A 69,617-nucleotide genomic window follows, 5' to 3' on the forward strand; every position below is an offset into this window, starting at 1 on the left:
GAGCAGACTAAGCAGCAGAGTCAGGATATTTCTGATAATAAACATTTAAATAGTGTGGTCATTCCTTTTGTTTGTTTGTTTTTTTCTTTGCTTCCCTCCTCTTTGTGTTTGGCCTGGATCTCCTGGGAGCAGGGAACTGCAGCATGCCTTCCCTGTGACGGCAGCAAACCACAGCCCCTTGTTTGTGTCCCTGAGGGCGCAGAGGAACAACCAGGAGTAGCTCTGGAGTAGCTCTGGAGTAGCTCTGGTGAATGCAGGAGATTAGATGGCACTGCCTTCACAGCAGATAAGAAGATTGAGAGCTTAAATTTAGCATCATCAGGAAAAGAATAAGCCCTGCAGCTCTCTTCAAAACACATTTGGGGCTGTGCTGGCCAGGGGCAGGCGGGATAAGGAGAGGGGCTGGGACAGAGAGAGGAGCTCAGGGTGACAGTGGCACGGGGCTGGCAGCACACAGGGGTGTCCCAGCCTGTCCTCACCCTCACTGGGGAGCCCCGAGGGTACAAAGGGGGCCTGCACCCGCCAGAAAGGAGAGTGGGCTGGAAATCCCACGGACAGCACTCGGGAGGAGTCCCCCAGTTCAGCGCCAGTGCTCCCAGTATGGGCTCAGCACAGCTGGACTGGGTGTCCCTGTGCATCCACGGCTGGGTGACAGCCCTGGGACTCTCACACCCACTGGGGGGGCTTCAGTGCCATCCCTGGACCCACAAATCCACCTTGGGGTACCCCACTGCCATCCTCGAATGGACACACCCCATTGGAGTACCCCACTGCCATTCCCTGCCCCCACACATCCAAAGTGGGGAGCCCAATATCACACCCCAAATCCCTGAATCCACCTTGGGGAGCCCCACTGCCATCCCTGGGCTTACATCCCCACTGGGGTACCCCACTGCCATCCCTGGACCCTGGACCCCCGCATCCAAAGTGGGGAGCCCAATATCCTATCCCAGATGCCCGCACTCACTCGGGTACCTCACTGTCATCCCCAGACCCACAAACCCATCTTGGGGTATCCCATTCCATCCCCGGGCCCACACACCCCACTGGGATACCCCACTGTTATCTCCGGACCCACACACCCCACTCGGGTACCCCACTGCCATCCCCGGACCCACAAATCCACCTTGGGGTACCCCACTGCCATTCCCGGACCCATTCACCCCACTCGGGTACCCCATTCCATCCCCGGACCACAAACCCACCTTGGGGTACCCTACTGCCATCCCCAGCCCCACACATCCAAAGTGGGGTTCCCAATATCACCCCCCATATCCCCGCACCCACTCGGGTACCCCACTGCTATCCCGGACCCACAAATCCACCCTGGGGGGCCCCACTGCTATCCCGGACCCACACACCCCACTCGGGTACCCCACTGCTATCCCTGGCCCCACTCACCCCACTGGGGTACCCCATTCCCTCTCCGGACCACAAGCCCACCTTGGGGAGCCCCACTGCCATCTCCAGACCCACATCCCCCACTCGGGTACCCCGCTGCCATCCCGGAGCCCCGTATCCAAACTGGGGCTCCCAACATCACCGCCCATATCCCCGCACCCACCCTGGGGTACCCTCTGCCTTCCCCCGCCCCCCTCGGGCTGTGCCGCCCCCCGCTCCCTCCCCGCTGCCCCCGCCCCGGCCGTGGCTCCTCCCGAGCGCATCACGGCGGGCGGAGCCTGCGCCGGCCGGGCCGAGCTGAGCCGAGCCGGGCCGGGCCGGGCCGAGGCGGGCAGCGCAGCACGGTGGGGCCGGGGCAGGGCCGGGGGGCGCGGGGAGCCCTCGGGGGGCGGTGCGGGACCCCCGGCTCGGGGCGGGCAGGGCCGGGGGGTGCGGGACACCCGCGGGGGCGCTGGGAAATGGGGGGCACGGAGCGGGAGGGTGGCAGGGCGGGGACCCCCGGGGCAGCCCCTTGGGTGACGCTCTGTGCCCCGCAGGTGCCGTCCGGAGGTGCCGGCAGTGCCCCTCTCCTGCCCAGCTTGGGTACCGCAAGCGGGGCCGAGCATCTTCTCCTGCATCTCCTGCATCCCTGCATCTCGTGACGTGCGGGCTCCGTCCATCCGCGGGGAGAGGCCGAACACAGGCCTGGGAATCTCGGACCTCCGACAGCTCTGGGAGCCGTTCTCCAGGGAATTCAGCTCATCCGGGCCTGGCCGCTCGCACCTATGGAGGAGCTGCGCGGACTGACAACAAACAGCACGTGTGGGCCCTGCCCAGCATGGAGCGCCCTGCAGTAGCAGCGCTGGGTGAGCTCTCAGAAGCCCTGGAGGGGTTTTTAAGCAAGGCCAGGCTGCCTGCTGGGATTTTAAGGCCTTGTTCTGTCTCCTGAGCGGTGCCAGCAGCTCGTGGATCCCGAGAGCTGCGCCCTGGGATGTTCTGCCTTGAGAACACCTCCCTCCAAGCAGCAGCCATCGCCCTGGACAGACCCCGCGGGGATCATTTCGGGAAGGAGCCCCTGCAGGTGGAGCTCTGCTGGGGCAGATGAGCGAGCCGGTGATGAACGGGAGGGTTCCCCTGCCCGAGAAAGCCCTGTCCGAGGGCTACGCCCGCCTCAGGTACAGGGACACGTCCCTGCTCATCTGGCAGCAGCAGCAGCAGAAGCTGGAGTCGGCTCCCCCCAACACGTACCTGAGCCGCAGCAGGAGCATGTGGTACTCGCAGTACGGCAACGAGGCCATCCTGGTGCGGGACAAAAACAAGCTGGATGTGCCCAGGGACACGGGCCAGTCCAAGTTCTGTGCTATTATGTAATTCCCCCCGGGAATCCACACGTGGAGAGGAAGCGGAGCTGGGGGAGGTGGGTGTGCACCACCCTCTCACGGCCCTGCGCAGGAAGCAGCGCTGCAGGAAGGCTGAATTTGATTGTTTGTGTTTGGTTTTGCTGTTTATGGACTCCCATTCTGCGTGTGTACAGCAAACTCGGCCTTGCTGGGGAGCTCTCAAGGCTGTTGCTGCCCAGCATCTTGGCAGGGGCTGTGCTGGACCATGTGTTGTTTCTAAGTGGCTCGTGTGCCCTGAGAAACACCGCTGGCACTTGGGCACCATCCCCAGCCACCCTTCCTGGCCAGTCCTGGGGCATTTCCAGAGCTCTGGGAATGCTGGTGGGACACAGGAGCACAGATCTGTTCCCATCAAGGCTGGGGTTTTAAGAAGTTGATCTCCAAAACCATCTGGCCATTACTTGTTCTGTTTGGCCTGTCTGTCTTTAATTGCTGCCCTGAAGTGGTCTCGCCCAGCCAGGGAATGGAGTGGTTCACTGTGGGAACAGGGAGAGAATGTGTTGAGAATTTAATTCAAGCCTTCAAAACACCTGGTAGGAAATGTGTGCTGGAGGTTTCATGCAAAGCCAAGGGCCCTCTCTGATTTCCCTCATGCAAATAACAGGAGCTGTGGAGTCAGGGGAGCTGACTCCTTTCAGACCCACCTGAAAGGGAGGGACAGGCCCAGGAAATCAACAGCAGGAAACCCCTGTAAATACACACATGTCCTAAGGGACGTGAGGAAACTCCTGCAGAGCCCAGAGCCACTCCTGGGATGGGCTGCAGGAGGAAAGAGGCCACTGGAGTTTGCTTTGCATTCGAGTTTTAATGCATGCAGTAGCTTGGAAGGGTTTGACTTCTAGTTCAGGTTGGATTGTAGGTTTGGTGCATGTATTGTAGAAGTTGTGTCTGGGATTGTTACGATTAACTGGAGGATTTTAGGAGGGAGAAGCACTGCCCTGCTCGGGCACAGAGGCTGCTGCTTTCAGGTTTAAGTTTCTGCTGAATCCTGACTTGCTCAAGGCAAGATCACGCTGAGGAACTCAGCCCAGCAAGCACCTGAATCTTTGTTAAACACAGAACTACCACTTCCAGGGGTGTGAATTATGTACCCAGGGTTCAGCATGGAAATTCTTCAGGGTTCTGCCCTTTCTGTCCTGCCTAGGCCATGTGTGCAACCCAGCAGTGCCTGGGCACAGGCTTAGCTCCAGGCAAATCAGCATTTGATGTCAGCTTCAGGATGGATTATTTACCTGCCTATTATTAGGCACACTCATTAATTCTGTTCTATTTATCTAAAACCTCCTTTGTGTTGTTTTCAAGCACTTTATTTAATTTATTTTTTTTAATACAATGAAGAATCTCTTCCACCTCTCCCGTGTGGGTGAAATGCTACAAACAAACACACAGACACTCAACCTTGCTGAACTCAATGTCCTGAGCAGAACACACCTGTCCTAGAGTGAAATCATAGAGGTTTGGTGTACTCAGCCCTGCTCCATAGCACTGCAAACAATAGGCAGCTGGTTGTTTTTTTAAAGCACTATTTCTGCATGTGTTGGTGTTTGATACCTTGTGTGTGTGTGTGTGTGTGCTCATAGATTTAAACCTCGCTGCTTTGCAGACCTGTGCATTGCTCTGCACACAAATAACCCTCTTGCTTTTGTCAGGACTAGCTCTGCAGGAGAAACAACCCAGTGAATAAATGTTTTTTCAAGCGAGTGCAATGAGATCCACAAAGCCAGCGAGGCTTGGCAGGGTGCTGGGGGAGCAGTGCCAGGGATGTGTGACCCACCTGGGCCTCCAGCTCCTGGCTGAGTGAACAGGGAGATTATTCACTCCAGCAAGCCGGGGGCTGGGCCCTGAGCTCCCCTGGGAACGGCAGGTGGATTCACCTGGAGAGGGAGGTGGGTTCCAGGCCAGCCCTGGGGAGCACGTGAACTCTGGGAGTTTTAAGGAACAGCACATCCCCCAAACCAGCTGTTCATTTTTCTTTTCTTATAGAAAAAGAAATGCAACACTTTATTTTCTTTTTAATTTTAGTGAGGAAGATGCTTATTTTGGGTATAATCAGTCTCTTTTTGTTAACGTGGCTGGTAAACCAAAATTCAGTTATTTTACAGAACAAGACTAAACCCGTAAGAATGTGCATAAATTCTTCCAGGATGGAGGCTGGATGTGACAGTGCAGGAAGAAGAGGATGAGTTGTCCTTCCATCTCTGTGAATGTGACTGTAGTTTTCCATTTCTGTGTGTCACTGGTCACAGCAGGGCTGTGGATGGCTGCTGTGGCTGTTCTGTGAGCCAGCTGTGTGGTGGTGATGCACTTGTTTCAAACACTGTTGTAGCCTCTTTGATAAAGTGCATTAAAATGATTTGAATGCAGCTTTGGGAGTGGCTCTTTTTCCCCCCGGCACAGGTGACAGCTTTTGGCATTTTCCTTTTGGGAGGGAGGAATCCCCTCAGTCACTGGTGGGGTTCCCAAGCCACACCACTGGGCTGGGTGCTGTGGGAGGCTCCTCCAGCTCCCCAAGGCCAGCAGCACTGTCAGGATAAGCTCTGGATGTCACACTGAGTGAGGGAATTATGGAAAAGACCTCAGAGATTGTCACATCCAGCCTGTGCCAAATCCCCACCTTGTCCCTGAGTGCCACATCCAGCGCTTCCTTGGGCACCTCCAGGGATGGGGACCCCAAAGCTCCCTGAGCAGCCTGTGGCAATGCCTGAGCACCCTTTCCTCAGAGGAATTGCTGCTGCTGTCCAACCTGAACCTGCCCTGATGCAGCTTGAGCTGTTCCCTCTTGTCCTGGCAGTGACCAAACCCCACGTCACAACCTTGGTTTAGGCAGCTGTGGAGAGCAAGGAGATCTCCCCTGAGCCTCCTTTTCCTCCAGGATCTCTCACCTGCTCCTCACAGGACACTTTCCACAGCCTTCCCCAGCTCTGGACTCATTGCAGCCCCTCAATGTCCCTCTGGCAGCCCCAGGATTCAAGGCATGAGCAGTGAGAGTTGAACTTTGTGTCCTGTGTGTCCTCAGCCTCCTCCCAGCCTGAAGAAACAGCTCTGCTGGCTGCCCCCAGTAATAACTCACCTGCAAATGCCTCAGGAACATCCTCACCTGCCTCACAGGAGACTGTTTAAGGGACAGATGGACAAACAGCCCCTGGGAGTGTCCCTGCTACAGGAGCAGAGCTTTGCTGAAGCCTTGGAGGGGCAGTGAGCAGGAACAGGGTTAGACAAAGATTAACCTTGGGGCAGCCTGGCTGTGCTAACCCCACCTCACACACAAAAAGCAAACAGCAAAACCAACCCCAGCCCTCTGTGGTGACCAAAATAGCTCCTGGCCCCCACACAGCAATGCCAGGACTGTGCTGGCACTGGCACAGCTGCTCCAGGCCCCCCTTCCAGGTCACCCTGAGCTCACAAAGTCCCTCTGCTTCCTGCAGCTCCTGGAGCCTTCCAAGAAGTGAAATTTGATTTCTTTTCAGTCCAACTTACCTCAATCAGGAGCAATTCTCACAGAATTTAAGACCCTGCAGGGAAGAGCTCAAGCCCTTCCTTGGCTGCTCTGGGACATGGGAGCAGCTGAGTTTCCCTCACCAAAAAAAGGGGATTTAAAGGAGTTTTATTGCAGGTACTGAGCTGTGATTCAGACACCGCAGAGCTGCCCCACTCTGACATTCCCCAAAACAACTCCCAAATTACTCCAGGACTCAACACCCTGGGGTTTGGCTCCTGGCACTGCCCAGTCCACACCTGGAAAAGATGAGGAGAGGGGAAAAGATGGGATCAAACTGCACACACCAAACAATTTTTCTTTTTATTATGAAAACAAAACGAATGCCCCAGGACCAGGGTCCGTGATTACCAGTAACATCAAAGATTACTTTCTAACTCTTTTTTTTTAATTCTGTTTTGTTTGAGGCCAGCAATTTGCAATAAACAAGCTAAACTACTTACATTGACTCATTTCTTTTCAATAACTGACATTTACAGGAATATACTAGAAATGGCACTAAAAAGTTTTAAGAAAAAGAGTTACGGTAAATTTGCATGCACATCATACAGAAAAGTAACAATTTCTTTTTTATTTTTAAATATTAAAAAAACCCCAAAATAACAAAACAAAAAAATACAACAACAAATCTTTCTGGATTGGTTATGCCAGTATCAGGGCTGTGTTCTAAGTGGCCTGTGTCAAATCCTAGCTGGTGGTTTAATTTATTTTTTTAAAAATGACATTTTAGAAAGATATGCAAATACCATTTTCTTTACAAAATGCAGCTCAAAGCAAGATAACGCTGCTGTGTAAGGAATCCTAAATTTCTCTTTACTGATGCAGAGCCTGCCCACAGTTAGCCCTAGTGGTAACTGCTCAGGGTTGAGAAGAGACTGAGAATTTAAAATCCAGTACTAAAAAGGTTGTGGTTTGTCTTTGTCATGCCCCGATCCCTTCCCCTCAGCTCCAACCCCGGCTTTTAAAAAAAAAAATCATTCCTTTCAAAACAAGGAAAAAAACCAGAATTAAAAACTGCTCTAAAAGTCCCCAAAGCAGAGAAAGAACTAGATTAGGTAACTGCAGTCTGCTTCTACCACACAGAGAAGAGGGAAGAGAGCTCAGGGGGAACTCAGCTGTGGATTTCCACACACAGAAATGTCTGTGTGTGTTTGGGGGTCACCACCCTGCCAGCAGTGACACAGCCCTGAAACATCACTCCCACACTCACCAGCCCTGGGGTAGGCAAGGTTCAAACCACACCAGTACAAGAACTGCAATGGTTTTGTTGTGTGGATGACACAATTGGTGTGCAGAGAGCCGAGACTCCTTCGCTCGCTGGGATGGGATCTCCCTCTGGTCCCACTGAGCCACGAGACAGGCTGAGTTTACAATCAGAGAAAAGGTTCACAAAGTTTTTTGTTTTTTTTTTTTTTTTAAAGGTGCAGTAATGCTGGTTGATTGAGAAAGGTCTGGTCAGATATTTTGTCAAAACAGGAATTAGTCCGAAAAAAGCAGTTTCAATAAAACTCTGTGTGTATGCATACATATGAAATCATACTGATTTCAGTGAAGTTTCCCCTGGAAAACAAAGTTAAACTTTGTTCATTCAAGAAAAATTCTACCATAAAAATTTTAATTTTTTTTTTCTTTTTTATTCTTAAGTTTAAAAATGTCCTTCAAACGTCGCGTGTTTGATGGTTTCCAAGTTATTTTGTGACATCTGGACTGACGTGTCATGCAATAAAACCCAGTTAAATAAATGCTCTGGTGCTTCAGTTCCCAACTCATTGAGGACTGCTGCTACTTACTCTGGACTGGAAACATCTTTTCTTTCCTGGAGAAACTCAGGATGTACAAGAGGCACCCCCATGGACATGGTGGGGATAAAGAGCACTACAAACAAGCTGGGAATGCAAAAGTGTGAGGACAGCATTTGGAAGGGAGGAGTCACCAAATTCTTCCCTCAGTCATGCCAAAATGGATTTCTCCTTGCTCCATTTGGTTGGGAACACCTCATTTCCGTGCAAAGTTTCCCAAGAAGTGGAAGCCCAAGTTGCAGCTGGTGGAGCAGAGATGTGCAGCACATTGTTCCCATTCCGTGGTGGCCTTGGCAGATTTTCCAGGGATCCTCCTGCAGGATGGAGGATCCTCCACGCCTTCTCCCATCACATCCCACCTGGTTCTCAACCCTCAGGCTCCAGCTTTCCAAGGAATTCTGGTGGGGCAGCCCCCTGAGGGATGTCTGTGTGTCCCAGGGGCTGTTCCAGGTGAGATTCCAGAGCTGAAACTCCCAGGATTTTCTGTGTCGCCTCCAGTTTGTCCTCCCCACCACAGCTCAGGGTCAAGCAGGCAGGAAAAGGTCCCAGGAAGGGAAAATTGGGAGTTTGTTTATCCAAAAGCCATGGCAGTGAATTGGTTGCAATTATTCCTTAAAATATTCCTTGGTTTTGATCATTCAAGTTGCAGGCAACAGGAGAAACACAGGTGAAACCCAACCCCATTGAAAAGAAACCCAAGCTCTTAATTAGGTGAATATTACATTTCCTCATAGTAAATTCTGAAAATATATAACCAAGGATCTGGCTGGGGGAAGGTTTTGTAAGGGCAGAACTTAAAAAAAAAATAAAATAAAATCAGAACTGAACTCCATTGTTAATGGAAAAGAAAAATCATGAATAAAAAGCAGAACTCCATTGTTAATGGAAAAGAAAAATCATGGATTTCAGTAAAAATCAGAACATTTTTCTATCAATTGCTGTGAAAGGAAATCTGGGCTGGCCTTGAGGGGCCTCCAGGACCACTCACCTGCAGGGAAAATAAAATCTGGAGCAATTTGCACCACTGGGAGAGCACAGAAGGTGAATTTTAGGGCTACCCCACAGGGGAGAGGCAGTTTTAGGGGCTGGTGCTGGAGATGGAAAGGCAGAACTTTCTGTTAAATTCTGTGTATTTTTTTTTCTTTACAATAAAAAGAATTTACAATAAAACTTCTGCCCCTCAGAGTACAAACTGGATGTAATTGTAGAATTGGTGTTTTCCTAAAATTGAATTAGAAAAGGATAAAACCCCCATTGTTCTACCAAAACAAAAAAAGAGGGGAGGAAAAAAGACCACTGAGAAAATAAAATTGTATTGAAGTGTATGTCTCCAAAATCTGTACAAAACGGGAAAAAAGGGAGCTGGGGTGAGAAGAAGAGGAAAAAAATCTAAAAATGAACACACCAAACATGACAGAGCACCAGACACACGAGAGACTGGACTGTAGCACCTGTAGGTAGAAAGTCCAAGGTATATAAATAAAGTTGTGGATTTTTATTTGCTTTGTTGTTTGTTTGTTTGTTTTAATCTGGTTCAAACCTCATTAAAAGTCTTCCTGTCTGCTGGCCTGCAAAACCTCAGCTTTGCTTTTGTTAGATTTTATTATATTTTAAACGACCAATAGTGTTTAATAAATAAAATCATGGTATATACATGAAATTAGGGACACTGAAACCAGGGTGTATTTGCAGCAGCGCAGGTCAAAACGTTAGGCTGGGCTGAAAAAAAATAGCAAGCTTTAAAAAAAATAGCAAGCTTTAAAAAAATAGCAAGCTTTTAAAAAATTTAGCTTTTTTTTTCTCCTCCCTCCCCTCTTTCTTGTTTTCATTGAGGTAAAACATTTCAGTGCCTGGAACTTGAACCCTGCCTGACACAGGAGGAGCACTCCCCCTTTCTAGGAGCTCACTCCTATGAGGAGAAGGGAGAAAAGCAAAGCAAACTCAAAAGCAAAAAGCCCAAGCACACACAGAATAATCCCTCTCCACTTCCCCTGCCAGCTCAGCCTCAGCTGGAGCTCAAGTGCTGCTTTATTTTAAGCCCAGCCTGAGGTGTTTGTCATGGAGAAAATGCCCAAGATGTGCCCAGCAATGGGCACATGACTCGTGCTGGGCACTGCAGGGATCACTCCAGGCTCCAGCTGACAACTCCTGGCCAAAAAAAACCTCCTGACAATTCCATGGAAACTTTCATAGAGAGCGCCCCATTTCCTGGAAATTATCTGTTTAATGGTAAAAATAACATTCCCAAGAAACTTGAGTGTGTCCCTTGCTCCCTTCTTCCCAATGAACCCCCAGGAAAAGTGAAGCTTTTGAGTGGAAAACCAAGAAATGCAACCAATTTCTATTGCTTGTGTGCTTATAAGTTAAATTCATGCTTCAAGACCTTCCTGAACAGGTGCCTATGCCTCTAGCAAGATTTAAAAAAAAAGCATGTTAGCAATCCACAGTACATGAGAATTTTTTTGGATTTTTTTTTGTTGTTTTTATGTAAAAAGATGATAGCATCTGACATTTTTATCACACTGTAGACTTGGAGATTAAGAATACTAGTGCTAATAACAAATACACCAACTAGTTCAAAAGCTAACATCTTTCAGATACAGTACCATTTTACAGAGATTTCTTTAAAAAAAGATGGTTTTTACCTTGTGTGAGCCAGGCAGGCTTATTAAAAGAGAATATTCTGGGGAGAGGGAAGGGCTGGGAGGGAAATGTACTACAAACCTTGCAGAATTTTCTATTTATCTCCTGCTAAGAGCTCAAAGTTCTTCCATTTTCGACCAATTTTCTCCAGATAAATGGAAATTTTAGAGACTTTATGCAAAGGGAACTATTTGTCATAAAGTCTAGTCACACACACACACTCAAAGATCTTTGACCTATTAAAAGAGAGCCCCCCCCCCCAAAAAAAAAAAGGAAAATACCTTTTGTAACACTGAGTTAAAAAATAAAATAAAAAACAAGTCAGAGAAAAGAGAGAGGGGATAAAACCTGACCACCGTGGCCCGAGAGCAGGGGTAAGGAGGGGAGGAGGGGACACTGCAGAGCAGGGGTGTCCGTTTGGGGGTGTGTCCGTGTGTCCCTGCTCATTCCGAGTCGCTGCTGTCCGAGCTGGAGCCGCTGGAGCTGCTGCTCCCGGACTCGGAGGAGGAGCTGCTGCTGAGCCGGGAGGGGCCTCCGGAGGGAGTGGAGCCGGATTTCTCTGCGGGGACAGGCACGGATGGGTTACTCACAGGGAGCTGGGGGACACCAGGGTTGTTCCCCTTTGTGCCCAGTTTGACCCACGGGGTGGCAGCGCTGCTGCCCAGTGTCACAGACATTTTATGGAAAATCCTTTCCTCCTGAGAAGCTGAGAGGCCTCAGGAACAAAATGTAAACAATGGTTATCTGCTGCTGTGGAATGCAACAGGTGCATCTGTGATTGGTCTCATGTGGTTGTTTGTAATTAATGGCCAGTCACAGTCAGCTGGCTCTGACTCTGAGAGTCACAAGCTTTTGTTATCATTCCTTCCTATTCCTTGCTAGCCTTCTGATGAAATACTTTCTTCTATCCTTTTAGTATAGTTTTAATATAATATATATATCATAAAATAATAAATCAGCCTTTATTTTAATATAATATATATCATAAATCAGTCTACTGAAACATGGATTCAGATCCTCGTCCCTTCCCTCATCCTCAGAGCCCTGTGAACACCACCACAGCCCTGAGCTGGCTGAACAATGCTGGTAATCCCCAGTTGTTCTCTTCATGCTGTATAACAAGTTTTGCACCTTTAAGGCTGGTTCTGAGAGCTAAGTGGGAGAGAAATGCAGTGTGGAGTTTGTTTCAGACACTGCACTCACTCCTCCACATTCCTGCTGCTGGACTGCGCTGTCTGCAGACAGACAGATGTCACAGACATATTTTATGGAAAATCCTTTCCTTAGGATTTTTCCTCCTGAGAAGCTGAGAGGCCTCAGGAACAAAATGTAAACAATGGTTATCTGCTGCTGTGGAATGCAACAGGTGCATCTCTGATTGGCCCATGTTGGATGTTTCTAATTAATGGCCAATCAGTCAGCTGGCTCAGACTCTTGGTCAGACATGATTTTATTATCATTCCATTCCTTTCCTAACTAGCCTTCTGATTAAATCCTTCATTCTATTCTTTTAGTACAGTTTTAGTATAATACATATCATAAAATAATAAATCAGCCTTCTGAAACATGGAGTCAGATCCTTGTCTCTTCCCTCTTCCTGGGACCCCTGTGAACACCACCACAGACAGACAGACAGCAAGACAGAGCTCTCCTTTGCTTTTAGTTAGTTTTTAGCTAGCTGAAGCAGAAAAGTTCCCTAAACTGTAGATTTTATTTTTCTTTAGACCTGTTTAAACCTACTCTAAACTGAACACCCAAAAGAGGACCTACAGCTCACACCTGTAGCCCACCAAGCCAAGCCTAAGCCACAGAATTTTCAACACCAAAAAGATTGATAAGAGATTAAGTCCAGCTACAGCCCACAAAAGAGACTTTCTGAATTTATAATCTTTTTTAAAACAGCAAAAAGTTTTATTGTTTAATAATATTTATTTTTTGTACTAGTAAATGCTTTGCTTATTAAATAAATAGGTTTTTTCCACTTTTCTCCAAATAAATATTCTCCTGAATCAGCTTTAAAAAAAAAGCTGATTAAATTTAATTTTTAGAAGAACTCCTTCAGAAGTTTTCTCCCAAATTTACCCTAAACTGTGGAAGTTTGGGATGCACAGAGGAGCTCTGCTGTGGGGCAGTGTCACCTCTGAGCACTGGTGAAAGCTTTATTTGCACCAGGGGAACCTTTTGGAGCATCCTGAGCAATGTGGGGGACTGGGATTGTTTTAACCCCATGTGTTAGAAGCTCTGTGGTGTGGGCTGCACACTAGGGAAGAGTTCCCTCTGGAGGAGGAATTGGCCTCCAGACCTGGCAGCCCCACACAGCAGCTCAGAGGGAACTCCCTGAGGGTTCCTGTCACAGGGACCAACCCAAGACAGAGGTTTTGACCCTGTGACAAAATCTGTTCACTTTTGGGGTGCTGTTTTCCCATAAAGCCAAAGCCATTACCTTTCTTTGCAGGCTTCTTGTTGTTGTTTAGCTGCCCACTGACGTCCTGTAACCGTTTTTCTAGTTCTTTCTTCTTTTCCTGAGCTAACTCTTCTTTTGACTTTGCTGCTTGCTTTTTGCCACTGGCAGCTGTGGGGGAGGAAGGCAGAGTTTCTGAAAGTGCAAGGGATGCAGGGGGAAAGAGTGGACATCACTATTTTACAGGGCATGTACATCTGTGTGCACACTCTGCAGTGACACTGCCAACATCCAGTGCTCACACAGCAACTACACATCCCAGAGAGAAGACAACACCTGAAGTTGCCTTGCTCATCAAATCACCACCATCCTGTTAACATGCAATTTTTTTTTTTTAAGAGAGATCTTCTGGAAAGTATTTTAGAAGATAGAAATATCCATTTAATAACCTTGTCATTACAGGTTACTTACCAGCCAGTTATATGGTCAATAATTACAGATTTGTAATTACAGAATTGTTACATGGGTTTTCTGCCCTGTAAAATAAAGTGTCCCATTAAAGGTTGTCAGGAGAAAAGCATCTGCCATTAAAACTTCCGATCCCCTCACGCAAGAATCTACTGTGGTTTATGTTGCTCTAAATAGAAAACAAAACAAACAAAGGCAAATTAAAAACCAACTGAGGCAAAGGCTGGCAGACAACAGGAATGTAACTGCATCAGGATGGAAAGGGTGAGAAGGACCAGCAACACTCACACTGGCAAGGAAAGGAAATATTCCTCCAAAGGAGGAGTAATTGAACACAGGTGTTGGCCAGGATTGGAAGCACAAGACAGGAGCCAGATATTTTGCCTGATCCAGCAAGGAAATACCTACATTTCTGTGAGCTGTTTAAAAAAAAAACAACAAAAAAAGAAAACTGGAAAGCACAGTCCTAAGAGGGAACACTCAGCACAGGAGTCCAGCCAGGCTCAGGCATGCCAGGCTCACAGAGTGGATATCTGAGGTTATCTGTGTTACTCTGTGCTCTGGTTCCAAAACTGAAGGATGCTTCCTGTTCTGAAAAATCCTTTCCTGAGCTAGGCCAACACTGAAGGATTCAGGGGGAAAAAATAAAGCAAAAAGAAAGGTCAAAGTCTGTGCTTTGCTTAGGCCTTCCTGAAAATCCTGAGGAAGGAATGGAGATGCTCTGCAAGAGCAAGGAGTAGCTTTTGTCATAATCTTAAAAGCAAAACTCCCTTAACCAAGAGGGTCAGGAGCACTTCAGGTAAGTGATCCTACTGCTGTCCAGCTGGAGCTAAACTCTCCAGGGGCTGCAAGAATTCCCTTTGTGGACAAATTAAAGTCTGTCCCACACTGAACCACACACTCAGCAGCAGATTGACATTCACCCTCTGGACTGACAGAGGGTGAGGCCAATGTGGTGATCAGGACACACAGCAAGAGCAGTTTTGGGGTGAATACACAACTCAGACACACCCAGAATCCAGAGGTAACCAGGTAACCTTGTGCAAATCATTTATTGCCTTGGTGGTTTGGATCCCAGCCACGTTTTTTGTTTCCATCCTAATTAGATGCTAAACTATTCAGGATAAGAAACTGATCCTTCCAGATGTATGCATGTAACACCTGACACAATGAGACTGAAACCTTTACAGGGCCTTCCAGAGCCTGGGTAAGTAATAAAGGCATCCCACAGGTCTTGCAGAGGAACACATTGGCTCTCCAGGTCTCTGCAGCAGGACACCATGGGAAGAAAGAACAGAGAAAAACAGGAAGTTTCTGTACATTTCCTTGGGAGAAAAGAATCTCTAAAAATTCCTGCCACCACATACCCACCAGGTGGATAAGAGAATCTCAATACACATGCCCTGACTCCAGAGCTGAGCCCAAGAGCTGCTGGGGGGAACATGTGCCCCGGGAGGTTGACTTACAAAATGGTTTCCTTTGTTTTTTCTGTAAACAAGATTTCACGTATCTCTCCAGTTCTCGTAACGTTGTGGGCTTCAAGGTTTCAAAATCTATTTCAATCTCGTCGGGATTGGAGTCTCTGAGGGAGGGTTCTCTGGACTGGATGATGTGAACCACCCTGCCCAGCTTCTCCCCGGGCAGGCGGTTGATGTCCAGGCTGAGCTGTCGCTTCTCGTCGTAGGTCATGGGCAGCCCTTCCTCCTCCTCATCCGAGTCGTAGGTTGCAGATGCCTGTTTGCCTCCTTTCTTGGGCTGCCTGGGGAGGTTGTCAAGCATGAAAACATTCATGGGGACACAGCAATGAATTCTTTTTTTTTTTTTTCCCCACCGACTCCCTCGTAACAAACATCCCCATGCTCTTGGCTTTGAAGCTCTTGTCAGATGGCTGGAACAGCAGCACAAGTGCTGAAAAAGTTCAGCAGCCTGAGATCAGCTGTTGTGTTCCTATTATATTTTAGCCCTGTGAAGTGTGACAATGAGCCCAAGTAGCAGCAGGGGAGCAGCCATGAAATGGCAAGTTCTTGGTGGCTGCACAAAAGGCAACCCCCCCAAAACCTTATCTGAGAGCAATCAGGCAGGGATTCAAAGAGCTGGACAGTAAAAACACAGTGGTTCCACTGCCAGCTCCCAGTTAAAGACTCCCTGGAGCTGTCTGGGAATGGGAACAGTATTCAGCAGCAAATTAACAACTACTGAGCTTCCCCAGGAATTAGGGGCAGAGCTGGAAGCTCTTGGCTCTCCCCTCAAGGCTCTCACCTGTTAGCCGTGGTTGTGCTGTTCGCTTTCTTAGCTGGGGCTTTCTTCTGTTGGGCTTGTTTTGGTGGTTGAGCCACCTTGGGTTTCTTCTCCTCCTCAGCTTTGACTTTGTGCTTTTCTTTTTCCTTCTCTTTATCTTTCTTTTTCTTCTCTTTCTCCTTCTTCTCTTTTTTTTTCTTTGGTTTGTTCACTGGCGCTTGGGACAGTGCAGCCAGCTGCTCATGGACGGCTTTCAGCTGGGGGGAAACATGGGAAAAACCATCAAGGCAAGGTAACTGCTGCCTCCACAAAGCCTTCCCTCTACATCCCAAGGTGTAAGTATAGCCTAAAGCCAAAAATCAAGCAGCTCATACTCTGGGATCCCAGAAGGAAGGAGAGCATCAGCACTGAGAAAAATCATCCTGAAGAAAATCACTGTTACATCCAACATGCACTGACTGCACAGCTGAATGCTTTTCCCCTTAGGCTGGGGATGCTTCCCTGCATGCCAGCCTAGGTGGGATTTTTCAGGACACAATTCCTGCTGCTGTGCTCTGTCTAATGCAAGGACACACAGCTGGGATGGTGCAGTACCTGCTCCTGGAGCTCGGCCAGCCGAGTCGCCCGCTCCTCCTCGGAGTCGGAGCTGTCGGAGTCTGAGGAGCTCTCCTCGCTGCTGTGGCTGCTCTCTGTGCTTTTGCTCACCACTGGGGCTGTTGGGGGAGGTGGAGGGGGGCCCTCTGCAGGCTCATCGGGCATTTTTGCAAACCTCATCTCAAAGACATCCTGCAAAAAGGAGGAAAATTGGTGACCAAAGGAGCCTCGGCCACAAACAGCTCACTCTGGTCTCAAACACATCGGGGCAGGTGTACTACAAGTAAATAATAATATACAAAATATGGTTGCCTATCTGAAAAGCCCAAGAAAATCCTCCAATTACTTTAAATGTAATATTTTAGGAGCTGAACATGGCACTGGGTCCATGCCATGTGAAGAGCACAACAGTCCTGCAGAGAGCACGAGGCTCTTTCCACAAGGGCTGCAAGAATCTCCCTTGTTGGTACCAAGAGCAGATCCACACCTGGATCTCACCTTGTAGCTGAACTAAGAACACTCTGCAAGATGCATTTGGCAACACCTTTACCTGGAGCTTCCTGGCCATGGCCACCACCTCGTGGTCTGGAGGATTGTACTTGTAACAATTAGAGAACATTAACCGAATATCTGCTGCGAAACCTTGTGCATCCTGGTATTCCCGACTGTCCATCTTTTTCTGCAAACAAACAAGCCAAAGGGGAAAGAAAAGCCATAAGCAAAAGGAATTTGTAGCAACTGCATGGAGGACACAAGAAGCTCAGAAGAGCCTCAAAAATCCCATCTAAGAGAATGGAAGTTTAATATGGGTTATTTGTTCCTAAATAACATTCAGAGTTTCTGCTTTATAAAACAAGCAAACACCAGGCAACTAAAGAAGTTGATATCTCATAGCAGTTTAAACACTAAGATTCTAAATTGGCCTTGTTTTCTAAGTAGTAGAATATAAATCTGTCAGGGTCCACATTCTACAAGAAAACATTTAGAAATTACTAGAAAAATAGTTTAGAAAAACGGATCAGGAACTAAGAGAAACAAGGATCATGGATGGAAAGGGCAAGAGTCAGCAAGCAAGTTCCAATTACAGGAGTACCTAAGTGTGTATTTCTACATATGCTTGGATATATTTGCCTTGTAAACCTGAAAGGGCAGAAAAGATCATGAAAATCTAACTCTGATTTCCTGCTAGCAGAGGGCAGGAGGTTTGCTCTGCAGTTCCTACAGCAAAATAGGCATTTACAGTGAAACTACAACTCCCACGCTTCATTTAAAGTCCAACTGATAGAAATGGATACAGGCTTCACCCTTTATGAACCTACTCATTATGTAATCTCCTAGAGTAGTGAGGATAAATGTCAAATATTTGTACCTTGTTCCTTTCTCTTATTTTTCAGCTCTCACTTCCAGCCATTTCTCTTGCTGTTTGGGACTCAATGACTTGGGTTTGGAGAGCAGTTTATAGCATTTCTAGCACTTAATTGATTTGATGCATATATTACTACTATGTATAAAACCTTAGCTCCAATTACTCCTGCTGAAAGGCACCAGAAGCTAACACTAGGTTTCATTTGCATTTAAAAGACCTGGGTTTAAAGAAATTCTCTATTTGCCAAGTGCTTACAGGCTTCCCTTTTGTATGTCTTGGGCACCTGTGTGCCCAGAGAAGGGAAGGGGTGACTGACAGACAGGCTGGGGACATGATGGGGACAGACATCCCCATCCCAACAGCAAGCAGGGGTGCTCAGAGTCTGTCACCCACTCTTAACTCAAATAAAATTCCCATTTTTCACACAACTACAGACATTTCACAGCTGTGATAGACCTTCTAACTGTCCTAAAACACTGCAATGACTCCTGGAGCTGTTTTTGTTGTGAGAAGGGCAGAATTTCACCTCCAGGAGTTCAGCTTCTGAGGGACCTGGTGCAGGGTGGTGACATCCCTGCAGCCTTGCTCCCTGCTATGCTGCAGCCAGACATCTGTCAAACTTTTGTCAGGAGACCTCATTTTCCTGGTGAATAAACCAGGAGACAGCCTGGAAGGCACAGCACAAAAAAGCAGAAAGGGAAATAGGTTTGTGGTGCTCCTGTCTGAAAAGGCTCTCAGACCAATTCCAAAGCAAAACATATATTCAAACCAAAGGGCCCATTTATTTTAAAATACATCTTACTGCATGAAAGGCCTTTTTATATTTGTTTGGCATACTCAGGGCCTGATTATTGCCTATGAAATACATTCCAGTGTCTGAGGCTTTGCTTTCCATCCAAACTCAACAGTTTTCCAGCCCTACAGTTTTTAATCTGTGGATTTTTGTTTTGTTTTCTTATAAAGAATAATTAGTTTAACAAAAGAAAGGAAAGCACTTTAAATAGGTGGGTTGGAATATCTTGTTATAAATACACTTGGAGATGTCCAGCTGCTTACAAATAAAAAAAGTGGTTATATGTACAACTGGAAATCAGGAGTCAGGCAGGGCAGCTCACCCATCCTCTGTCCCACAGACAATCTCATTTTCCCCCTCAATTGTTTTAATCATCTTTACTGTTCATAAATTTGTTTCCTTATGGCTGATGTGTCCCTTGCTCTAAGTTTTGTCCTGCCCACAGAGGACACAAAGAATGTCTCCTCACTTTTAAGACCTTGAACTCAGCTGCTCTGAAACTGCAGGAAAAAAAAGGGGTGAGCAGAGTTACATCGCAGGAGGAAGGGCTTTATTGCAAAAGTGGAATTTCCTTGTGGAAATCCTGCACAGCAAGGCTTGCTGCTTGCTCACCACTGAGTAAAGCAAGGCAGAGACATCCATGGCACTGCTGGGACCTGGCAGCCAGAGGATGGAGCACAAGAGGTCCCCCAGCCCCACAGAGGGGGACAGGGATGTTCTGCAATGGTCCCTGCCTGCCTGGGGACAGGGCAGCAGCTGCAGCCTCAGTGCATCCCCCTCCTCACAGGGAATTACAGCTGCTGCCTCTCTCTCCTCACACTTCCACCCTTCCCTACTCCAAGCAGTTCTGCCCTTTCCTTCTCTGATAAAGAGAACTGAGGTGGAGATGAGCTCACAGATCCTGTCCCTGCAGCTGTTCCCATTACAGCACAAAATTCCAGCACATCACTCTGCCCCTGGCACAGTCACAACAGCCAACCTGCCTCCTGCACCACACACAGAGCAAGCAACCTCCAAATCCTCCTGGAGACACTTCTGCCAGGAAAAAAAAATGCTCCTGGACATGAAGGATATTCTCTGAGGAAAATCAAACCTAACAGCCACAGAAATAAGAGACAATATGTGTTACAGCTGCAGCAATGCTTGTGTTTTACTTTCTCTCATAATTCCTCCCAGGTTAGTTTGGAGGCCCTCAGATGTGCTCCTTTATCACAGCCACTGTCACTTGGGCAGAATTAAATCTAAAAACCTCTCAGAGCCACAGAAAGAGTCCCTGACACTGGAAAATGACAGTGCCTGCAAATGGCAGGTTTCTGTTCCACACAGTGAACAGATTATGAGCTGCATCTCTGAGAAGTCGCACCATGATCTGCAGGCCAAGAGCAATGACAATAAAACACTCTATAAAAATCCAATACCAGACAGCACTTCAAACAACTTAATTAAGAAAAATACTACCATGTGGAATGAGAAACCCAGAGTGTTTAGGTGTAAAAGACTCCACTGGGTTTGCCATCAGCCTGTCTCCAATTTTCTACCCCACCCCAGTCAGGTGCAGAGGGAGGATATCACCTGCACTTGCCAGAGAGGGGCAGAGGTGTACAATTTTAAAAGAATGAAGTCAGGACCTTGAAGAGACTTAAGCATGAAGAAATCATCAACCCAAGAAATCACAACTTTGCACTTAGATTTTTCACAACACAGCACAATAATCTCTTGCAATAAGAAATCACCTAAGCACACATGGAAATATTTGAGAGGGTCAGGATTTCACTCTGTCCATCTCTAATCTTCCTGCAATCACCTGGGGCTTCAACTAGCAGGCTGCAGGTATGTGTGGAGACCCAGAGGACCCCTGGGATGGATGCATGGCACATCAGAGTGTGACAGGCTGCTCCTGGGTACCACACAGGATCTACCAAGGAATATGACAGGAATCACAACCACAGCTGCCCTTCTGTCACCTGGGCATTCAGACAATCCCAGGCTGTCTCAGTGGAAGTAAAACCCTTCTGGCAATGCCCGTAAAAGCCAGAAACATCTTCACCTCCTGCCACCATGGAAGTCTCCCCTCCATCAACACAGAATGCAGTGTCTGGCTCACAAGAAGATAGGAACTACAATGATATGGCTTTGCTTCATGGAGGGATTCAGCAAACCTCCAAACCTACTGGGAAAAACAAGAATATTGGACCATACTCTTGAGGAGACAAGTATGAACCACAAAACCAGCACACATCTCCCTGAGTACCATCACATCCCAGCTGGAATTGCTCAGTGTAAGCCAATCTGCCACCACCAAGTAGGCAGGCAGCAGCTTATGGAAATGGGATACCATCAATTGAATCCTATGAAATAAAGCACCTCCTCTTCTCAGAGTGCAACACAATCCTAAGAACACCAGTTAAATACCTGGACTATCCACAAAGAGGAGAGGGGATTTTGTGGACATCATTTGCTTTGCAGGGCAGAAAAAAAAAAAAAAAGCTGTCCCAGGTTAGGGCAAAAAAGGGGAGAAGGGAAGGAAACAAAATATAAAAATATCCAGCTGATATCCAAACAGGTTCAGTTTCCACCCTTCCCCCTCCCACAAAGGAGCCAGTCCTCTGCAAGCAGAGGGACCCCCTGCCAAAAGAGGTGGTAAATGAGGACGTACTTTCACAGTACTGAGATCCATGGGGTGTTTGATTATATCGTGATAGTCATGTAATTCCAAAGCCTCTGCATCCACGGGCTTGTAAAAGGGCCATGCATAGGCTGCATGCTTCTTGGAGAGCATCTCCTTGAGGATGCTGTCACAGTACTTGAGGTGCTCAGAGAGTTTGCCTTTCTTCCCTGCGTGCTGAGGGACCTCTCCATCCTCCAGGTCCTTCTTTGGTGGTTTGATGGGGCGGCCGCCGCTCTCCCTGCGCGCGATGATTTTGGCCTGTTTGGGGTCCGACAGCGGCGTGGGGGACTCGCTCCTGCTGGCAGTGATGGCAGACGTGGTGGGCGTGGTGGTGTCTGCTTTCCTCTTCACTCCCTTTTTCTGAAACGGCACAGGGACAGGCTCCATGAGGACATGGCCTGCAGAAACCCTAGCACAGCTCATCTATAGGAATGCGTCACTCTGGTGACGGAGTGACAAAAGTATCCTCTGTCCCCTTAAAAAGGAAATAAGCCCACAAGTTTCTCTCATCAATTAGGTGAAAAGACATCTCATAGGACTTGGAGGGGGCTTCACCTCAAAATTAAGGATAGCTAATAGGCAGGACTTTTTGCCTTCTGTCCAAAGCAATTTACTAGAAAAAGAATCGAACAAAGAAACTAATTGCTTTTGTGAGGTGTTTACCAGGGGCAAGGATCTCTTGCACCTGGCTCAGTTTTTCTCTGTAAAGAGTTTTGTTATTTTGCCTTTTAATAAAAGCTTTTTGTTTCCAACACTACCACTGAAGCCATCCTGCTCATTTTATTCCTTCTAAGGTAGCTGAGCTATCTTGGGTGTGAAAGAGATCTCCAAGAGATTATGAGACCTGGCTTGAGGAGACCCATATTTCACTCATCCTTAGTTTTGCCTGTCCTCTGACAGAAAAAAACCCCAGTTATTTCATTGGGATAAATGGGATTTGTGACTAGAGGCTCCAACACTGCACATCACCTGAGCCACAGTAACCAACCATTTGCATGGCTCCAACCCAAGCCCAACCATGCTGTAAAATGTGTTATTTCCCTGAGAGGGAACCAGGACTCTTACCTGGTGTTTGCCAAGGGAAAGGAGGGCACCCAGTCAATTACTGCAGCTCAGCTGATGCATAGGGCCTGAGCAAGTGTCAGTAAGTTAAACACATGTCTGAGTCCCCAGTGGCAGGATCAGGCTGTAAGTTCTGAACCAAAGCATATTAATCACCAAAGACCCACGAATCCTCACTCCCCTGTATTTAGTGCCTGTGCTAAGGTAGATTTTGCCTTAAGCAAACAAACCCTCTCACATAAATTCAAGCTGGGACTGTCCATTCAGCTCTCTCGTGCTCCTATCAAGGATTTATTTCTCTGGAGAGGAAGATAGGGAGGAAGAAGTTCCTTAGAGAAATCTAAGGGAAATCTTAAGTAAATCCCAAGCAGAATTAATTTTGCAGTGTGTATTTGGCAAACTCACTTCTGGGTTCATCCTTGAGTTTTAAAATAAAATTGATTCTCAGAAGCAAGTTATTTGGACAGAAACTGAAATGTGAGACAGGAGGAGAGCCTAGCTGCAAGATCTGCCAATTTCTCTAGGAATTCCCAAACTATTGGGTTAAAAACCAAAAGAATTCTGTGCCTCTGCTGGTCCAAGCAACCTCACAACCAAAACTGTTGCAGTTAATTCCACAGTTTAGATAAAAAGATCCCCAGCTTTCTCTGAGCTATGCTTTCATCATTTTTAAAGCAATTCACAGCTTGCTAAGAGAATTTCAATTATTTAGGTAATGTCTTCATTTACCCATAAATTAACATAATAAATAGCAAAACACCAGTGACAACTCCCAAAAGATTACTCAGTAAGGAAGACAGAACTAATGCACCCAAAAGCTGCAGGCAACATCAGTCTCCTCCAACTGGAGTGACAGGCTTGTCTTGAACTGGCTGAAAGCAGAGAGGAACATTCCTAATGCTGGAGCCTGCAAACCTTAAAGGAACAGCCCCAGTAAAATCAGGAGCTCAGGCACAGAGGGAAGAGATGCTTTGGGCTGCAAATGTTAAAGGAGCAGCCCCAGTAAAATCAGGAGCTCAGTCAGAGTGGGAAGAGATGCTCTGAGATACAAGCCTTAAAGGAAGAGCCCCAGTAAAATCAGGTGCTCAGTTAGAGAGAGAAAAGATGCTTTGGGATACAAATCTTCAAGGAACAGCCCCAGTAAAATCAGGAGCTCAGTAAGTTTGAGATCCAAACCTTAAAGGAGCAGCCCCAGTAAAATCAGGAGCTCAGTCAAAGTGGAAAGAGATGCTTTGAGATACAAACCTTAAATGAACAGCCCCAGTAAAATCAGCTCAGTCACAGAGGGAAGAGATGCTTTGGGCAGCAAAACTTAAAGGAGCAGCCCCAGTAAAATCAGGAGCTCAGTTACAGAGGGAAGAGATGCTTTGAGCTATTTGGTGTAAAATGGGGAGAATTCCAAGAGCCCTGGAGCAGCAGCACAGGGGAAGGCTGTGAAAGGAGAGGCTGGAACTGAGCGGGAGCAAGCACGGGTGCCATCACCTCGCCTGGACTGTGTGAAAAGTGGCAGAACCGTTCTCACCCCTCTCCACCCCAACACCCAGCATGAAAGCAGGGCAGCAGTGACCCAGCAGCGAGGGCTGGCAGCGCATTTACCTTGACGACCGGGGGCGTGGGAGGCACCACGGGCATGATCGGAGCGGCGGGCGGGGGCGGGGCGGCGGCGGCAGGGGCGGCGACAGGCGGGACATTGGCGGTGATGGTTGGCACGGGGGTGGCAGCGATGACGGGCGTCTGAGACACGGCTGGAGGGACGCTCTGGAACGGCGCCGGCGGGGACACGGAGGACACGGCCACGGCTTGCTGCGCTCCTGTCGGACCAGAGGGGAAAGGCGCTGGTGGGTACAGATGGGAGGGTACTGGAGCAAACTGGACTCGGCAGAGAGATCCGGGAGAGCACAGAGGACACGGTGGGATTTGCTCGGTGCTGTTACACCGGTCAGCCACACGAAAAATAATCGCAGCTTTTCACATTGAGTGTTGCTCTGGGACAGCTTTGACCCCTTGGATGCTCCCAGAGCTGCACTGAGCTCAGGAGAACAGCAGGAGATGGAACAGTGGGAGGTGTTCACACCCTGCAAATGGCAACAACCACTGCCCTGAGCCACCTGAGCAGCCAGGAGTGCAAAGCGCTTCAGATTTGCCACAGTGCACAGGGTGGGATTCTTGGGGCTGTGCAGGAACAGGAGATGGGCTCAGTGATTCCTGTGGGTACCTTCCAACTCTGTATTTTATGATTCTCAGTAGAGCTTAAGCATCCTGACATCCCTGATGCGGCACCTGCACTGCCAAAACCCTGCCTAGTGGTTTAACATAAAGGGGGACAAACCTACTATCAAATAACCAAAACAGCAATCCTCCTTCTATGTTTCAACATCCTTTGATAAAAAGATACATCATCATTAATTTCTCTGAGCTTGGATAGATTTATAGCTCCATTTGGCACCTGAAATGTGGGAAAACAGAGGAACAATTGACTTTCCCAGAGCAACAATTAGACCTTGTTTAGAGGAAAAAAAAAATTACTCTCATCATTTAACTCAGCCCACACAAGGTCCTTTATGAACTGTTTTACCACGCTTGGACATTTTAGTCCTAAATCCATTTAAAATCAATTTTAGGTAAGCTGAACTAAACTTAATTTCCACTGATATGCAATGGTGTATGTAGCCTTTTGCAATGGGATTTAATAAATCCTTTAATTTTATGATGTTGCAACCATGTGTGCAAAAGGAAAACATACAGAGTTTAGGGAATTAGCAGAATTTGAGTCCAAGTCTCTGCTGTGCCAGAATTCTGCCAGGACCCACGTGTAAACCCAAGTCTCTAAAGACTTTCCATGCCATGCTCTGGCACTGGCAGCAAACTGGCATTTATGAACATCTTGGGTTGTTTTTTTGCATAGAGAAGCAACAGCAATGCCTTCCCTCCCTGAAGTGCTGCCTGGATGGGCAAATCACAGATGGCAAGATTGGTGTGACAAATGCAGGGTGGCCTTGACGAGCCCTGAAACCCTGAGTGAGCATCCCCAGACATCTCCCACCTTCCTCCCCACTGGTTTAACTGTGAGACCACGCTCTCCCTTCCCAGCCTCTCCACCATCTGCAGAGTCCAGCAGCTCAGGAGGTGTCCCAGGCCTCAGGAACAGCTCCCAACATCCCCTGTCCCTGCATGGATCCCTACCTGTGCTCTGTGTGCCCGCTGAGGGCTTGCGACCTTTGCCTTTGGGAACTGGGGGTAGCAACTCCACCTCCTCCTGAGGCATCTGGGCAACCTTCTGCAGAAATATCTTCTCCAGGGCTTGGGCCATGAGGACAATGTCATCTGTGGGCTGCACAAAGAAGAATATGAGCCTTTGTTGTATCGTTCACATATCTGTGAAGACCGGGCTTAGAAAACACTGAGGCCCTTCAAATAAATTATGGTATTCAAACGCTGACAATAAACAGATTAGCTCTTCTCCCTCCTCCTGCCACTCTCCTGCTCTTCTATTCTGCTCTAGCATGCAATAATTACAGCCCCTAAGTGTGCTGCATCCAGAGAATGAGCAGGAGTTCAGAAGGAGCCTGATAAACCAGTATCCAGTGCAGCAGTGTGGAAGCAGCAAACTGGAACGGATGAGCTGTCCTTCCCTGCTTGCCAGCAGGTCCAAGGGAAGAGGCTAAATACACATTCTGTGGCTCAAACGAATTAATTTGTTTGTTTCAGCTGTTCTCCAGTCTGGGTCTATGATGACAAATGACTGGAGAAAACAGAACACAAAGAATTTTAACAACCTAACAAAACAGCAAATGAGCCAAACCCAAAATAATAATAATAATAATAATAATAAAGGAATTTAAATGTGTGTAAGTATGAACATATTTATGGAGACAGTCAAAGAAGAGTTACAATTCTTGAACTCCTTTCTGCTGCTAACAGATAGCATTTAGTATCAGTCTAACACACAGCATTAAAGCACCTCAAAACACCTGCAGAGCACTGCATTAAGTGCAGCTCATCCCAGAAAACTCCTAACTGACAACAAAAGGAATAAAAACTTGCTGCATAACCCCAAAACAGAAATCTACCTATAATTAAAAGGCATATTTGCCATTGTAGCTAGTCTGGGGGAAGAAAGAGGCAGCACAAAGACAGCTTTGTGCATTTCAAGTAACATGGTTGCAATTAGTGGCATTTCAAATCCTTGCAAGGAGGGCGCAGAGCCGGCCCTGCTCAAAACCTGCACAATAATGGGGTAGGTGGGTGTTTTCTAAAGGCTTTTCTGGGTTTTTTACCTTGTTATAAATGTAACAGTTTGTAAACATGGTGTTGAAATCCTGCATACATTCACTGGCACTCCAGTAATAGTTGTGTTCCAGGCGCTTCTTGATCGTCCCCATGTCCATGGGGTTTTTAATTATTTTGTGATAATCCTGTTGGAAAACCAGGGAAGATGTTACATCTTCTGATTCAGTTTTGCTCACATCTCCCTCTAACCCCTGATTTCTTCTCATCCCCCCTCCTAAAAAACACCCCACCAAATTTTGTGGAAATTGTAAATGTAAATATATATTAATTTATTTTCTAATTTGTATCTTTTTAGTCTTAGCATTATTATGAACCTGTCTCCAAAACACACAACCTCCAGTCTGGGAATCAGCATTTCTGCCTCCCTTTTTAAAAGGCTGCCTCTGGCACTCACAGAAGTTTATCAGGGCTGCCTAAAACTATGCTCAAAGTTTCAGTCTCCAATTTTAAGAGCACTTTGGCCTTTAAAAGATTTCCACCTGTTAACCCAGTTTCTCCATGGGCTGGTCTGGAGCACCTGCAGAGGCTGTGATTAGGGGATGCTGCAGGGCTGTGCAGTGTCATTTTCTTGTTCTGGATTAGAGCACCAAAGCCTCTCTTGCTGCTCATGAAGCCACTGGCTGAGCCCATCAGGCTGATATTTCCCCTCTAAGCAATTCCAAAACTGGTATTTCCCCTCTAAGCAACCCCAGGCACTGATATTTCTCCTCTAGCCAATCCCAGGCACTGATATTTCCCCTCTTAGCAATCCCAACACTGATATTTCCCCTCTAAGCAACCCCAGGGCACTGATATTTCCCCTCTAAGCAATCCCAGCACTGATATTCCCCCTCTAAGCAACCCCAGGGCACTGATATTTCACCTCTAAGCAATCCCAGGGCACTGATATTTCACCTCTAAGCAACCCCAACACTGATATTTCCCCTCTAAGCAATCCCAGCACTGATATTCCCCCTCTAAGCAATCCCAACACTGATATTTCCCCTCTAAGCAACCCCAGGGCACTGATATTTCCCGTCTAAGCAACCCCAGGGCACTGATATTTCACCTCTAAGCAATCCCAACACTGATATTTCCCCTCTAAGCAATCCCAAAACCGACCTGACCACCACAAAGCTTTCTATGGTGAGAAGACAACAGAAACGTACCGGCAAATTGAGTTTAATTGCATCAACAGGCTGGTAGAAAGGCCAAGCAAACTGATGCTTCCACAAGGTCTTCACCACAACATTTTGCATATATTGCAGCTGGTTGGTTTTCCTGCCAGGTTTGTTGGGATTTGTCACCTCTGGAGGCGGGGGATTGACGGGGCCCTGAGGAGCCTGGATGGCTGAGGCGACTGCCGACATCTTCCTGCTCGGGCTCTCACTCGCTGTCACTGCGGCAGCAACGGGGAGATTTTCTTTCTTCCTTTATGCTCCCTGAATGGGACTGACATCCCATTTCCAGGGTGCAACCATACAACCTAGAGCAAACTACAGAGAGAAAGAGGGAAGGGTGTAAATAGAGGTTTTTGAAGCAGGCAGGTTGTGACATTTCTTCTGTGGACGGTATTTAAACTTAGGCTCTTCACCCTCTTTACCCCATTGGCTTTGTTCCTGTGGCACAGTTTATCTTGGAGATGGGAACAGTTCAAGATCCAAGAGACAGTGGAACTCCCAAATTCAAAGCCTGCATACACAGCAAGCTCCATGGGACTAGTTCTTGCTTTAGCTGGCTCAGAGAGCATCTTCATGTCAAGAAAACACTTAGGGCAACCCAAGAATTCACTCAGGGAGCACAGTTAGGATGCAATGCAGATTCCATGAATGCACTGATGCAAGGTGCTAAATCCATAGCTTCCAACTCCATGCCAGCTGAACTGAATTGTCTCTAAACCCATGCTGCCTGGCCCCCAGTCAGCTCACAGGGCTCTGCTGAAATCCCACAATGAAGCAGACAGCAGCTGCCAGAGGATCTCAGTCCAGGGAAATGAAAGAAGGGGCAAAGGGAGATGCTGTGAACTACTGAGAGTGAAAGGTGTCACCAAAATCAACCCAATTTGAAGTGATCTGCGCTTTGAATCTCATAAATGTCTTATTATGCCTCTTCCTGCATGCACCTGACTGGTTTTGACCTCAGTTTTATATTAAAGTTTAGAGACCCAGGCTCAGATAATAACTGGTGTTACACTGATATCCCGTGACCTGGCTCAGACAGTGCTGTCATGTTCTCTCTCAAAGACACATTTGAAACAGAGGAGAACACATAAATTGCATTATTGTATTCTGGTTTTCTCTCTGCAAACTGCAGAGGTAAAAATAGCCCAGTATCACTGAGCCTTGTGTAGCATATGGTAAACAGCTTTGCTATGTCATCTTCCATAAACATTGGATATTTCAGCTCACATCAGGACTGCAGCTACTCTTCTCATGGCAAACAGACCACAATCACTTTCCAGAGGCAAATTATTTTAAATATGTTTAGAAATCCATACAAATATACTTTTTGGTTGAACAGAGAAGCATGAGCAGGGACAGAAGCAATGTAAAAGCAGAGAGACATCCTAGGAAAAACCCAAAAACCTCTGCATTAATACAGCCCTAATCATCTCTACTGAATATCTGCACTAAATATAGAACATCAACTTACCCTGTGAGCTGCTGATTAGATGAAGGCAAAAAGTAAACACATACCTAACTTGGGGAAATTTTACCAAAATAGCTGTGTACAAACAAACAGATCTGCAGCAGAGAGGGAGGGAACTGCTGAAAACCTAAACCAAACCCCTGTGTGAATACATGTGATTATCTGTGCAGGAAACAGCCAAGTCCAGTTCTGATGCTGCCACCATTTGTTCAACACCCACTACATTCCAAGGATGGAGAAAAATGCCAGCAGGACTCTCTTGTATAGCTCCAGAATCATGGTCCCTGTTTTTTGATAACTCAGGAGCCCAGTTTAGCTCCAAAAGGATTGGTTTTTCATGTGCTCATGCTGCTGGCGATCAGCAAGCAGACAAAAGGGGTCCTGGCATCCCCTGGACATGGAATTTCATAACTAAAATGTTATTTGGGATTTCAGATTTGGGGAAGGATTTTCTCCCGGTGTTCCATCAAGTCAAAGCAGCAGCAGAAATATTGCAAAATTCAATCTTCAGATCGAGGGGGGTAAATAGAGAAAGAATTAAAAGCAACAAAAAAAGATAATTAGGAAGTTTCACTCAGTCTCCTCCTGGGGAGCTCCCTGCATGGATTCAGGTTTCTGAGCAACATCCATCATCCCAGAGAATGCAAGGCTGCCTGCAGGTCCCTGGTGACCACCACTGAAACATTTTGTTTGCTGTCTTCTTGATTAACAAACTGAATCCAGTGCAAGGATTGAGGGGGAATAAAACACCCACGGAGAGCAATTCCTACTGCTAGAGAGCATTTGGGTCACAAGTTTCAAACTATGAAGTGTAACTTAAGTCTTCCCTTTAAATAACCTGAGGCTAAATATGAGTCTCTTTTCCTTTCAATTTCCTCATGTCCTACCTCTCAAACTCCAATTTGATAAGGATTTTTAATTAATTTGTATTAAATCCCAGAACTGTCATTCAACAGACCACAGATCCATAGCTCCTATCTCTCTCAGACTTCTTCTCCCTGACCTTAGCCAAGGCTTTCAATATCTTCACCCCACAGCTCCTCACCTGTGCCATGGAGATAGTGGCAGCTCCTTTCTGTCCCCACCCAGCAGAGAAAACTCCCTGGCACAGGCACTGCCTCCCCACAGAGCCATTTTGATCCTCAAGCTTAAACAAGGCTTGTACAGTCCACATAAAAGCATGGAACAGTCATCAGTGACACAACTCAGAAAGGATTTTAATTAAGAACATTACCAAAACAAGGAGGGGCAGAACCATGACAGCCAACTTGGTCGGTTCCCTGCTCCAACACACTGAATTTTACAGCCAAAAGTGGCTCAAACCTCCCAGCAGCACTGGCACAGAACTGCTGGATCCTGCAGAAGACAGAAATAGCTACCTGGACTATCTGGCAGCACTGGAAGTACTGTCCGGCCATAAATAAAGCTTTAATGTGCCTCACTGTACCTTTAACCCTTGGTCCAGCAGCTTCCTCACTATTTGCTGGGGAAGCTGCTTTGATATTGGATCACTTTGTAAATTTTAAAACTAAGAATTTGCTTCTACAGCCATTCTTTTACCTTTAAAAACTCAAAATGGTATCATTTTTATGAATGCAAAAAGCAGGACTACAAGGAATCTGGAAGATGAGGGTAAAAATGCTTTGGAAATGTCTAAAAGGCAATGACTTTGAATTAAAGATAAATTAATGCCTGATAAATCTAGCCCCTGTGAAACATCATTTATTAAGAGAGGGAAGTGAGAGCTCTGACCATCTGACACCCCAAATTACCACACAAATCACCCAAGAGGACACTTTAGTAGAGCCACAGACAAAAATTAAGCAAGCTTCTACAAACTGTCCCATAATTACAGGTAGAATTGAACTACACAGCTCTTGTCTCAGCACTCCAGCACCCTCTGAAACTGCACTGGTATCAATAAATATTTCAACTATTAGGGGCAGTGACTCAGGACATCACTGTACAAGCCTGGAGTGCAGACTGTCAAAACCAGACACAACGTGCACCTTCCAGTGAGGGGCTAAGGTGAGATTTCTTTTATCCCTGCAGTAATATCTTCTTAAATTTTAATTTTTAAATCACTACTTATCCTGCTCCTCAGGCCTATAATGTTCAAGTAGCAGGAGTTATTCTTGATTTTTCTGTCTGCAGAAGTGGTTTTGATATTGCAAGTTTAGAATACACCCTGAAGTGCTGTCATACACAAGGAGTGAACACTGCTTTTCCTTCTTATTCAATTTGAGATAGTAATTAAAAATAAAACCCAAAACCTCAAAGAAGGGAGGTTTTAAGTCTTGGAGTTTAAGCTCAGTGTGGCAAACCAGGCATCAAAAAACCCAGCTAGGTTGGATGGATTTTTTCTTTTAAAAAAACCTTTTCTTCCATTGAATCCCTCACACAGGGTCAGTCAGCAGAGAGACAGCAGGCATGGAGAAAACATGTCAATAATTCCCTGCACTAGCAGGAGAACATTTTCCTGTCTGCAGAGGTGGGGACTGTTTTAAAGCAGCTCTGAAGCCCACGAAGAGTGCAGTGTGCCAGCTCTCCTGCTGCTCCAGCCAAGGCTCTGCCACTTCCTTTGGCAGTGCCCAGCATTTAACGGATGCTTTGCTCCTGTGCAGGACCCGATGGGGTTTGTTTTGATTGCAAACTTACACAAGCTTTATGGCAGTGTGATAAATAAGGATGATTCGTGCTAATAAAAATTAAAACAGTAATCAATATTGATACAGTAATTAATATTTAAAAATAATAAAACAGTTAAAGGTTGTAATACCAAAAAAAAAAGAGAGAGAAGCTCCACACCCCTCTTCTCAGCAGATATTCTCAAAGACCACAAAAAAGAAGGTAAAGATACAGTTGCTAAAAATGACCAAAAACCTAATTAAGTCCCAGAAAATACTAATTATAAGAAATTTATTACCTTAATATGTAAATGCAGCAGTACGTTAGTCTTAACTTACATTATATTAGCTTAGTGCACATGTGTAACCCAGAAGTAAGTCAAAAAACAAAAAAAAGAGAAATCTTCATCCCAAACAACCCCCAAAGACTTGTGTGACCACCAAACCAAGTAGTAATGCATGCATAATAAAAGTAATAATAAAAACAAAAATAAAAATATAACAAACCAAAAATGAGAAAAAATAACATTAACATATAGCATATAAAAAATAATCTTCACTTAATAAATTTGTATGTAAAGTAACAAAAATCCCAAAACTCTGCCCTCCATACCCCGCAGTATCTTTTGCTTATGCGCTATTATTAAAATCTAATTATCCCTTATTTATATATTTTCTAAACTATTCAATTCAAATTACTACTACCTTAAATATTACTTAATTTCTTTTGAATAAAATAATTAAACAAACATAACAGCAGCCTGGCAGTCCCACAACTCCTTGGTTTTCCCCTCTCCTTGGTATAGTATTTCTGCGTGGTTACTTGGACATTGATCAAAATCTGGCAGAACTCCAGCTCGGCAAAGAAACAGCCACATAAATCTTCCCATCAGGGAAAATTATCGCGTTTGAGAGATGTTCCTTGACCTCGTTGTTATCTGCACATTTTTATTTACATTACAGTAGCACACAGAGGCTGGGCAGAGACCAAGGTCCCTCAGCAGCTCACACTCTGCGCACACACACAAAGACCCTGCTCAATCCTCAAAGGGCTGCTGCTCACAACTCACACTTCACACCATGGTGAGGTGACTTGCTCACAGCGCCCCAGTCAGCAGCCAGACCCAAAATTTGCCAGCAGGGCAGCCAGAGCAGTGTCCTCCAAGCTGCTCCAAGCATTGCTCCTTGCAGCCTCCAAAGCAGAGTCTCAGTCTCTTTTTTTCCCAACAATTGGAAGTTTGTTCAGATTGGCTACCATGTGAGAGAAGTAGCCCAGCCTTGGTCATCTTACTTTCTCTGCAGGAGAGGTTTAGCACTACTGAACCTCAATACAAAGTCAGGTAAGGTTATTTAATAAGGGTTGTACCCATTTCATTCCATGGCTGTGGAAATTAAGGGTTACATCAATCTCCTCAGAAGGAAACAAAACTCGTGGATGCCTCCTTTTCCTCCTCCTTTGCATTCCCTTCCCACCCCACAGAGGAACTGAACTTCAGGCAGCTTTCAGTACCTACTAACATGTCAGCAGGGATGGTGTCTTCAAACACAAGGGATGTGCAATTTGAGAGCAAGACTTGAGGACAGACGAGCTGCTTTATCAGCCAACCCTGCCCTGGCAGACAGACACACTACACGCCACCCCCTCAAGACACTGGGATTTACACTTTGCTTCCCTGCAGGAGTGGGAATTTGGCTTGCAGTGCTCCTATGGCACACTGCAGCACTCTGAAAGTCCACTCAGCCATCCTTGCTGTCTCCCAAATCATTAATTCCACACATCACAGATTTGCTTTTCATGCATATTATTTTGAGCACTGCCTTAATAACATCCTGAGACTGGGAGATGCAACTGTGTCCTGAGCTCACCTCTGCACAAGGGAGGGGAAAAGATCACAGCAGATTAAGTCAGTTCCTTGGCTTTTGACTTGGTTGGTTTAATGCTCATTAGATTATGCAGATGGCTTTCCTACCCTTGCTCTCTCCTTGGCTATTATAAGAGCAGGTGTTTCCTCAGTAAGGAGCCTAACCAGTAGGCAGAAATCAGCCAGGAGTAACTGGGAATTTATGGGGTCTTTAGTTTTGATGCCTACTCAGTGCTCCCTGCAATTCACGCTGCTGTAAGATCTCTGATGAGATGCCTTCAAACCCAGGGGTAGCCAAAAGTCACTCTAATAAAAGCATTAGAGACTTACAAACACTGTTAGGCATCTCAAAGAAAGTGACAGACTTTCTGATAATTTGAGGCCAGAGTATTTCTCTCCCCCAAGTCACTAATGCCACAGGAAGCACCTTCTGATCAAGTCTGAGCAGGAATTTAGCTGCATGTCACACATAAATCAAATGGGGCTCAACTGATTTCTAAAGGCTGCAGTTTCAAATGCAGGGAGTGATGCTTAACACTAAACCAAGTTCATTCTCATAGCTTTGAATTTGGCTTTGAGAACAGTTTTAAGTGACCAATGTCAGTAATGAATTAGGCATGGTTGACCCTCCTTTGCACTGGGGAGGACAGAATGACCTCTGGACAGCTCTTCCTGCCCTGCTTTTTGTGGAAAACACAGAGACAAATTTCAACTCAGACTATGTTGGTTTTGTGCAAGCTCCTGAGTTACAGGGGTTTGTTAAAAAGGCTGCAGGAGGAAGGAAAAGTGAGTGGTTACTCAGCTCACTCTGTGTTGGATTCCTGACTGAAGGAGCTCAGCCAGCCTTGAGACCTGACTGCAGTAAGGTCTGGACTCAGATAAGCTGAACTGCATTTGTAAAAAATCAGCCAGGAGGTATTTCAGCAAATTAACTGGGTGGCCTATCATGGAAAAGTTAACTTAATGCTCAGCTGTAATAAATGAGATCTATGAACAGGTTCCAGAGTACTTGGAGTAGCTGGTGGCTCACACATCCAAATCAGCAGGATGGGAATGGGGAGGTGCTTAACAGGAAAATGCTGGTGGTTGTGCCTCTCACAAGACACACAAATTACACCTTTATGGCAATGGAAAATAAAACTGTTGGGCTTTTACATAAGAGATTTGGCATAGCTAGTGAAGTGTTTGGGATAACCACATGTCTGGGCAGACTCTGCTCGTGCCATTTTTCCCCCAGAGGGGAAAGGTGGAGACGCAATGGAATTGAATTATCTTGTGTGACCCACAGGGCTGAACCCACAGCACCTAACGGGGGGCAGAGCCAGGGAGAAACCAGACAGCCAAAAGATCCTGCTTGGAGCAAATTTTCCCTCCTATCCAGTGCACCGCACACTTATTTGGCAACTCCTACCATCTGTAGGGGTGACTGCAGCCCCCATGGAGCAGCAGCCCTGCAGCCTGGGACATCAGGCAAAAAGGAAGCACTGGGAAGGTGCTGGCACACAGCCACACACCATCCATGCTCTCAACGTGTCAGGAGCAGGACAAGGGGCAGGAGAGCTCAGGGAGGCAGGAATGTGGCTGAGGGCACACTGGAAGTGCAGTGCAAACCACAACACAGGCAGCAGCCCAGGCCTCTGGGATTCAGGAACCACTTCAAGCCTGATCCTGCAAAGTGCTCAGCAGCTTTCCCCTCTCACCCAGCTGCAAGGTCTCTGTGGCTCAGCACCTCACCACAGAGGGTTCTGCAGACTTATCCCCTGCAAGATACAACTAATTGGTCAATCAAGATAAATCTCTTTCTAAGGAAGATTTAAGCACAGGCAGGAACAAAGTTAAGCTCTGCACACTTTGTGGTTTCTCCACCTGAGTCAATTCCTTTTCCAGCTGTTAGAGAGAGGTAAAGTGATAAGGGAGGTTCAGTGCTGCACATCTGGAGCTGGAGACTCCTCTCAGGCTGATCAGAAGTGTGGGTGCTGGCACTGCCTCAGTCACAACAGCTGGGAGATCTGAGGGTGTCAGTGCCACCCAGAGCTGCAGAAGAACAGGATCCCAGCAAGGGAAATCCCACTGCACAAGGAGATCCTGATCTCTGCCATCACATTTCCTATAACAGCACAGAAAGAAACTGCAACCTGATCAAGAAGAGATATCTCCATGTTTATATGAAAAATGCCCAAGGAGTGGAAAACTTCTGGTGACCCCCAAATTCAAGGCTTGCTGAAGGGCACAGCAAAAAGACTCCACAGACTCAGTCACAACCTCTGCAGGCTGGGCAATTCTGCAAACTCAGAATTGGCACAAATTGCTAGATGCCTTCTTTGTTATTCCACCTCTCTCTGTTTCTGGAATTACTATCACTTAAAGCTTCACAGAGGGACAGAATCCACTCTTCCACTTCTACTCACCTCTGGTTTTGCATTCAAATCCACACTTCAAGGACAATCAGAAATACAAATCCATTTTCTCACCTGGGTTTGAACCACAATCACCCTTTCTAAGATCCTTCACATCAGCATCACCAACTGCTTTGAAAGTGGGAGACGAACTATGTGACAAACTGATGTTCCTTCAGCTTGAACTTGCTTGTAACAGGGAATCTCTGAATTCCTGCTTGCCCAGCCATCAGAAAATGCACATGGAGCAAAAGAAAAATCACTTGCTGAGAGTTGTTAAGAAGAAACCAGCCAGCTAAAAGTGCAGGAGCAACAGGTCCATCCTGGACACACCACCCCAGTGACAAGCAGCAGGCTGAGGCTGCTCATCATTTCAGAACTGGATGATAATGCTGAATAGTCTTAACCTGATACTCAGGGGCTCCAGCAGAAGTCAGCCTGGGGCTGCCTCTGCTTGTATTCCTTCAGGAAACAAAACTGGTGGATAGAAACAGATATAAACACTACCAAGCAGATAAACTGCAAGAGGAAGCAGGCAGCTAACCTACCCCCTCTGGGAGAAAACAAAACATAGAGAAAGGCAAGAGAAAGGAGGGATGAACAGAGTGAGGAGACAGAAGTGAAAGCTCCCTGTTTCATTCAGTTTAAAAATGTGATTGACCACAGGCTGCTGTTAAATGCTGGATCACACCCGGAATACTTGTCTGAACTACAGGCTAAAAGCATCACAACCCATCTCCTTCAGGGCTCTGCCTCCATATCTGATTTCCCACATTTCCCCTATTCCTTTACAGCCTCCCTTCTCCAACAGTGACACTCCTGAGCACTCATCCTGTGACTTCAGCAAACCATTCTGCCAATTTCAGGTCAGTACACTGTATTTCAGATAAATTATTAAAAACAAACCAAACTAACTGAAATGAGAACAAAAAAACCCACACACACTCTGGCCCTGTCCCAAGTTTCAGCCAATGCATGCACAGCAGCAGCATTTAGGTGCAGCCAGTAAAGCAGAACGTGGCAACACCCATACAGGGTCCAGAACTCCTAATGGGATTATTTTACATCTATACCCTCATTTTTTTGCGTTTTAAAAGGATGTGATGTGCACAGTTAAACATCTGAGTCCTGAAAAAGTCAGCCCTTCCTCTTTTCAATCAGCCTATGGTGCTCTGTGTACTTTTAGAGCACAAGGAAAAGCCTCAAACTCGCTCTGTTTGATTCAGCATGCAGTGAATAAAGGACACAGAGCCTCTCCACAACAGGTTTTGTCATGATTGTTTCTTTCTCTGCACTTTGATTTCCAAAAAGAGAGATTATTGGACAGAAAGCTTTTTGAAGAAAAGTCTAAAAAAAGGAAAAAAAAAAAGCCACAAGAGCTCAACTACTTCCCCGCTGGGCAGAGCATCTCTGAGCATCTGCTGTACCTGCACAGAATTACAAAACCTCCTGCTACAAGCCAGCCTGCTGACAGGTCGGACACCCCAGGCTGCAGGCTGGTTATCCCCCACTTGGAAAATGGGGATATCAATATTTCCACTGCCATCTGCAATTAAAGTCATTAGCCTTTTCCCACACATTTACAGATTAACTCCTTCTCAGTGTTATGGTTGCACCAATTTTAAAGAAAGGGGAAAAAAGAATCAAGAACACAAAGGAACTTGTATTTACAGAGTGTTCAAATACTATCACTGGGGTTTTTGGAAACAAATTCCTGACTAAGTACAACACTCCTTGTCATTGGAAGAAAGTGCAAAGCTAAAACTGCCATCTGCTTTATCCCTTTGCCCACACTGCAGCACTCTTTAAAAACATTTCTAAAAGATAAACCACAACACCCAAAAGGTCTTTAGTGGCACCTGCTAGGGAGGGGGGGTTAGATACAGTCAAATTCCACTTCCAGCTGAGTTTAAGAGGCTACAGAAGCAGGAAGATCACCTCCTCTTTACAAAACTAAGTACAGAAAGTACTCTGAGCAAAGTATAAAATACAGAGCCCTCGCAAATAGCATTTAATTCCTCTGTATTAGCTATTTAAAGAGTTGTTTCCTGCTCTGTGGAGCCAAGAACCTCCACTGCAGTTCTCCCTTACACCACCAGTTCTGCAAGGCCATATATCAGCGTTATTAATATGATTTACAAGTGCTACAGATGTTCTCCTTAGGGGCAGCTCCATGCAAACATAGACAGACTTCTAATAAACAGACCCAGATCCATCTGTTAACTTGTTTGAAGCATTTCACTGTACAGAGCAGAACCAAAGTGATTCATTAGAGAAATTATCTTCATCAACAAGTTCCCTTATACACTTCTTGTGCTCCAACACTTTCTCCTACTTAACTTTTAAATTTGTTTTTATGTATTTAAATGATTAAAGTTACTATTTTGAAAAAGAACAATTAATTTCAGGACAAAAAGCATTACAAGTGTAGTAAAAATGGATGAGCTGCCACTGGTTTAAATCATGCTCTGGGTTTACAACTACAGCACTGCACCTTTCCCATGCAAAGTCCACCTAAAATCAATACACAACAATCAAGTCAGTTTAAGGGGATGAAGGATGAAATGGAAGGGATTGAATTACCATGACATAAATATACTGCTTGTTAGCTGAGCCACAGTAACGTTAGAGCTGCTAATGGGGCAGGGTAAGAGCCCCACACGCCAAGGAATTACTGCAGCTCTGCAGGCAGAGCAGCCACTTGTCACAGCAGTCACCCTCCCATTGAAGACCACCACTCATCCCCTGTGCACACTCCCACCAGCTTGGCTTTATCTGTTTCCAAAGCAATTGAAGTGCCCTGTGTTTGAACAAGCACATTGTCCCGGAATAACTCCGTGTGTTAACTTAAAGCAAACACAGCCACACAAGCACAAAAGGCTCTATGGGCTCTGCTACTTCCGATGAAAAGTGATTTTGCTAAGGTTGGGTAGATCCATAAACTTGCTCAGCTATGCAAGGAAGTTCCAGGTCAGCTGAGGTGTGAACAAACTGTGGTACTTAAGCTGCTGTCGCTCCCTTAGAGAGCATCAAAGCAGTTTCTGAGCTTGAATTAAATCCCCAAACGGTCTGCAAAAAAGGGAAAAATTTGGATCTTAAAGTTACCCCTCCCTATGCAGGGAGCAGAGGCTGCTTATCCAGGAAAAGGGGGGAAGGTGCTCCCTACTGCCTCAGACCCCCAGGGAACAGTGCTGAGGACAGATGGACAGAAGGACACAGCCTCCCCAGCACAGCTCCTGCTGAGAGCACCCACGGCTTAGAGCACACAAGCCCTAAGCTGCTCAGAGCTCCTGCATATGGATGAAGCTCAAGTCCAAGGAAATATGACCATGGCAGTGTGGACACAAGCATCCCAATGGATTCCCTTGTGGCTTGTTCCTGCCCAGGAAAGGAATACACTGATCCAGAACACTCCCACTCACTCAGGTAAGCACTTACCCCAGGGGAAACTCAGAGGAATATTCCCTCTTCTCTTCACTGAAGTGCTGCACTTCAACATTATTTCACAGACCCTGAGCACGACTGTAGTAGCAAGAGAAAAGCTGTAAAAAGCAGTGCTTTCCAGAAGGAACAGCAAAAAGCAATGCTTTCCAGGAAGGAACAGCATTCTCCACTAAACTCAGACAATTCTTACACATGTGCTCCATTTACCACTTTCACTACAGCTCACAGCACAACACAGTTCCTAAACGAGCCTTGGTAAGCAAAAAGGCAGCTACATCCTACAGCCCCTCCCAGCAAAAAGCTCTGGACTGCAAACTCTGCACTTGCTTATAGGCAAACCAATGGACCAGGGCAGTTTTAGAAAACAGATTAATCTCAGCATGGCCATATCGATGGGTTTTGAGAAAGGGAGATCCCCAACCAGGCACCCTCTGTGAGGTTACACAAGGCTGAGCTGAGCAGTTGAAAAGACAAAGTACCAGAAGAAGAAATGTGCATTCTCTTCAATCCAAGCAGGGTTTGGTTCCTGCAGGAGAGTCAGCCACAATGAAGAACATCTCTGCCTGTACCTCTGTGCCAGTGCATGCTCTGCATGGATGGCACTGCAGCTGTGTCAGGAAAGCTCTCCAAGTACAAACCTCAAGAGTGGAACAGCAATCCTTTCCTGCCCCTGCTTCTCTCTCTTTAAAGGAAAGGCAGGAACAAACAGGATTATTCCCAAAGCAGACCAGTGTCAATCACATCCGAGTCTAAATCTCAAGGTTTGACAGTAAATGGGATCAGTGCAGACAGGGAAATTCTTCCAGATCTTTCCCTCAAGCACAGAAATTTCACCTCAGATTGTTTTTGCTACACCTGTTGCAATGCTGGTGGAGAGGAGAAAACCCTGCTCCCAGAAAAGAAGAGAAACTCCTCTGACCAGGTCATCCACACTGCTGAAACCCTTCCAAATGTGACAACATCTGCTGAAAAGAGACCAAGGCCTGGAAAGGTGCATAAGGAACACAAAACAGAGGTGAGTAGTTTCTTCAGTCAGTATCTAATCAAGAAGAAGGGAAAAGGACTGCTAGAAAACACAACACATTACAGAACATTTCTGCACTGCTCTCCAGAAGAATTTACATCCTTCCAACACTGGCTTTAGCAACAAGTGGGTTAAAGAGTTAGTGAAAGAAACAAAGTTTTTCACCTCCAACAAGCACTAATGATTGACAAAACAACCCTGATGTCGCAGTGAGATCCTGTGGAATGAAAAGCTGGAGATGCACAGACCCTTCCAAAATATCCTGACAGCTCACTGAGCAGCACAGCACACAATGGCTCCCTCCCAACTCCCACAACTCCACTGCTTGCAACACAGTTCTGGGCTACTACTAAAGAAAAACGTGGCAAATTGAAATAAAACAAAACCAAATCAAAAAAACCAACACTACATACAAAACAAAACATATGGCTCATGGTAATGATTGGGAAACCCACTGAGGATTAATGAATTTTGCAAATTAGCAAAGAAGGAGCAACCAGGATTAAAGAGAAACAATCAACAACACTGAGATGCAAAACACTCTCTGTTCATTTATTTAGCAAAGTGTAGCTCTGCCTGTGCTGAAAGCACCTGATAGCTTACCAAAGAAGACAGAGTAATATATTTTGTAAAAGTAATTAAGCCTTTGAAATATGAGACCATAGTACATCACTCAGCTGCTGCCGAGGAGAGGGATTTGACTCCCAAGTTGTTTGTGCTGTCAACAAGAGAGATCAGGCTCCCAGATTACTCCCGGGAGGAGGAATGAGATTCTAGGAGTGCAGCAGGGCTTGGCTGGAAACCCACACCCCACTGCACAAGTGCCTCCCCTCCACGGGAAATGGTAAATACTAGACAGCATCATTCAGAACATGCAGCAGGTAAAAGATGTGCCTGGGAAAACTCTGGGAAGCCCCAGCCCAGCGTGTGCACTGCCTTCAGCCTCACAGGGAGAAACCCTCAGCTCGGGCAGGCACGCCTGGCCTGCAAGTGAGGTTTGAGGACACCAAAAACCCCACTGGACTCACTCCACCTTAAGTGGTGAGTTCTAAACACACAGTTCTTAACTCAGCAAAGAGGCCTCTTGCAGGATTATTAAGAACTGTGATTTCTGTCACTGCACACAGCAGTGCAAAGACACAAGCAGCTATGAAGCCCACAGAAACATTTGCATTTGCAGACACTGACTAATAACAAAATCAGCCTTCTTTAAAGACAGGCACTGCAAGGGCAAGGCTGCCCAGCACGCTTACTGAGCTGGAACTCAGCCTTCAACATGCTTCTCCTCTAAATACTTATTAAATGACAAGAACTAAACTTTTTGTAAGCACTTTGGTGCTTCTATGACACCAGTTTTATTTCCAGAAGCCTAGTTTTTATGTGAAGATAACAGAACAAACACTCCAGAGTCAGCTTTAAAAACACCCCTCAGACACTTCACATTGCACGTGCATTCTTTCTTAATTTAAACTCTGCATGCATAGGTCACTACAACTAAAAAGCCTTTCAGTGCAATAGCTACTGTCTCAGCACTGGAGAGACAATATTGCAATCAAGCTTCTGCTGAAGATTGTATAAGACTGTTACCCCCTGCCCAACCCTTTTATTAAACATTGTCTCAAAACACTAAATAAGCACAAGTATTTTTATCCAGCGCAGACTAAAGAGAAAGAAATACACAATCTTAGCATTTCTTCTTTCCAAAAAGGAAGGCTTTGAGGTCTGGAGTTACTCTGTTTCAGCAGGAGCCTCCCGGGGTATTATTAAAAACTCCCCAAACTTCTGTGCTAAAAAAATGAGGCAGCCAGCAGTCTGCTAGTGCTGTGATCTGCAGATCAGGAGGCAGGACCTGCATTCACAGAACACTCAAGCACTGAGGGAGTTGTAAGCAATACAGATCATGGCTTTTTCTGCTTGTAAAGCAACCAAACTGCTTTGGGGACTTCTTGTTTGTTTTGATCGATGCATATTTATTCTGCACTTGTCACCCAGATCCTGCAGCACATATGGTAGTCACCAAGTCCCCTCTAATACCTTGGCTTAGCACTGTGTGAATTAAAGACAACAGTTTCAGCTTTAAAACTAAACTTCCAGTTTCATGTAGACACACCCCCAGCACACTCAGCCCGTACACATTAAAACAATTAATAAGCATATTAAAAACGTGCTTCTCTATTCCCAGCAAGGAACAGCAGGTGTGCTTTGCTAATTATGTCAGCTCCTAACCTGCTATTATTTACCAGTGTCAGGGAACTTAAGATGTAACAAAAAAAAAAAAAAAAAAAAAGGCAAACAAACAAAACAAAACAACCCCAAAACCTACATATAAAAGTTTGAAATATTAGCAAAGCCGCACATTTGCTCATCCAAACAAGTTTATTTTAGTAACTTTTGGTTCCTGAAGAAATCAACAGAAAGGAACATCCACACTCTGCGACTGTCACAGAACCTGACAGAACACATTCTCCACGTTGTCAAAAGTCAATTGTGGAGGAAAACACGTTCTGAATTAACACCCTGCGAGACCCAACCACGTAAAGACGCACACAGACCCGCGACCTGAACACTACAGCTTTGTTTGAAAGTGAAACCAAGCAGGCTACAAATAATGCTCTATCCCCAGCGCCCAGGGAGGTGCCAAACCCAAACAAGAAGTATAAACGGAGGAGAAGGACGGCTGAGTTTTGAAGTTTTACATTTTATTATCGGTAGCATTATTTATAGCGTGACACTTCTATATATAAATCTGCGATCTGCGTTTCTTTTTACACCTAGAAAGCGTATCAAGTTTAGGCAGCGAACCCTTGGGTTTCCATTTATTTGCAAAAGTTTGGTAAACACCGGATATTTACACGAGCGGAGCAGCTGGGTACACACACACACACACACACAAATAAATGCATGCGGACGCGGACAACACGCGAAAGGCGCACTTTCCAGCCCATCATCCGCTGCCTGCTCAGACCTTTTTCCAGCTCCCGAGCCAGCGGGGAAATGGCCGGAGCAGGCGGGCGCTGGCCCAGGGCTGGGGCCGCCCCGGGCTCCGCTCCGCGCCCGACACAAACGGGAGCCGGGACCCGCGCACCGCCGCCACCGGGGGCTGGAGCCTGCCTAGCACCCCCCTTCCTCCGCGCTATTTTTTAAATTTTCTTTTTTTTTTTTCCTCCTCCTCTTCCCTCCCTCTTTTTTTTTTTTTTTCCCCTCTTTCTTTTTTCCTTGTTTACAAGAGCCCTCCTTTTCTTCGCCCCTAATTTTCCCCTTCAAAAGATGGCGGGCAGAGAGAGCGAGCGAGGGAAAGCGAGCGAGAGAGGGGGAAGAAGAAGAAAAACCAAAAAAAAAAAAAAAAGAGAGAAGAGAAAGCAAGCAAAGCAAGCCCGTCCTGCGTTGGGGCGCGGGGCTCGGCGGGGCCGCAGCTGCGGCCGGGGCGTCTTCGGGCGCTCGGCGAGAAGGGGAGGGGGAGCAGAAGATGGAGAAGAAGCGGCAGAAGAAGAAGAAGAAAAGGGTGGGCAGGAGCGGCGGGGCCGGGAGGAAATCAATGGCCAGGCTGCAGCCAGCCCCGCCGCGCTTTGTTACAATTGTGGCGGCGCACAAAGGCTGCGGGGCCGCGGGGAGCGACGCGGGGCTCTCGCAACAAGAAGGAGCAGAAGAGAGGAGGGGAAAAAAAAAATAAAAAAAAAATTTCAGCATTGGCCTTTCCCAAGTGGGTTTTGCTTTCCTCCCCCTTCTTCCCCGGCCCCCCTCCCTCCAGAAACCATGGCCCAGTGCTAGCAATGCACACCCAAGCATCTAACAAATAAAGGGAAAGATTAAATAGATTACTTTGCCCCGGCAGCTCCAGCAACGTTTGCCTTACAGTCCCTCCAGTTGCTCTTCTTTTTATCCTCGGCAAGGCAGTATAATAGATGCGCTACAGCGCCCGAGCGCTCATGCGCCGGGGCGCAAGGCCATGTGGGCACCGTAGTCCCGGGCCGGGCCGGGTGAGAAGCGGCGGCCGCAGCCCGCACTACAAATCCCAGAAGCCGGCGGGTCCCCCCCGGCCCCCCTTGGCCTCCCCGGAGCGGCGGGCAGGGGACGGGAACGCAGGGGTGATGCCCCGGTCAGCGGGCGGCGGGGCCGCCCCACGCCGTGGCCCCGGCGGGGGAAGCGCCCGGCGGGGCTCGGCCCGGGGAAGCCGCGGCGCGGGGCCGCGCGGAGCGGGCGGAGGGCGGGTGTCCCCCGGGCAGACATGGCCGGGGAAAATCCCGGCTTCCCCCGGCCGCCCGCGTCGCGCCTCCCGAGCTGCGAGCAGAGCCTGAAAAGTGCGCCTGGAAACGCGCGTGGGACCCACGCGTGCTGCGGGAGGCCGAGCTGCAATCACAACTGCTCTCGCCCCCTTGTTTTTTTGTTGTGTTGTTTTGTTTGTATTTTCTTTTTTTTTTTTTTTTAATCGCGGTTTGCATTGGGTAATGCGCTCTCGCAGGTATTACGCAACAACTAATACGAGCTGCAATAAAAATAGCCCGCCGCCGATGCACGCTGGAGTAGAGAGCGGCCAAAAAAAATCCATCAAGGAAACCCACAGCCCGATGTAGTTTGCACTGGTTGGTTCATTTCATAACATTGTCAACTGCTGAAAACAACAGAAATTAATCTAACGTATACAATAACAACAATGTGAATTTCACCAGCACACCACCATAAAAGCATCAACAAACATCAGCGCTGTTAAAAACACTTCCAAGTAACAGACACACACAGCCCATGTCCTAAAGCAAATCCACAACTGCAAACAGAAGTTAAAACAAAAAAATTGTTATAAGCCAAAATATGGTTGAATTGCTGCAGAAAAAAAAAAATATAATAGAGCTGTTGGAAAATAAATGAGGGGAACATTTGAGTGCCAAGATGGAATAAGGCAGAGTGAAGGGATTTCTCTGTGGACACGTGTGCCAGCAGAGGCTGCCACGCTGCTGGTTCAGACAGCCACATGCTGATGCCAATTAATAAGTCCGTTTATTGTAACCATAAGGTGAAGGCAGTTTTACTAAAAGACCTTATTTCCAGAAGATTAGCTTTAGAAAAAAACAACCAATGGGACTGAAATTTCTCCAGAGGTATGATATAATCAGAAAGATTGTACAGGCTTAAGAGAATTCCATTTAGCCAGGCTTGCAGCTGCCTCAGGATGGAACCAATATTGTGCACATGCCTTAGCCAAACTCCCCCCTAAAAAGGCTTTTTGGCACTCAACTTCAAGGCTTGTGCAACTTCAGGAACCAGAAACTTGCTCACAACTCTAGCACTCTTGGATACATTTACTAAGGCAGCATTTGGTGTATCTGCATCAACACCCAAACCCCACTCTGGGTCAGTGTGTGAGACTTGGGTTTCCTTCCTGCCAGCTGACCCTTTTGACTTGACCACCAGGTACCCCAAAGTCACCTCCCCACCCAGAGCAAATGGTCTCTGCAGGAGCACAAACCATGCAAGCAGCAAGAAAAAATTATATTCTGGGTCTACTTAAGGACAACCACCACACTTCACAAGCTAGTGTTCACAAGCCTGATGGCCAAAAAAGAGGAAATCCCTTTAAAACACCACCTGAACTCTGCCCTGCCCACAATGTCCTGAATTCCAGATATCTGTGAGTAAGGGGAAGGACTTTTGAGCACTTTTTACCATTGTTCTGCTCTAAGCCCATTTTTAAGGCAATCTAAAAGATCACAAGTGTATCAAAGCATTGGAAAGCTGAAGGCAGCCAGGGCAGTTCTTTTGACTGCACTGTCCTGCTCCAGGATGTCCCTGATCCCACAGGGATAACCAGAGTAGGAATTCCTGAATGCCATAACATACACAGACACCAAATCATGAGCATGACCAAAGAGCCCCTAAATGAAAACTGCTGCAGCTCTAGGCATGGGGGCTGGGAAAAGTTGGCAGCTGAAGCTTTCCAAGGGAGGGGGCAGGGAGAAATGGGCTGAGCATTCATTATGAACACTTGGAAAAATGGACTCCATGCACTCTAAAGACTCTATTTCAGCTAAATCATAATCTGAAAGCTTAGGGTTTAAAAGTATTTATATTTTAGTTTAAGACAAACTCGTGCAACAAAAGAAGTGTTGGCTGCAATGTGAGACTTGGCAGAGCCACAAGGAGCTGAACAGGGGTCTCCTAATGCAAAGTGTTCAGCAACCCCAGCAACAGACACAGAGCAGAGAGAAATTGGGGAGTGCAGGCAGAAAGGCAGAGACAAGAGAAGCCAGAGAGCAGAAACTCTGTGAGAGCATTAAACTCTCCAAGCCAGCAGGGCACTCACCTCACAGTGAATGGGCACTGGGGTTTGATCCTCACTGCAAATCCACTGTCAGAGGCACAATGATGAAGGGTGCATCAAAACTGCAACCCAAAAGGAGTCTCCAATTACACCTTATCTGCCTTATCTCACCCAGGGTGGGTGTAAGAGAGTTTCATCCCAAATTGTCATGTTCATTATGCAGCAGGCTGAGCAGGCAAAACAATTCACGTGGGAAAGTGTCCCCAGAGATTTCACCACTATCAGCTTTCAACCTGGAACACAGCAGTCACTCACACACCTACCTGTAGGTCTGCAGACTTGTGCTTGAAGAACCCTGCTGCATCCTCCAAGGGATTAGGAAAGCAAACATATTTTGGGATCCCTAAAGCCTTCTTTATGCAAGGCAGTGAGTTTAGATAATGGTTTAGCCAAACAGGCACAGGCTGACTCAGTTTGAATAAGCCCCTCAGGAGGTACAGTGAAATCAAATCAGAACCATTTAAGCTCAAGTTACCAAAGCCAAAGTAAAAGCACTTCAACCGAGGAAGAGTTGTAATCTTTAAATTAAATTCTGAACTGATTTTGTCACACAGTTTCATGCACAAGATGTAGCAGGCTGCCTCTTCTGAGACACCTTAACACCAGCTTTTCCATAAAACAGGAACCTACAGCAGCAGCTCTTTATTTCCTCTACTCCCCAAGCTCAGAGGAGCATCCCAGATTCACCCAAAGCTTCTCAATTGGCCTCTGTGGTCTTTTATGCTGCACCTCCAGTTACCCAATTAGTGTCTTGTTAATGAACACCTGCCATGTATTTATTCCTGGCTGTTACAGTACTTTTTAACTTGTAATGCCCAGTGGTATCTACATCTATCTCAGAAGCTTTGTGCACAGGATTCAAAAAGAAAAATGTTATTTGTGCAAAACCAGAGTGGTTTTCAGGGCTGTTAAACATTGGCACTTTTTGCCTCTCTGGTCATGAAGTGTTGAGTGTTTTGAAACCCAGAGGGGATGGAAGCAGAAAAGGAGATACTTTGTGGGACAGATGAGTTTTGGGAGGATGGATCACACTCAGTGCTTTGTGTGACTGCATCCAACAGTATTTAGCAGGAATCAGGGGCTGCTGGGAACACCAGTTTTTCTGATCTTTGCCACAGGTACTTCCTGCAAGCTTCTGATTTTCACCTGTGCCTGTTCCACTATCACAACCACAGATTCCCACTGCAAGGGGAGATTACATGACTCAGATCACTCCAGTGTCAGGCAGAAGGGTGTTGAACACAAGGGGATAAATGCTCTTATTATAACAGAGACTCATCTTTTCCAATGATCATCTTCAGTGTAGTGGCAAGATTTCCTCGATTGAGTAAGTGTTATTCAGTAAGTTAAGGATGACAGGATTAGGGCAGAGGTTTGAAACAATAATTGCAGTTTGTTCTTCTGTAGTACCTTTCATCTGTGGAGTTCACAACAATGCAATAATCCTCCTAACAGCTTTTGTAAGTAAGGAAATATTATGACTCCTGTTTTTCAGCTGAGGAAGCTGAGAGGGAATATGATGATGCAGAGAATCACGGGCAGAGGCAGAATTGGGACTCAGCTCTTCTGACTCATTCTTTGTAGTTCTCAGAGCCTGGACACACCAGTTGGTGAGGCCACCCTGGCTCCTCACTCCCAGGAATGTCAGTGCCTGCAGGGCTTTGGATCTTCAGTGTTCCCTCTTCATCTGGAGAGGGGTGAGCAGAGCCCCCAGACTGGGAAGCCAGGATGTCTACAAGCCCCAAAAGGCACAGGAATGTGCTCTTTGAAGGGAAGACAGGAAAGAATTGAGCAACCCAAGACCTAAAGGATCTTGTATGTGTTCATCTGCAAAGAGGAGTTCTCATTGTGATCTGAATGGCGCTCTCAAGTCAGCCAATATCCAGTGGAGAGTCCAGAGGAGATTTAAAGTTTTTCCAGATTGAGTGTTCTCAATCCAGTGAAGCAGAGTTGAAGTGCTTCCACTGCAATGGACAGGAAGGGCATGAAGAGCCCACAAAATCTCCTGTCTATGATGTGTCTTACCAGCAGGCAGCAAAAAACTTTATTTGGAGGAGCTGGAGACTCCAGTGGGCTAAGATTTATATGTAAGGAAAGAGGCAGAGCAAAGGCCTAAACTGTTGTGAGAGAGAAGGACATGAGCACAGAATTTGGGAATGGAAAAGAAACTGCCCAGAAACTTTGGGCATAGTTAAAAAAGTTCCTTTGGAAATTACTTGCACCTGAATGGTTTTGCTGGACATTCAGTGTGATGTGGAGACCCAGCACCTGCTGGGAACACAGTGTTTGCACAGGTAAGCAAGGCTGTGAATGGTGTGTGTTACTGAGCTGGCAGATTAAAGCAACAGACACTGGAACATGCCAGAGCCCTCGAGGATTCCTCTGAGTTTCCTTACTTTTCCTCCTGCCCCCTCACAGAGACTGGAGAGAATGGCAGAGAGATCCTCTAACAGTAACACCTTCAAACATCTTGATCTGTAAATGACAACGAGTAATAAATAGATTTCACTAAAACTATTTCAGGGGTGTGAGTGGATTGCATTGAACTGTCCCCTCACTGTGGCTGCAGCCAAAGAACAAAGCTCCTGATTCACACAAGTGCTGAGAACCTGCTGCTCCAGTTGAAGTGGCTGGGAGAGGCAGGCTGTCATCACGTCTGGCAGTCAGAGCGTGTGTGACTCAGCCTGGGCTCTCAAAGCAGCAGCCTCAGTGCAGGAGCTTGGCTGGGGCTGCCACTGAGGGGGGATTTGTGCTGAATGAATTGCACATTGCAGGACTCCCAACCTGCTCTTCAAAATCATGTTTCTTAGCAGGTCTTTACTAACAAGGGTTTGATACGTGCAGTGTTCAATAATCTTACACTGAAATGAGTTCTTCAACTTCTTCCAGGCCCCTCATGCCTGGATTAAGTGTTTGTACACATCCCTCCCAAGGCAGGAAGATTCCAATCCTACCTGCTCTCCACTGGGCTAAGATTTCCTAGCTTTAAATGAACAAATGTTGGCAATGATGCAAGCAAGGCTTAGAGTGTAGTGGGGGAGGTAGAAATATCATCCTGGAAAAGGTTCAGTGTTTGTTTTTAAACCCCAGAAGAAACATATGAATGTGATGTATCTGGGATTTAGGGAAGGAAAAAAGCAGAGCAGAATGTCAGGAACCACCCAGAAACAGCTCTGTGTCAGGGATCAGCTGCTCTTTAGAAGCCTAAAAGATGCAGCAGGTCTCTCCTGAGCTCTTCCTCCCTGTTTCTGGAGCAGAGTGTAACACACAGCGAGTCTGTTCTGCACTTCCTCTGTCTGCTGAGGGGCCCAAGCAAATAAAAATGCGAACTGAGATTGCTAATTGTGCCAAAACATAAACACGGGCTCACACAGCTTGTGTGATTACTCACCACTACAAACCTCAGCACGAGCTGGTTTGCAGCAGGCAGGTCTAAAGAACAGGTCCAGGCTGTAGTGAAGTTCCTGGGAGCTTTTCCACAAACAATAATGTCCTTTGGGTCAGCTCTGGGTTAGCTCTGGCCTCAGTGCAACCTGGGACAGAATCACACATTGGTCACAGCAGGAGCCACAGCCTGAGCTCCTGACAGCCTGGAAAGCACCCAGAGGAGCCCAGTAACACTGGGAGCAGCCACTTCCTTCCAATCTGAGTAATTTTCCTCTCCTTTTCATCACCATGGGAAGCTGCTCTCCCACCAACACCTGGGACAAGTGTCTTTCCCAGTGCACTTGGCACATCCCCAAGCTCAGGCTGTTTGAAGCAAAGGGAGTGAAAGATTTGGTGAGGGAGAAGCCTGCCAAGCCCCACGCTTTTCCAGAGGTTGGACAGATGTCACATCCTGCTGATCCCAGCTGTGGAAGCCTGGCCAGGGAGCAAGAAAGACCCACACAGATTCATACCCATCAAGTGAAATTTAATCCAAATTTTTGTCTGTGCAGAGCCCTGGGGATGGATGTTCTGCAGTCCCACAGAAATGCCCCTGCTCGTGCTGTTTCTGCAAGCTCCATGCTATCAAAAACCCTGCCTGGCATGGAATCAGGTACTTGGCCAAAGGGAGTTTATCATACTTTAAACTAGTTTAAAAAAACACCCAGGACACTTAGAGGCTAAGGGGTTGTTTAGAATTACACTTAATTTGTAGTCAAGGCTACATTTTTCAAGTTCCAGAGAGGTATTATTCACAGCAGATAAGGATTTTTATACATGCAAATATATGTGTTTTCTACACACATACAACCATATTTACATGTATTTTCTACATATAAAAATATAGAAAATATATATTTTAAAAATATATAAAATATATAGAAAAATATCAGGCAAAAATTCCCAAAGCAGACACTGAGAAGCAAAATACAAACTTATCTCCAACATGAAAGAAACAAAAACCACTCTGCCACAAGCAAGTTCTATAAATAGCATTATACTGCTGATTTGCATTCTCCCATTTTATTTCATATTGTTTAAAATACTGAAAACATTAAGCCAAAGCCATCTGGAAGAATCAGCACCAGGGATTTAACTGGATTTGTTCCCTAATATTGTTCAGGGGGCTGTGCAGCTCTTCTGTGTTTTACCTCCCTGAGTTTAGAGGGCAGGGCTAATTCTCCAGATTTCTGCTGCAGGATTCCAGGCTGGAGGAGAAGGGCCTTGGCTTTACTACACCACAGTTTTTTTTTCATCTTTTCCTTTCTCAACTGCCACTAGAATTTTTGGAAGCCAAAACTCTTCCTGTGTTAAAGGGCCAGTGAATGACACACGTCTCCTTTGCTTCCCTCTTAAGTGAAAGCAGACTGCAACGTGTGGGTTCAGAAATAACCCACTGCTCTCCAGAGAAGTGCTTAAACACATGTTTAACTGTAACTGGGCTGTTTGGCCTTGATGAATTAAACACTTTTCTGAGTCAGGGCTTTTTGTGTGACGATATACTGAGAAAACCACCTTGCCTCAGATACCCTCTTGGTGTTAAAACGGGTCAAACATCAGCATTTAGAGTCACGGAATCGCTTGGGTTGGGAAAGACCTCCAGGATCGTAGAGTCCAACCTTTTGGTTGGTCATCACTTTGTCAATTAACAAATTTAACATCAGCATTTAGAGTCACAGAATCACTTGGGTTGGGAAAGACCTCTGGGATGGTTGAGTCCAACCTTTGATTGATCATCACTTTGTCGATTAAATAATTTTGTCAATTAACAAATTTAACATCAGCATTTAGAGTCACAGAATCACTTGGGTTGGGAAAGACCTCTGGGATGGTTGAGTCCAACCTTTGATTGACCATCACTTGATCAATTAAATCATGGCACTGAGTGCCACATCCAGTCACTCCTTGGAAACCCCCGGGGGATGGGGACTCTGCATTGGGCAGCTCCAATGTTTAATGTTTCTCCCTGATCCAATGTTTAACACCACTTTCCATGAAGAAATTCCCGCTGATATCCAGCCTGAACCTCCCCTGTTGCAGCTTGAGGATGACTCCCCACTCCCTGCCGTGGAGAAGATCCCGACCCCCCCTTTACAGACTTTATTATGGATATTACAGCCACTATTATATCCATTATTATAGCCATTACTGCCGTGCGAATGGGCCTGCCCTTCTCACAGCCGCTTTTATCGCTGTACATCCAACGGGGCCAGCTGCGGTCGCACCCCAACGACACCTAACCCCCTCCAGCCGAGCTCAACGGCCCCGGGGCGGCGGGAGCAGCGCCGTGGCCGCCGATCCCGGTGTGTACGGGAATGCCGCACCGGCAAGGATGCGGCCCGCACGGGCAGGGCGCTCCCCTCAGCGAGCGGGGAGCGGCAGCGGGCGCAGGGAGGGAAGGAGTGAAAGCAACAAGGGGAGGGTAAAGAGAGAAAAGAGCAAAGGGAAGGAAAAGAAGGAGGGGACGGAAAAGGAGGAGGGGAGGGAAGGGGCGGGCAGGACGCCACGGGGATGGGCTCCGCCCGTGCGCGCACTCGCGCCGCTCTTTTGGCTCTCGGGCCGCGCCGTAGCGCTCCCGGGAGAGAGCGGCATTGTGCGGCCTCCGGCCCCCTCCGCGCAGGCGCCGGGCCCCATTCCCCGCCTGGCGGACCCGGACCCGCCGCCGCCGCCGCCGCCGCGTCCCCCCCTCCCCTCCCGCGGCCGCGCTCCTCCCTCGCCGCGGAGGAGGCGGCGGCCGCCCCCCCCTTTTTCCCCGTCCCCATCCCCCGGTAAGTCACCGAAAGAACCAGAGGGGCGAGGCGGCGGCGGCTCCTCTCCTTTCCTCTCCCCGTCTGCTCCTCCTCGTCTCCCGCACCGCCCGGGGCTCTCCTCCCGCTCCGCCGTTGCCCGCGCGCGCCGCCGCCGCCGCCTCCCCTCAGGCAGCGCGCGCCGAGCCCGCCCGCTCCCCCCCCCACCCTCACCCACCCCGGGCCCCTCCGCGCGCGCCCTGCCCGCCCCCCCCCCCCACCTTCCCCTCACCCCCTCCCCACATTCTCGGGGTCCCCCCCCCCCACATTCCCGAGCATTCCAGAGCGAGGGAAGGGCCGCTCGGGGCCGGGGGGGCTCGGGGAGGTGTTACCGGTACCGCGGGAGGGGATGCGCCCCCCGGGCACGGAGCCCAGGCGGGCCCGGCAGCGATGCTGCTGCTGCGGTGGTTTGGGTTTGGCAGCTGCCGAGTTGCGAGATGAGTTCCAGATGAAAAGGAATGGGAGATCTGCTCTGGGAAAGTTTAATTTGCTCTCGTGGCCCTCAGATTGGCCGGGGAGTGTCCCTGAGTGGGGATGGTCAGGATGCAGGGCTGTGCCATGTGCTCTGGGATGAGCCTGCTGTGCTCCCTTCCAGCCTGGCTCATTCTGGGATCTCCGCACACCCAGCACAGCCGGCAGGCAACTGGTTATCTGGGCAAGGAGATGCTTGGAATGCCGCGGGATCCTGGGAGCAAGGGCTCCCGTTCCCCAGTGTGCTGCCAGCAGCCAAAGGAGCTGCGAGGTGGCGAATGCACTTAGCAGGCAAATCCCGACAGTGTGAGCCGGGGGTGATTGTGTTCCCGAGCTGAAATGTGGCTGAGCTGCAGCGGAGCAGCTCAGTTCCCTCTGCAGCATCAGCCCCGATTACGGAATCCTGGCGCTGCACTCCATCAGGTCTTGTTACAGAAAGCCACTCAGCAGAGGCTGATCCAAGGCTGCTGCCAGTCTGGGGGAGTCTCGGGTGGAGAATGGAGTGGTTTGGTGCTCAGACCTTTCAGCAGGGAAATATGACACCAAAATATTGAAAGGAATCTAGTCAGGTCTTGCAAATACCAGTTATTATTTGTGTTCATCATCATCTCATATTCCCTCATAAATTAAAATAGCAAGGCCTTGCCTGTTCCTTCCATCTTCCATACAAACTACTGTATTTGCCCTGTGCTAAGTACTTGTTACAAGTGCTTTGGGGTCTGTGAGATGAAAACCCTGCCACACCTCAAAGCTATTGTGCTGTACGTGTGTTTGGAAAAAGCTTTTCCAAGGAGTGATCAAAAGCTGTGGCTTGAGTTCTTGGTCTTGCACATAAGTAGGTCTGAAGGCCTAAAATCCTGCTGTGTTGCTCAACAGATAATAAATAGGGGTTTTCATGCTGGTTTCTGGCAACCTGCACTTCGACCAATCTCACTCTTGTGCATGCTGAGAATCTTTTTGACAGCTAATGAGAATATTTTGTTTTTCTTCCAGGTTTTCCTTTCAGCGTGGTTCTCCTCTCAGTGGCAGGAGCTGCCTTTTGAAGCAGCACATTCAGTCTCCCCTTCAAGCACCCATAAGTCTCATTTGCCAGCTCCAGAACCATGGCAACAGAAGAAAAGAAGCCAGATGCAGAATCCACCAAAACACAATCTACTCCTTCCTCCTCGACCAATCAGAGCAAGGTGTGTGTGGGGCCCCAAAAAATATCCCTGTAAAAAACACCTGGAATTACCTGAACACTCAGCAGCCAGATCAGAATCAGGGATTTGAATTCTCCTGTAAATTGAGATCTTTTCCGTGTGGCTGCTTCTGCTGTTGTCTCGTGCTGAGGATTTTATGGGAAAAGTGGATGGAGTGCAGCTCTGCTGTAGTGCTAAGTGTTCTTTTATAGGTTTTGGGGAAATTCTCACTAGTGAAATATTTCTTGTCATTTTGATCATGACAAAGGCTGTTTGTTTGTGTCCTTGGAATGCCTGGAGGTGGCTGGAGAATTGGTGAACCTCTAGTTGTGCAGTGGGGAAACAGTTATTCAGGTTCTTTGAAGCCTGGAGATGCTCAAGGGAGGTGTTATTGTCTAACCATGAAGGTAAAAGTGGGATTTTAGGGGTTTTCAAAAGGTAAAAGTGGGATTTTAGGGGCAGGAGGAATTGGCCTGTGGTTTAATTCATGATCAGGGTGAAGATGCAAACACTTGAAAGCACTGCACAGATCAATACCAAGAGTGTCACTTGGAAGTGCCAGGCACTTTGTGGTTGGGCTGTTGGATTATTCTCACTTGTTTGTTGCTGGCTTGGATGGAATTTACCTCAGGAGGGATTTGGTGTTGTGCTTGGAACAGTGAGGCCCCAGACTGAAAGGGTGTTTGGTTTTTTCTGAATTTGGAGGGGAATGGGAATGTAAGTGGGATTTAATGCTGGAATCTGTTGTGGTAAACATCCTCATGGTCCATTCCCCTGTGCTGATCAGAGCTGGCCACTGAGATGCTGAATTTGGGGTTTAACTCATTCATGGGTATTTCTCTTCCAGCCTGCCCCAGTAAAGCCAAACTATGCTCTCAAGTTCACGTTAGCAGGACACACAAAGGCAGTGTCATCAGTCAAGTTCAGTCCTAATGGAGAGTGGCTTGCCAGCTCCTGTAAGTATTGCCTGCTTTTGTCTCATTTCAAACACAAATGTGGGCCTTGAAGAAGGGCTTGTCTGAGCCTCCATCAGGGATGCCATGTCATGACATGGTTTTTCTTACAAGAGTGATCCCAAAGCTGTCACTCTTTGAGATAATTTCCTTTAAGTTCTGTTACTTTGAGCACTGGGTCCCTGCATTGCTAGGAGAGCCCTCACCTGTTCAGCTTTCCTGACTGAGCAAATGGGCAAAAACCAGCACAGGATTATTTCCTGTGCAGAGAAAACCCTTGTGCTTTTGTGTATCACTAGAAGTGAACATTTAAATTAAACTTTGTGCACAGTATCTGCAGGCAAAACTTTCCTGTGGGAAATAAGGAAGGTGCTGCAGAGTTGATGCTCTGTCCTGTGTGCCTGTGGTGCTTGGCAGTCAGAGGCTCTGATTGCCCCAGTGAAGTGCAGAAGGTTGTTATAAATAGTGTTTCACTGCTTGCTCTCTTAAGTGATAGAAAAGTCTCCTTTCTGTCAGCTCTGGTATTTCCTGAGGGTTTCTTTGGTGTTCAGCACTGCTTGACAGCTTTGCCCTGAAAATGTGCTTCTGTGACTGTCAGTGATGCAGAGACAATCCATGTGTAAGGAAAGGCCAGTTGGAAATGTTGAATGTGACAGTGAGGGTCACTGCAACATCTTCCAGACGTGGGAATGGCTTGGGGCTTTGACTTAACTGCAGACAACCTCAATAAAACCAGTGCACTGTGCCATATAAATCATTCTTAGTGTCCCCATCAGAGTTTCCCTCCCCTTTCCCCTGAAAATGTTTTCCAAACTCTATATCTGGCAAATAGCAACTTTTTTCTCTGGCTTGCTTTGCAAGTTACCATGGATAATATGTCTGGGTTTCTGCAGGCATCCACTCAGTCCAGCTTGTGGTGTAATTATTGTTCTTTTTTGGGGCAAAAGCCTTTCAAGCATTCCCCTGAACCAGCACTGCTTTTACCACTGGCAATCTAAAACAAAAGTAGAAACCCAAGTTGTCAGGAGAGAAAGTAAAGCTGCTGGAGTGTCTCTGCATTCCAGGCAGCTTATGTAACCTCAGCTGCTGCAGAGGGCTGTGTAGGAAGCTGTTCTTCACCAACTCAAAATCACCTTCGTCCCTGAGGTCTGCCTGGGGAGGGAGAGCTGCCCAGAGACAGAATTGACTTATTTCCTTTCACCTGGGAGGGACAGCTCTGCTAGTGCTCTTAATTAACCTCTCAACTGGCACGTTCTTTTCCAGCTGCTGACAAACTCATTAAAATTTGGGGAGCATATGATGGCAAGTTTGAAAAAACAATATCTGGTCATAAGCTGGTAAGTATCAGGTGGTTTCTGTGGGAATTTACCTGGGAAGCATTTTGCTTTCTTTTCCTCATTCAGAAATTTCCATTCTTGGTTAAGTTCTACCTGTAACCAAGAATTTCCATTCTTGCTTAGTTCTGCCTATGTAGAAGGTTTGTTCCTCAGTTGTTCTTTGTTTATATAGTTCTGGAATTGCTGCATTAATTTTGGGGCAGGCTGGGAATATGGGTGCAGTGCAGGCTGCATTCCCAGTGCCCAGCCAGCTTCTTGTGTCCCTGAATTGCAGGAGAAGCCACCTCAGACACAGGGCAGAGCATTCCTGGGTGAAAATCCCTGTGAATTCTGACACTGTGTCCTGTTCCATCTTTCCTTTGTATAAGGAACAAAACACTTGCCTTTTAAGGAGATTGAATTTTTCTTGTGGGTTTGCCTACATAAACACAACACTTACTCATTCTGCAAAGTTCTTAAGAAAACACAAAACTTCCAAGCTCTTTTTTTTTTTTTTTTTTTAAGTTTTTACATGCTGAAGTTTCATGAGCAAAAATGAAGATTTATCAAAAGAAAAACCACTGGAATCTTCTCCAGCCTCTGGGGACTTGGACTGTAAACAGCAGCCATTTGTCATGAAGAAAAGCCATTTACTCAGATTAATTTATGAGCATTCTATTTAGGAATTCCAACAAAGGGTTTTGGTGGCCACAGTGAGAACTCTGTGAAGGAGCTACTGATGTTCTCAGAGTATGTGGCTCAGCTTAAAATTGTGCCAGAGGAGCTCTTAACCCAGCAAAATCACTGAATTTCTGACTCTCAGTGCTGAATTTTCATTCAAGCTTCAGCTGGGAATGTGATCTGCAGTCTGTTTTCCACTTTTCTGTGTGGCTGAACAAACAGAGCTGAGAACAGAATTGTTTTCCTTTGTTTTAGGGGATCTCTGATGTTGCTTGGTCATCAGATTCCAACCTCCTTGTCTCTGCCTCTGATGACAAAACTCTCAAAATATGGGATGTAAGCTCGGTAAGGGCAGGAATTATTATTTATTTACCTTCATTTTTCTCCAGCATTGGCTTCTCCACTTGGGTTCCTGCTTGTAACAAGCTGGTGGATGGGCTGTGAGGATGAATGAATTGTGCTGTGTGCTCTTGGAAAGAGTGGGATGCTTGTGGGTACCATGAGGAGCCTGTTATGCTCTGAGAGAGCTCTAAAGCCTGATGATGGAGACAGAACCACAGCAAAAAGCCTCTCAGATGAAACCTTTTTGTAACTTTTATTTCTGCTTTTCCCTCCCCATTCTCTTGTGACAGAACTGGATAATTTGGTTGAGTTTTGATTAGAAATATTAAATGGTTTGGATCGTCCCGAGCTGCATAAAGAGTTTGCACCTCATCTGCAATCATTATGATTGTTTTATATTTTTTTCTGCCCTGTTTTGTTGCAGCTGGCCCTTTGCCCAGCTAAATCTGGGGTTGGAGATGTTTCTTTCTGTGCTGCACAGTGATTAACCTTAATGTGCTCTCTCTGGGTGCTTTTATGGTGCTGGGTGATGCTGTGTATTTAACTCTGCTGAATTTTATTTCAGGGTAAGTGCTTAAAGACATTGAAAGGGCACAGTAACTACGTTTTCTGCTGCAATTTCAACCCTCAGTCAAACCTCATCGTTTCTGGCTCAGTGAGTGGTTTTTAATTTTTTTTTTTCCTTTGTGGGAAGCAAGTACTGCACACTCTGTCACTTGTCACTAAAGGGACAGACAGGTTCTTTAGGGATCCTTGGCAGAATGATGATGGTATTAAATCATAGTTACAATTACAGCTTTATTTTCTTAACAGATTATTATGATTAGTGTAGCACACTAATTTATGATTGGAATGGCACAGGATTTCTGCAGGCAGGATTGATGTAGTACAATTTATAATTAGTGAATACAGAATTTCTAGTACAACTTCTGGTTTCTAATCACCTGGATTCTGACTTAACTAAAGGATGACTTCTAATCACCTCTCCCTCTGCAGATTGGGTCAGATCATGGTTTGAAAACAATATTAAATAAAAGAATATGAATCACACAGCTCATTTTAATTGTGTTTTCCCTCACAAACACAGCTTGTGGGCAGGTGAGCTGTGCATTCCCCCTGCTGTGTTTGCTTGGGGAAAAGCCCTTAGTCCATCCTCAGTGTCCTGCATGGATGGGAGTGGAATGGGGATGTAAATGTGATTTAATGCTGGGATCTGTTACAGTGAACATCCACAGGCTCCATTCCCTGTGGGGACATGGACACAGGGCATTCAGGGAGGTGTTCCCAGCCTGTTGGTTGTGTCCTGGGCTTTCTGACCCAGCTGGGCTGAGGTTGATGCTGTGAGTGCCTCAGTCAGGTGTTGATTAAACCCCCTGGTGCCTCTCTTGCCTCTCCAGTTCGATGAAAGTGTGAGGATATGGGATGTAAAAACAGGGAAGTGCCTCAAGACGTTGCCTGCTCACTCTGACCCAGTTTCAGCTGTAAGTCCCTCCTGATCAGTGAAAAATCACAAAAATGCTTGTTTTGTTAGCAGAGCTCCTCTCCTGCCCTGTGGAGGGTGAGTTTGTGCTGTCACCAAGCCCTCACACAGCACCCAGGCTGGGCTGTGGTTGTTGCCAGGGGCCATTGCTCAGTGGGAATGAACTGAGTGGTGTTTTCTCTAAGATCAGTGTGGATTTTGGTCCTGGCTGTAAATGTGGATAGTGCAGACATGTGCCAGGCATGCCTGGGTGTCATTCTGGGACACTGATTTGTGGCATTTGATGCTCAGAGAACAATCTGTATTTCTCTTGCTTTTGTGTTGTTCCAAGTCATTACTGAAGTTATTCCACACAACACTCCTGTTTTAAATCTCATTAATTTCCTAGGAGAAATGAGCTTGGAATGCAGCAATATCCATTGGAATTAAGGAAAACCAGAAGGTGTTCAACTCTTAATGTCACTGAAATGAAAAAGACTGAAAAAAATCTGAGCCTCAGATGTGTTGCACTGTGGCTGTTTTAACATGGTCATTCTGCAAGGTGTAAAAGATATTTCACACTTACAAATGTCTTTTAATAGCAATAATTCTAAAGAATCATTCTTTTGATATAAATAGCAGAAAATTCACCTTAAAACATCCAAATAGCAGAAAATTCACCTTAAGTAGCTACATGAGAGGTTCTATTCCATGCCCTTAAAATAATCAGTTTCTACCTACATGTTTTATTCTGATATGTTCCATGTCAGAAATGGAAAATAAGGAGCTTAAACATTTGATCTTTATGAACATGAAGTTGTTATTTTTAAAAAGTTATTAGTTATTAATAGAAGTTGTTAGTTCTTAGTTTTAATAATTAGTAATTATAATATTCCAGGTGCATTTTAATCGTGATGGATCCCTGATAGTGTCAAGTAGCTATGATGGACTCTGGTAAGTTGTCTGCATCACTCTGAACCTTTTGCATTTTAAAAATACTTTAAAAACCAAAACCTTGTATTTGTGATGTTGAAATTGTAATAAAAGACTTCAAGCCCAGTAATAATTATTTTTTCTGTGTTTTTACCAGTCGTATCTGGGATACAGCATCAGGCCAGTGCTTGAAAACACTGATTGGTAAGTAGAAATATTTCTTGTCTGGGCTGTATTTTTCACACAGATTTTCTGTGTTTCAGTGAAACTATTAAAAACAAATGAATGTCAAAAGAAACCTCTCTTGTCAGTGAGACAACACAGCTGTGCACTTTGTAACCCTGCTTTTCATTTTGCTGTAGATGATGATAACCCTCCTGTGTCTTTTGTGAAATTCTCACCAAATGGCAAATACATATTAGCTGCAACTTTGGACAAGTAAGTATTAAAAAAAAAAAAGGAGAATAACACACAGATTTGAAATTTGGAGTATCAAATCATGCTTTAATTTGCTTTTTGGCTGCTATAGTAATGATAATGCATGATTCATATATAGTGTTTTCTGTGGAGGAGAATATGAATGGCATGGCAGTAAAATTGATATTTTGGGGTTAACTAACTCTGCATTCCAAAGCCAGGCTAAAATGATCCATGAAAACTTTTAACTCTGGTATGGAGAAACATTTTCCAGCTGCTAGGAACTTTTCAGATTTAAAAAAAACCCAAGAACTAAAACCTTTGTTTTTGTTTTCCAGCACTCTTAAACTTTGGGACTACAGCAAAGGAAAGGTAATTCTTTCTATTCAGGTAGACTTAACTAAGCTTTTAGGAATATTGGATTTTACATGTGATTTTTAAACAGTACCTCTTTAGTGGAGAGGATAAACTTTCAGCAGAGCCAGTTGCAACAGGACAAGGGGTAATGGTTTTGAACTAAAAGAGGATTCAGGTTAGAAAGTTTCCTGTGAGGGGGAAAAGGCCCTGGCAGCTGAGGCTGCCCCTGGGTCCCTGGCAGTGTCCAAGGCCAGGTTGGAGGGGCTTGGAGCACCCTGGGATAGTGGAAGGTGTCCCTGCCCATGTCAGACCTTTAAAGATCCCTTCAAACTCCAACTGTTCTGTGATTCTGATTAAAAATGCCTTTGAAAAGAAAAAAAAAAAAGAAAATACTTGCCTTCTGCATAGCCCTGAGACATTGAGTACAGCAATATTTCTGCATTTTTCTCTGCATGAAAAATAAATTGCCTTTGATCTCTTTCACTGTTGTAATGGGACAAATTTAGGGCTTGTTTTGTGTTTTAGAGCAGAGCTGCACTCTGCATCCTCTAGATCTGCCTTTTTGGCAGGGTGAGGATCACAGTTTGATGTATTCAGTCTTTTTTTCCTAGAGAGTTTGTCCTTGACTGAGAAAACTCTCCCAGCTGCATTAATGTCCTGTGGCTCTTCCCTTCCAGTGCCTGAAGACCTACACAGGACACAAAAATGAGAAGTACTGCATATTTGCCAATTTCTCTGTCACTGGTGGAAAGGTTGGTGTTGATCTGATTATTTATTGTTATCTGTGTGCAGTTTTACTGTTCCTCTGTAGATAAAAGAGGATTTTGGGGCTGAAAACCTCCTTTAGTGGGTGCTGGTTTCTATGTCTCTAGGTGGGCTCACTGTCAGGTTTTCTGAATTTTCCTCTTTCTCCCTTTCACATGCCAACAATGAAATCTTTATTGAGAAATAGCACTTGGATATGGATCAGAAAGATTCAGATAACTTTGTTTTTCTCTCTGCCCCTGCAGTGGATTGTGTCTGGTTCAGAAGACAACCTGGTTTACATCTGGAACCTTCAGACAAAAGAGATTGTACAGAAACTACAAGGACACACAGGTGAGGGAGAGAATTCTGGTTTTATTGATAAAATATCCCTCATACCATCAGTGCTGAGCATTTTCTATCTTACATCAATTTTTACTCTCAGACCCATGAATTCTTGACTGGCTGAAGCTTAATTGAATCCTGGGAGTTTTGCTTCTTTTTATGGGCATTGAAAATGTTTTATTCTTCACCTGTGAAGAACTTTGACATCAACTTGCAAAGAAGATTTGCTTGAGCACAGAACTGGTCAAGATATTTAAATGTCTCATAAATTAATGACTGTGAATGGTCTGTTTTGGGGCTGGATCCCAGTGGTGTTTTTGGGGCTGGATCCCAGTGATTTTTTTGGGGGCTGGATCCCAGTGGATTTTTGGGCTGGATCTCAGGGAATTCAGGCTGTATCCCAGTGATTTTTGGGGCAGGATCCCAGTGATTTGCACTGTAAGGAAAGCAGTGGCAGCAGATTTTAATTTTCAGGCTCTGGAGATGAAATGATACCTAAGGATTGCCTGGGATATTGGAAATACCTTCCGTGACAAAAAACTGAGCTGGGTTTTGATTCAGCTGTGTCTGACATGATCTGGTAGAAGGAAGAACTGGAATCTAGAGAGTTCTCACCTTTTGAAACCTGTCAGACACTTCCCCACTGCCCTCAATTCTTTCCTGCTTGTATTTCCTTTCACAGAGTTGCAAAAGTTGTAAGATATTTACAAATAGCACATTTAATTCTGCTACAAGGAAATAAAACACAGTTGCCAATTTTCAGAAATACCTGTTATGAACAAGACTGAAATAATTCAATTTTTTTATCTTTTCTTTTTGCTCAGATGTTGTCATCTCCACAGCTTGTCACCCAACAGAAAACATCATCGCGTCAGCGGCGCTAGAAAACGACAAAACAATTAAACTGTGGAAGAGTGACTGTTAAACGTTCCAGGATTGCTTTAGAGACTGTCAGGAAAAAAAAAAAAATTCAACATGTTTTTAAAAAAATGATTCAAAAATAAAAACACCCATAAATCCAGTTTGGCAGGAAACCTGAAGAATATTTGCTAAAGTGGTTTCTGTTAGTCTTGGCCCAAAGAAAACATCTTAGCTCTGCTAGAGCTGGGCAACGTGGTGGAAAAAAAAAAGAAACAAAAAAAAGATGCAGTGTCTCCTTTTCTTGCCTGATGTTTTGGCAGACAAATGGATGATTCTGATGTCGGGTCAGAAGTGTTGGACACCCCAAAGATACTGTATTTTCTGATGGCATTGCTTCTGGGCACTGTTGCTGCTTAAGGAAGAGCTGCCAGTCTACTTTGTACCAGTAAGTTAAGTCACAGGCCTAGAGATGTGTGGAATTTTTTTTAATATGTCTACTTTTTTTTTTTTTCTTAATTTTTTAAATTTTTTTTTTCCCAGAATGTAGTTTCTAGTCTCTTGGGAAATTTCTGTATTGTTTTAAATAGGAGTACTGCATTTTTAAGGGTGCTTCATTTTAAAACACTCAGCTCAAACTTTGTGACCAAATAAAACCATGCAGTTCCAGATTTCCCTCTTCCTGCCCCTGACTTGACTCCTGTGGTGGAATCTCTTACCTTCTGTATAGTTGCTTACCTCTTGTTATGTGTGTTTAATAGATGCTGTTCTAGAGCAAAGTTACAGTTCTTCTGTTAACCATTAAAATGAATCCTGCTTGTAGTTGTTCTCAGCATATTTTAATTTTTTTTTTTTAATTTTATTTTGCCTCTCCTGGTTCTAAAGCCAACTCACAGAACACTGTAAAGTTATTTCAATGTAAAAAGAAACAAACCCAGACTTTTTGTATCTTGGCAATCCATGGTATGAAGCTGTATTGCAAATGGCATGACTCTGTATCTATCTCAGCATTGGTATTTCTTTCCCTTTTTGTCATATCCATGTGGTATTTACACATCCAGAAAAATACCATGTGCCATAATAAAAAGGTGGGATTTTATGTGTATGTTTGTGGTGAAGAGTGTGCTCATGTGAAGTGTCTGTGCCCATGGGAGCTTCTCTTAAAGTACATTTTGAAGGGGAGATGTTTTCTATAGAAACTCCAGTGAGGGAGGATGAGGAGCAGCAGCGTGGAGAGAAAAATAGGAGCAAACACAAATCCAAATTGATTTAATGAAGGGAAAAGGATTGAGCTGCAGAGACAACATTGCTACAACCCCTCGCAGAAAGCTTGAGCCAAAGGAAATGATTCCTGCTGCTCTCCTTGCAGGGATCCAGGATTTACCTTGTGCTGGATAAGAAATGCAGGGATCCACAAGTTTTACTGCACCCAAAGGACTCTGCTGCAAAGGGATGTTTTGCTCCTGGTGAAGCAAAATCTCATTTTTTTTCCTGTATTTACCTCATGTGCTTGGTAATAACAAAAAAATCAATTACAGCCCAGACCTCTGGGGTGCTGCTCTGAGGCTGCCTTGCTTTGAAACCCTTGGAGAGAAAGAGCTGCAAGACATGAGGCATAGGTTTTCTTTTAAAGTATAAAAATAGAGTTCATGTTGAGCTGCTAAAATGGCTGTTAATAATATCCCTGCCTTTGGAGGGTTTTCATTACCCCCAGGAAGGGACACTGTGTCTAGACTTGGTGTCACTGCTAAAATGATCAACTCAGGATTTTTTTCAGCCTTATTCTTGAGGGCCAGTGCAACTCTTCAATGCAAGATGTGGCTGTGCTGCTTTGCAGCATGGAGGAGGTGGAATTTCACTCCAGCAAAGCATTTTAATGTTGATTCAGAAATATTTCCTGGCATGGTGCTTCTCCTGTCCCTGTGTGTGAGTGGCTTTGCTTGCCCAGCTGTGCTGCCACACAGAGCTGAGGAGGACAGAGATGAATTTTCTGCTGAAATCTCACGAACAGGGCTAGAAAAGCCCCTAATGTAAAGGATCTGCTGTAAAGCTGCTCTTCATAAAGGTTGTGTTTAAATCCTTAATATCCCACCTGGGATTAATGCTGGGGCCCGTTGGCATGAGCTCTGCTTACCTCTAATTCTGTGCAGCCTGGCATGGCTGTGGTGGTTGGAGGGCCAGGATTAGCTCGGGCACAGCTCTGGAAATGAGGATTCTGTGCTGGCTGGAGCAGGGGAGGTGTAACTTTATTTTATGAGAGTGGCTGGGGTGTGTTACATCACGCTGTGGGAGGGTGAATTACTGCTGTGAGCTCATCTCTGCTGCGCCGGCGGCTTTTGAGGGACAAGGCGAGCCGGGGGACTAAAAAAGGGCTCGCTGCGCTTTGTTTGGGGTCTCCCGGAAAGAAAACAAGAGTGAGAAAACAGAAAAAAAACATGGTTAGATGCCACGAAGTAGGTGGCAGTGCCTTAACCGTATGTGTGTTGTACAGGCCACTAGGGCCTCTTCCATCCTTATCAAGGGGAGTGCTAACCTTCTCTCCTTTCATACAACACGATCGCCGCTCTTTACCCGATGCTTTATAAACCTCCAGCAGCCTGTATCTCTATAGAACAGAGTGAGCCAACGCTGCTATTCTTTTTCCCCTCAATTCTACATCTTTTTCTAATCCCCATAAGAAATATTTTACTCTGCGCCCCAAATTTGACCTAAAACTCATAAAAATATCGGTTAAATCTCTAAAACGCGCACTTTCCTCTACCCTCTTAATATATTCATCACATTGAACCAATCAGCGTGCAGAAGGCGGAGCTTCTTCCCCTGCCCCGTGACGCGCGGGGCGTGGTTTCGCTTCAGCCTCGCTGATGGAGGCGGGCGCGCCCGGGGGTCGCCGGTTCGAGTCCCGTCCCCGGCGGGGCGGTGCCGCGGGGATGAGCTCCGCGCGGGATTGCGCTGTTCCGCGTAACCTGCGCGGGGTTTGAGCTTTCCCGCTGGATATCCCGAGGGTTTGGACTTTCTCTCCGCGTATCCCTCGGGTTCGAGCATCTCCCGCAGCCGGAGCAGCGGTGCAGGAGGGAGCCCATTCCCATTCCCGAGGCGTTCCCGCTGCCACGGAGCTCGTAAATCGCTCCGAGTTCCGCCAGCGCTACTGACGAGTTCTAAGTTTCACATATGAGAGCAGTGGAAAAGGTTGTGTGGGTTTTTCTCCCCTTTTCTTAAGGCTTTTCTCTTCGGTATCCCAATGGAATCAAACCAGACGAACACTTACTCTAAGTGAGCGCGGCAATCCCTCAAACCAGGATGACTCTCCCATCATCCCGCTGCAGGTGCCACCGATGCCGCCTCCATCCCGCGACCCTCCCGGACCTTCCCGCTGTGTTCCCGGTGGGAAGGAGCAGCGGAGGAGCCGCTTTTCGGATGAGGCTGCGGATCCAGGTGCAGCGCCCAGGGGTTTGCGCAGCCCTGCCAGCTGTGCACAGCTGCTGCATCACAGACTCACAGAACGGCTCGGGATGGAAGGGACCTCACAGCTCACCCCGTTCCCACCCCTGACAAGGGCAGGGACACCTTCCACGCTCCCAGGTTGCTCCAAGCCTGGCTTTGGACACTTCCAGGGATGCTGCATCGCTGCCACAGAGCCCAGGCTGCTCCTGGCTGCCCCTTCCAGATAACCGATGAGTTTATTAGGGGATTAAAAGTTAGTTTTCCTTCCTTATTGAACGCTCTGATTTATGCACGCGTTTAAATCAATCCCATTTCCTGCCTTTTATCCCTTCTCCCCCAGGCTTTCAGGCTTTACTGTGTCAGACATTTGTTACAATCACATTGTTTCGAGGCAAGCGAGACACCCTGGGTGGTTTAAGGGATTTAAATCCATGAGCTGCATTTCTTGGGCACTTCTCCCAGGTGCCAACTGCCCCTCCTGAGCTGTAGATGCCCCTCCTTGGGCCAGTTTGTGCTGCCTCTTGGTGAAATGTGAACCAGCATCCCTGCTAAAAATGCTGCTGGAGATAATTCCGAGCCTGCCTGGCTGGCACAGGAGGTGCCCGGTGGGCTGGGGGTGCCCAGGGTGGGGGATTTCAGGTGCTGCTAGCAGGCAGTTGCTGGATGAGCTACATAAGCTGCTTATTTTGTCATTTTAATTTTTTAATCCCGCGCATTCGGTCGCGCTCTCTTATTAGTAAGCATTATCTCCCCAAGTCCCATTAGCTCCGCTCAGAGCCGGGGCTTTGCTTGTGGGGACAGCTCTGGAGGGGCCCACAGGGGGCTGGGGGCCTGCTGCTGCAGCTGGGGACATCCCTGGTGTCCCATGAGGGTGTGACCCTGGCCCTGCAGAGCCATCGCTGCTCAGTCCCTCCCTCTGCTGTCCCTCTGTCCCCTCCCCAAGCCCCACCAGCCCCAGCTCCCTCCAGAGCTGATCCAAGCCCTAAGATCAGCTCTAACCCCCCCCCCCCCCCCGCCCTGCTTTATTAAGGCAGCTATTTTCTGGTATGTAAACACAAATATTCCATTCAAACCCTCTTCCCTCTCCTTCAGGTTTCCCCCTTCACCCCAGGGCCATCCCCAGAGCTGTGCTTTGTTAGAGGATCTCAAGTCTCGGATTTAAAATTAGTTTAGACTGCTTTCTCTTTAATAAAATTATTCCTTTCCTCTTTAAATAGCACAATATGTCACAGAAAGCCGGTGGGTCCGTTCATGAAGATGAGACAGCTCAGAGAGGAAAGAGACAGGCAAAAAAAAAACGAAAAAAAAATAAAGTAAAACCATACATCTCCCCAAACCCCTTCTGCCTAATCCAACTGAATTAGAGGATTTCGAAGTGGATTTAAAACTAAATCTTGATTAGGGAGAATTTCTCTCCAAGAGCTGCTGCACGGTGGTATTAATGGGAAGTGATCGTGGACAGAGGAAATAGGACAGAAATAACCGAGGGTAGCACATACGCACTCAGGTCTGTGCACGGACTGAGAGGGTCGGGGAATTTCTCCAGAGGAACAGGGAGAAATTCAACACCCACAGCAGGAGCCTGGGTGCCAGGGGCTGGCTGGGCAGCCAGGTCAGGTCCCTGCTGCACCCCGGGCAGGGCTGGCAGGTGAGGAGGCAGCACCGAGGATCAGAACGGCCTGGGTGAGGAGCTGGGAGGAGAGGGGGTGTCAGCCCGCTCCCCCAGAGCTCACAGGGTGAACGGGGCTCTGGGGGACCCCCGAGATGCCCCCCCTGCTCTGCAGACACATGGCTGGAGGTGCCCATGGGATCCTGTCGCTGCTGACCGTGGTGTTCGTCCTGCCGGAGGGTGAGTGCTGGTGTGGCCGTGCCCTGGAGTCACGGTTTGTATCCTCCCTAAACCCGACCTGCCCAGGTGACATTTATCCTTTGATATCCTCCCTAAACCTGGCCTGCCCAGGTGGGATTTACCCTTTCCATTCTCCCTAAACCCGACCTGCCCAGGTGGGATTTGTCCTTTTCCATCCTCCCTAAACCCCACTTGCCCAGCTGGGATTTACCCTTTTATATCCTCCCTAAACCCCACTTGCCCAGGTGAAATTTACCCTTTTATATCCTCCCTAAACCCCACTTGCCCAGGTGAGGTTTATCCTTTTCCATCTTCCCTAAACCTGACCTACCCATGTGGGATTTGTCGTTTTCCATTGTCCCTAAACCCAACTTGCCAAGGTGGGATTTATCCTTTTACATCATCCCTAAACCCGACCTATACTCTATTCTTTTAGTATAGTTTTATTATATATCCCCAGGTGGGATTTGTCCTTTTCCATCCTTCCTAAACCCGACTTGCCCAGGTGGGATTTATTCTTTTCCATCTTCCCTAAACCCCACTTGCCCAGCTGGGATTTACCCTTTTATATCCTCCCTAAACCCCACTTGCCCAGATGAGGTTTATCCTTTTCCATCTTCCCTAAACCTGACCTGCTCAGGTGGGATTTACCCTTTCCCACCCTCCTTAAACCTGACCTACCCATGTGGGATTTGTCCTTTTCCATTGTCCCTAAACTCAACTTGCCAAGGTGGGATTTATCCTTTTACATCATCCCTAAACCCGACCTATACTCTATTCTTTTAGTATAGTTTTATTATATATCCCCAGGTGGGATTTGTCCTTTTCCATCCTTCCTAAACCCGACTTGCCCAGGTGGGATTTATTCTTTTCTATCTTCCCTAAACCCAGCTTGCCCAGGTGGAATTTACCCTTTTATATCCTCCTTAAACCCCACCTGCCCAGGTGAGATTTACCCTTTTCCATCCTTCCTAAACCCAACTTGCCAGGTGGGATTTATCCTCAGGGTGAATTTAGGAGCGCTCCTGAGTGGTGCAGCTGCGTGCTGGTGATTTTAGGATGGAGTGGTGCCACTGTGTTTTGTACAAAAGGGCAGCGTGCCAGGATTTGTGATCCTTTGGGCTCCTATTCCCTGGTTTGGCCGGGGCAGGGACTCCCCTCGC

The 69,617-nt window shown here is 46.5% G+C and overlaps 4 protein-coding genes and 1 non-coding gene across 5 annotated transcripts in view; 3 read left to right on the plus strand and 2 right to left on the minus strand.

Moving 5' to 3' along the window:
• Positions 1-1,672: 1,672 nt before the first annotated feature.
• On the plus strand, positions 1,673-5,141 carry BRD3OS (BRD3 opposite strand). The gene is made up of 2 exons (XM_058037983.1): positions 1,673-1,745; positions 1,938-5,141. Exon 2 carries the CDS (start codon positions 2,482-2,484, stop codon positions 2,749-2,751), a length of 270 nt encoding a protein of 89 aa, XP_057893966.1. The 5' UTR covers positions 1,673-1,745; positions 1,938-2,481; the 3' UTR covers positions 2,752-5,141.
• Positions 5,142-5,487: 346 nt separating this feature from the next.
• Positions 5,488-44,488, minus strand: BRD3 (bromodomain containing 3). The gene is made up of 12 exons (XM_058037982.1): positions 44,399-44,488; positions 27,747-28,073; positions 26,586-26,723; positions 25,492-25,639; positions 23,905-24,119; positions 21,235-21,606; positions 16,970-17,098; positions 16,420-16,611; positions 15,847-16,082; positions 15,054-15,346; positions 13,162-13,290; positions 5,488-11,277 (listed from the first exon to the last, which is right to left on the minus strand). The coding sequence occupies exons 2-12, from the start codon at positions 27,945-27,947 to the stop codon at positions 11,162-11,164; spliced, it is 2,169 nt and encodes a 722-aa protein (XP_057893965.1). The 5' UTR covers positions 27,948-28,073; positions 44,399-44,488; the 3' UTR covers positions 5,488-11,161.
• An 8,523-nt stretch (positions 44,489-53,011) lies between these two features.
• WDR5 (WD repeat domain 5) lies at positions 53,012-64,266 on the plus strand. Its single transcript, XM_058038386.1, has 14 exons — positions 53,012-53,086; positions 54,569-54,759; positions 55,604-55,712; positions 56,973-57,046; positions 57,962-58,051; positions 58,614-58,703; positions 59,446-59,529; positions 60,406-60,461; positions 60,598-60,644; positions 60,803-60,878; positions 61,196-61,229; positions 61,892-61,966; positions 62,225-62,312; positions 63,128-64,266. Exons 2-14 carry the CDS (start codon positions 54,679-54,681, stop codon positions 63,226-63,228), a joined length of 1,005 nt encoding a protein of 334 aa, XP_057894369.1. The 5' UTR covers positions 53,012-53,086; positions 54,569-54,678; the 3' UTR covers positions 63,229-64,266.
• Positions 64,267-65,588: 1,322 nt separating this feature from the next.
• LOC131092060 (U6atac minor spliceosomal RNA) lies at positions 65,589-65,716 on the minus strand. Its single transcript, XR_009115460.1, has one exon. It is a non-coding gene; the product is annotated as a U6atac minor spliceosomal RNA (small nuclear RNA).
• Positions 65,717-68,369: 2,653 nt separating this feature from the next.
• LOC131092042 (urokinase plasminogen activator surface receptor-like) overlaps positions 68,370-69,617 on the plus strand; it is a 3,639-nt gene continuing 2,391 nt past the window's right edge. The window contains exon 1 of the mRNA XM_058038513.1: positions 68,370-68,454. Within this exon, the coding sequence (XP_057894496.1) occupies positions 68,370-68,454 (85 nt within the window). The remainder of the gene's footprint in view (positions 68,455-69,617) is intronic.

Source organism: Melospiza georgiana, chromosome 20, assembly GCF_028018845.1.
Source record: "Melospiza georgiana isolate bMelGeo1 chromosome 20, bMelGeo1.pri, whole genome shotgun sequence".
NCBI classification, from domain to species: domain Eukaryota; kingdom Metazoa; phylum Chordata; class Aves; order Passeriformes; family Passerellidae; genus Melospiza; species Melospiza georgiana.

Excerpts from the sequence above, each read along its gene's own strand:
- BRD3OS (XM_058037983.1), top strand. The coding sequence starts at position 2,482 with ATGAGCGAGCCGGTGATGAACGGGAGGGTTCCCCTGCCCGAGAAAGCC.
- BRD3 (XM_058037982.1), bottom strand. The coding sequence starts at position 27,947 with ATGTCGGCAGTCGCCTCAGCCATCCAGGCTCCTCAGGGCCCCGTCAAT. Across the intron at positions 21,607-23,904 it reads CCACGCCCCCGGTCGTCAAG|AAAAAGGGAGTGAAGAGGAA; the intron begins GTAAATGCGCTG and ends GTGCCGTTTCAG. Across the intron at positions 13,291-15,053 it reads AAAACAAAGGAAACCATTTT|CTGCCAGTGGCAAAAAGCAA; the intron begins GTAAGTCAACCT and ends CCTCCCCCACAG.
- WDR5 (XM_058038386.1), top strand. The coding sequence starts at position 54,679 with ATGGCAACAGAAGAAAAGAAGCCAGATGCAGAATCCACCAAAACACAA. Across the intron at positions 57,047-57,961 it reads CAATATCTGGTCATAAGCTG|GGGATCTCTGATGTTGCTTG; the intron begins GTAAGTATCAGG and ends CCTTTGTTTTAG. Across the intron at positions 61,967-62,224 it reads TCTCTGTCACTGGTGGAAAG|TGGATTGTGTCTGGTTCAGA; the intron begins GTTGGTGTTGAT and ends CTGCCCCTGCAG.